Here is a 69,300-nt window from a genome sequence, read left to right as displayed (position 1 = left end):
GACAGTTGTGTCCCTAATGTGGGACAGTTGTGTCCCTAATGTGGGACAGCTGTGTCCCACAGTTATAAAGCCATAAAGCCAATAAAGCCAATTTTCGCTATAAAGCCAAAACAATCTCTGTTACCGTAAATTGTATGTTTATCTCTGTAAAGCTGCTTTGAAACAATCTCCATTGTTAAAAGCGCTATATAAATGAAGATGACTTGACTTGACAGTTGTGTCCCTAATGTGGGACACTGAAATGTCTATGTTGCTATGATAAAAGACCCTTGATTCATGTAGAATAGTAAAATCTTCTTAAGTCAGTAATTCTCTTGGTTATGGATGGATGAAACATGGATAACTGAACATCATCAGACAGATAATACAATATTATAGTTCAGTTTACTTAACAACAAACACAAGCAAAATAACAGCAACAACCACAGCTTGAACTTTAATTCATAAACGTGGTGTTAACTCCAGTTGAAGACGTTTAATCGTAACTGTCTTTTTCTCCAACATGAACTGCCTTAATAAAAACAAACGGAGGTTTACTTTGGACTCCTACAATAGGCTATATGCACGCATAAGTTCCGCATTTGACGCAAGGATGCTCGTCAGTTTCCGGTTGGGGAGATTAAAGCGGAGGAAAACCGAGGAAAACGGGATTATGGCAGAGTCTTCAAAATTTACTGTCCTCCCGTCTTTGAAACGAAACTTTCATACGTTTAGATGTAATTTTATATATAGTTATGTTTATTTAATATAATTTTAAAAAGAAGCATAAACACAACGAGGTGTGTCTGTTTTGTCAGTTTTTGTGACTAACGCTTCTTTAGTATAACCATGGAGTATACAATTCAATATAAATTCTCGGTATTGCATTGGACTCTATGATCGGCGGAAGTTATCGAGCATCCTTGACCTTCACCGGAAATACCGCCGTGCATAGAGCCCATTGTGGAAACAAGCAGTCGTTAAAGGAGTAGTTCACTTTTAAAAAAACTTTTGCTGATAATTTACTCACCCCCATGTCATCCAAGATGTCCATGTCTTTCTTTCTTCAGTCGAAAAGAAATTAAGGTTTTTGATGAAAACATTCCAGGATTTTTCTCCATATAATGCACTTTACTGGCTACCAAACGGTTCAAGGTCCAAAAGACAGTTTCAGTGCAAACTGCAAACTGTTCAAAGGGCTTTAAACGATTCCAGACGATAAATAAAGGGTCTTATCAAGCGAAACGATCGCTCATTTAAAAAAGAAATAACAAAGTTTAAGTTTTATAAGCTCAAATGCCCGCCTTGCTCTGTTCTGTGTAACTCTCCTGTTCGAACTCGTTCGACTCAAAAAAAAGATTCGTTCATTTTGATGAACGAGTTCGAACAGGAGAGTCACACAGAACAGAGCAAGGCGGGCATTTGAGCTTATAAAACTTAAACTTTGTTATTTCTTTTTTAAATGAGCGATCGTTTCGCTTGATAAGACCCTTATTCATCGTCTGGAATCGTTTAAAGCCCTTTGAACCGTTTGCAGTTTGCACTGAAACTGTCTTTTGGACCTTGAACCGTTTGCTGCCCAGTAAAGTGCATTATATGGAGAAAAATCCTGGAATGTTTTCATCAAAAACCTTAATTTCTTTTCGACTGAAGAAAGAAAGACATGGACATCTTGGATGACATGGGGGTGAGTAAATTATCAGCAACATTTTTTTTTTTAAAGTGAACTAATCCTTTAATGTCCTCCATCATCCATTGTTCTCGCACAGCTTTCGTGGCTAAGATGAACACTTACTGGACTGAAGTTACTTACAGTAGTTTACTTGATTATCCATACATTATTATTTTTATTTTATTAAAAAATAATAATTTTAAAATGTGTTTCAAATATGATCATCAGGCTTTTGAGGAAGGTTTATTTCTTCATCTCTCAATCATTGTATTATTGCATTGCATTTTAAAACTACAGAGCTTTGATCATAAAACTAATCATTTAAAAAATTTTTTTTTTTTTTTTTTTTTTTACTAATCATTTTAATATCTTCTTACCTAGACTAGTATTGAGAGATATAGAGTGACAACTGATATTTATATCCGTTGTGTCGTGCCTTCTTCACGATATGCCTTATAGCTTACCTTACTGTTATAAAGATATAATTTATTCACATTACAAACATCAGAACTTCATCTTACTCTCTGGTCATAAATATTAGCATTTGCACCAAATTGCATATTTTGCTCAGTTAGTTCCTCTAAATAAAAAGGTTTTTTTTTCCCCCCTCTTGAACTTCATATTCTCACTATATCATATTAAATGAGCAATGAAAGCCTGAGGTATTAAATATGATACTCAAAAGATACTAAAAAATATTATGTATATATATATGACTATTATTTAAAATGTCAGGCTTTACAGAGTTAAAATGTATAGGGACAAAAATGTTGCAATATATTGCATTGTATCAAGTTTAGTATGGGTTTGTATTTTTGCATAAATGGATGGGATGTGTTTTTATATAAGAAAAAATGCCCCTTGAAATTAGGCAAGTATTGAAAATAAAATGTAGGCCTACATACAATCTCTCACATTCTCAGTTACTATGTAGCTCATAATAAATGACTTTACTTTTGCGCCATTTACACTCTTGTGGAGTTTGAAACACTAAGCAAAGTAAATGTAATAAATTCCATGCATCATCTTCTGATACTAATAAATTGCATTTTAATACACCTCCTGGATGCATTCATTTCTTCATGAAGTGCTTTGAAAACACAAAAGATGTGACCATGCGGATGAAGATTATTGCCCTCTGAAGTCATGCAAATATTTTTGGAGGCAAAAAATATAATTCTTTAAAGGAAAGCAGACATAAAATACCCTTTTACTGATGCTACAAGTTTGCAAAAGCCACCTTAGAAAGCGAGGGACCTTGTTGAGACTCCAGCTGCAAACAAAGTAACTCATGCCATGTAATATGTAGGTTAAGGTTTTTTTTTTTTTTTTTTTTTAGTTAATCATATACAATTATATTTACTTACATTTTGTTGTACCTTTTGTTTCTTCTGTTTATATGCTAATAATAATAATAATTAAAGCTGCATAGCAGCATTTAGCGGGGTTCAAGCAGTTAAGGCCTTTTAAGGCCGTTAAGCACAAAAGCATCAAAAGACATTAAGTTTTATGTAGTAAGCATGATTTACCATGATATACTACATTTCAGTGTGATTTTTCATGATTTACCATGTTCCAGTATGATTTACCATGTTCCAGTATGATTTTCCATAGTTTACCTTGATATACCATGTTCTAGGATGATTTACCATGATATAGCACATTCTAGAATAATTTACCAGGATTCTAGCATGATTTACCTTTTTTACTATGATTTACCATGTTTCTGGCCAATGCTGAAAGCTGATAAAAAGATTAGAAATGTGTAATGCTGCTGCTCCATCTAGTGGACAACAGTGCTATTACAGCCTACTTATACAATATGCCATGTTTTTCATATAATTTAATCTACACACGCTCATTCTGATGTAGATAGAGACATTTGGAACTTCAGGATCCAATGTGACTCAATTGTCACTTCAATAGATGATTTTTGACTAAATGTTTTTGTAAATGTTAAAATAGTGAATTTATAAAGTCTAAATATTAATTATAGTTGAGTAGTGTGACAAAATGACTTTTTTTAAACAGCAGGGGGCAGTAAAATACCACTTATTGGCTTAATAGCCCATTATGTTCATATAATGTTCACCTTTTTAACTGTTATACAGGCATATTTTGTCCAATCTGTCCGAAAATTTTCATGATTATTTAGAGTCATGGCCCACATGTTCAGACTTGTTTTTAATAACATCTGAGCATTCATTGAAGAGATATAGGCTTTCGGGGACGCTCAGTCAAGGCTATACATTGAAGTGACCCTATTATAGCCATCAAAATGCAGAAGTTCAACCTTTTCTGATAATTATTGCTCTAGAGAGTCCAGAGAATTGTACTGCACTAGTTTTGACCGTTATTATATTAAATTTATATGATCTTAGATGGAACAAACCATTTACAGTCAATACTGGCAATTTACCATAGGGAATACATGGTTTTTAAGATTTTTAACAGTTATAGCGCCAGCTATTGTCCGATCTCCATGAAACTTTGCATGCTTGTTAATGATGTTATGCCACATATGCTCACCAATTTTTGTAAAGTTCTGAGTTTTTATTTATGATTTATAGGCTTTTGAGTGTATTTTGCCACGCCCATTTTCTAAATGACCCTGTTATAGTGAACCAAAGGGCAAAGTTCAACTTTTTTTTGATAATTATTAATCTAGAGAGTCCAGAGAATTGTCCTAGACTGGTCTGGTTCCGATCGGGCGAAAAACCTAGGACTAGTTCGCAAAAGTAGGTTTTTAACATTTTCGTGAATATTTAATGAACAATTTGATTGACAGCAATGGTTCTAGAGGCAAAGTTGTTCAACATGAGGAGATCTATCAACTGATATGCATATTTTGGGGATGTGTGCAACACCACGTGATTACAGAGCCGTAGAACTCGTTAGCGCCAACTAGTGGCCGATTTTTTTCAAAACTCTTACAGACCTCTTGGGCCATGAGTCGAACATGCCCATCGAGTTTCGTTCCGATCAGCCTTCGTTAACCTCGTCTCATAGGTGCTCAAACTTCATTGGCCGATGGCGGCCATGTTTTTTGAGATACGCCAATGTCCTCATACACGTACATGGGGCCTTGGTCCAAGACACTGCATACCAAATTTCAAGTCAATCGGACTAACGGTCAGGTGGCCACACCCCCTTTTATGTTTTTTTAATGTTATAGCACCACCTAGTGATAGATCGACGCGTTTTTTTTACTGTGACCCCAGACTGTCCTCATACACATGTGTGTCAAGTTTGGTGAAGATATCTCATTTACTTCTTGAGTTATAGCCATTTTAGTAAAATAGGCTCCTCCCACAACGATCATTTTGCGCCCCCTAGCAACCGGAAATCGAAATGTCAACTTTTTTTTGATAATTATTGATATTCAGACTCCAGAGAACATTTCTGCACTGGTTTGGTTCCGATCGGGCGAAAAACCAGGGACTAGTTCGCAAAAGTCGTTTTTCAACAAAATTCAAAATGGCGGAAAAATTTGCATACCGGAAATGAAATCGGAAATATACATTTTTTTCAGTATCCATTCAGCTTTCCAATGATATAAGACACTTGAGTCTACGACATACGGCCTAGGAGTTATGAGCCATTTCGCGCAATTGATTGTTATAGCGCCACCTATGGGCCAATCGGGCTCATAATTTGATAACCTCTCCTCGATTTTTGTACTACCATCTGACAAAGTTTCAGAGCTCCAGCATTTACGGTTTGGGCTGCACGATGCGTTTTAGGGGAGAATAATAATAAAATAAAGCTGCAAGCAGCATTTTAGCGGTGTTCAAGCAGTTAAGGCCTTTCAGGCCGTTAAGCACAAAAGCATCAAAATACATTAAGTTTTATGTAGCAAGCATGATTTACCATGATATACTACATTTCAGTGTGATTTTTCATGATTTACCATGTTCCAGTATGATTTACCATGAATCTAACATGATTTTTCCATAGTTTACCTTGATATACCATGTTATAGGATGATTTACCATGATATAGCACATTCTAGAATAATTTACCAGGATTCTAACATGATTTACCTTTTTTACTATGATTTACCATGTTTCTGGCGTTATTTACCATGATTTACCACGTTGATAGCAATTATGTGAAGCATAAGAACAATTGAAGTGATAAACGCTGACAAAATAAGAATGTGTTATAATAGTAATTGTTATGTAAGTGATTTTATAGTGTCTATATACAAAAAAAGACTATTAATAAGAAGAGTGGCCAGCAGAGGGCAGTAGAAGACCACTTATTGGCTCACTTTCATTTTCAACTACTTTGTTTCTCCAGTATTCTCCACTGAAGCAAACCATTTTTTTCATGTTAACTCCATAATGCCTGCTTACACACACACACACACACACACACACACACACACACACACACACACACACACACACACACACACACACACATTTTTGGGATATGTTATTGTGAAAATCATATAAAAAAAGATTAAAAATATCTAATGCTGCTGCTTCATCTAGTGGACAACAGTGCTATTACAGCCTACTTATACAATAGGCCATGTTTTCATATAATTTAATCTACACACGCTCATTCTGATGTAGATAGAGACATTTGGAACTTCAGGAGCCAATGTGACTCAATTGTCACTTCAATAGACGATTTTTGACTAAATGTTATTGTAAATGTTAAAATAGTGAATTTATAAAGTCTAAATATTAATTATAGTTGAGTAGTGTGACAAAATGACTTTTTTTAAACAGCAGGGGGCAGTAAAATACCACTTATTGGCTGTTAGCCTTTTTTCAAGCAGTTATAGCTGTTCTTGACCTTTTTTTTAAGAAGCTATGAGCATTTATTGAAAAGATATTGCCTTTCGGTCAAGGTTACATATTGAATTGACCCTATTATAGTCATACAAATGAAGAAGTTATACATTTTTCTATAATTATTGTTCTAGAGAGTACAGAGCAATAGATGAATTTTGACAAAATGTGATTGTAAATTTTAAAATAATGATTTAATAAAGTCTAAATATCAATTATATATAAAAAATATTAGAGAGTAGTATGATGAAATGACAGCAGGGGGCAGTAAAATACCACTTATTGGCTGTTATAGCCATCCAAGCTGTTATAGCTGTTATAGCCATCCGATTTACACTCTATTATAGCCATCCAAATGAAGTAATTATACCTTTTCTGATAATTATTGATCTAGAGAGTCCAGATAATTGTACTGCACTGGTTTTAAACATTAAGATATGAAAATTATACGATCATAGATGGAAAAGACCATTTACAGCCAATACAGGCAATTTACCATAGGAAATACATGGTTTTAAAGCTTTTCAACAGTTATAGCGCCACCTATTGTCCGATCTCCATGAAACTTTGCATGCTTCTTCACCATGGTATGACACATATGCTCATCAATTTTTGTGAAGTTCTGAGTTTTTATTTATGATTTATAGGCTTTTGAGTGTGTTTTGACACACCCCTTTTATAAATGACCCTGTTATAGCGAAGCAAAGGGCAAAGTTCAACTTTTTTTCGATAATTATTGATCTAGAGTGTCCAGAGAATTGTCCTAGACTGGTCTGGTTCCAATCGGGCGAAAAACCAGGGACTAGTTAGCAAAAGTAGGTTTTTAACATATTCGTGAATATTTAATGAACAGTTTGATTGACAGCAATGGTTCTAGAGGCAAAGTTGTTCAACATGAGGAGATCTATCAAATGATATGCATATTGTGGGGATGTGTGCAACACCACGTGATTACAGAGCCGTAAAACTCGTTAGCGCCAACTAGTGGCCGATTTCTTTCAAACTCTTACAGACCTCTTGGGCCATGAGTCGAACATGCCCATAGAGTTTCGTTCCGATTGGCCTCCGTTAACCTCGTCTCACAGGTGCTCAAACTTCATTGGCCGATGGCGGCCATGTTTTTTGAGATACGCCAATATCCTTTTACACATACATGGCACCTTGGACCAAGACACTGCATACCAATTTTCAAGTCAATCGGACAAACGGTCAGGTGGCCACACCCCCTTTTATGTTTTTTTAATGTTATAGCGCCACCTAGTGTTAGATCGACGCGGTTTTTTTACTGTGACCCCAAACTGTCCTCATACACAAGTGTGTCAAGTTTGGTGAAGATATCTCATTTACTTCTTGAGCTATAGACGTTTAAGTAAAATAGGCTCCTCCCACAACGTTCATTTTGCGCCCCCTAGCAACCGGAAATCGAAATTTCAACTTTTTTTTGATAATTATTGATATTCAGACTCCAGAGAACATTTATGCACTGGTTTGGTTCCAATCGGGCGAAAAACCAGGGACTAGTTCGCAAAAGTAGGTTTTGGACAAAACCGGAAATAGCGGAAAAATTTGCATACCGGAAATGAAATCGGATATACGTTTTTTAAGTCAAGAGGCTGCTCCCTCTGGCTATATTTTTCTTATATCCTATTCTGTAAAAAAGGAAGTTATGCAGCCATGTTTGTTTGTAAATCTTGATATTCAATAAAAAAAGAAAAAAAAAAAAAAAAAAAAAAATTTTAAGTCAAGAGTCCAGCTTTCCAATGATATACGACACTTGAGTCTACGACATAGGGTCTAGGAGTTATGATCACTTTCGCGTTTTTGTTGCTATAGCGCCACCTATGGGCCAATCGGGCTCATACTCTCTCAACCTCTCCTCGATTTCTGTGCTACCTTAATCCCAAATATCAAGTCTCTAGCTCTTACGGTTTGGTCTGCACGATGCGTTTTAGGGCGGAATAATAATAATAATAAAAATCAGCACAAATACAATAGGTTTTCAGCACTTCGTGCTTGAACACCTAATAATAATAATAAAAATCCTTACAATTACAATAGGGTTTCAGCACTTCGTGCTTGAACCCCTAATAATAAATGTTGCACATCAGTCTCTTTACGTTATGTAGTCAATGACTTTTATTTTGAAATACATACAGCGCCTTTCCACTTCCGCAAGTACTTTGCAACATCCGCTCTTTCGCTGTTTCCTTACAACGGTTACTACAATGAAATAGCTTTTATCATGAAGAAATCATAAATACCTACTTAAATATCCAAAACAATATGAATTGGTTGCCTTGAAAACGATGATAATGGCGAGGATTGGAGAAATTATTCATCTTAACGTCGGGGGAAAAAGGTTTGTGTATTGAAGCAACTGTATATCCTGCTCGAAACAAGACACATACTTATTAACACACTTAAGAACTGTTAGAAACTTGTAGTCTTCATAACAGCTAGTGTGTGTTGTAGTATTATCCCGCTTACTGTAACAGTAATGAACATCTGCATACCTATAGAAGCAGCAGAAAGGCCTGACCTGTGACCCTGAAACCGCTTTTTCTTTTTCTCATTCTGTCTGGACATAAACGCAGGTTCAGCACCTCCAGACAGACTCTGACATGGGTCCCGGACTCCTTTTTCTCAAGGTTTGTGTGTCAGATCAAGCTAAAACAGATCAAATCATTCCTTCTTCTATGAATACTAATCATGCAAGGGCTTTTATAACGTAATAAGGTTTTAGAATAATAACAACTGACCACACTGATTTATTATCTGTGTCATAGGTCTTATTAGGACAATCAAAAATTGATAATATGACAGCTTTTTTTTCTCAATAGCTGCGTACATAATAACTAAGTATTGTTTTTTTCTGTCTAGTTTATTAAGTGGACGGATATCAACACTTAAAGATGAGACTGGAGCGGTAAGGTTTACTTAATAATAAATGTTGCAGATCAGTCTGTCTTTACAAAGAGTCTACTCTTAGAGCCATTTAAATGTTCACAATGTAAAATTTGTGTTTTCAGATTTTCATAGACAGAGATCCATCTCTGTTTGCGCCCATTCTCAACTTCCTGCGCACTAAAGAGCTTCACCCCCGGTAAAACACACAGTCTGTATTTTTTTATAAATGTGTCAGATAGTCTGTTAACTGCGATATGGATTATTTAACACTGTGAAATGGAGTCTCTTATTATAGAAACTGTTTTTATGGCAGGTCAATAGAAGTTCACTTATTAATGCACGAGGCAGAGTTCTATGGGATCACGCCGCTGGGTAAGATCAGGCTGCGCTGCCATTATTCTCATGGTTTTATCCCACATATATATATGTTTATTAAAGAAATGAAGGTTTAGTGTGTGTTTTCCTCCTCAGTGAGAAAGCTGCAGTTGTGTGATGAGTTGGATCGCTCCTCCTGTGGGAACGTGTTGTTTAATGGATACTTGCCGCCTCCAGGTACAGAAAACACCAACTCTGACAACGTATAACAGGACAGCATCTTTCAGTCATGAAGACGTGTGTGTGTGTGTTCCAGTGTACCCAGTGAAGCGCAGGAACAGGCACAGCGTGGCAGGACCCCAGTTCATGGGTGGCCGTTCGGGGCCCGTGGAAAGAGCCCCTGTGAGGAGGAGTAACACAATGCCACCCAACCTGGGCAACGCTGGCATACTGGGCAAAGCCGTCATTGAGGAGCGGGTGCCAGGTGTTCTATTCTACTTACACTTTCTCCTCTTCTCTGTTCGATTCTGTTCCACATAATGTTATATTCCATTCTGCTGTTCTATTCTGTTCTAATATATTTACTTTTATCTATTCTATTTTCTATTCTACTGATTAACCCTCTGGGGACGGATTGGGCGGTACCGCCCAAAATGCCATACTTTTACAAATGTGTAAATATCTTAAAAACTATTAATGATAGAGAGGTGCGGTCTTTTTTACCGTCTTCCTTAGATTCCGCTGAAAACAGTGATAACTTACCCGGCTTGTAAATATACACACTTCCTTGTTGCGCAATACCACAATGTAAAAGGCCAATGAAATCGTTGTTGTTTGGCAGATTCCGCAAGCAACAACCAATGGAAAAATTGCAGATGGAGAAATATTTTTCTTACCCAATCAGAGGAAGGTTACCATGACGTATCTAGCAAATCAGAGTACTCTGTAGCCTTGCAAGGGGTGGTACTATATAGTTAGGGATATGACGCAAACAGCGTTGAATGGAGAGAAGGAGAGAGAGCGAACGGAGGCTTACGGAGCGGATTATCAGAGAAATATGAGAGAGAGACAGAACAATTATAATATATATATATATATATATACATACAATTATAGCAGTATTTATTGTTTTAGCACTTTTATGATGGCAAGCAGTAAACGATTTACGGTAGAACAAGCTCTGGAACAATTACTGGAGAGTGACGAGGAGAAAGCATTGCTTAGAAAATTCTAAGCATTCCTAAGAAAAACACCTGGGACTATTTGTAAATAAAGTTGCATTTTTCATTGTTCTTTACACATTTTATTTAACAATTACACATGTCTGTCAAGCAAAGGCTTTGACAAATATATTTTTTGTTAAAAAACTGTTCACTATTGTTGTATGATGTGTGATTTTCAGAAATAAATGACAAAAATCGAATTTCCATTTTGGAAATTCTCTAGTTTATTGTACATTTTTCACTCATACGTCCTTTATAAACACATTACATGCATGCTTATGTTAGCTTAGGGTCTTCTGAATCCATGTATACCAAACACATAGTGTTCCATCTCCATTACATATGGTTTATAAGCCCAAATGTAAAAATAGAGAAAACGGACCAAAAAGGGCTTAGTCCCCAGAGGGTTAACTTTGGCCTACTCAGCTCTATTTTGTTATTTCTTTTCCTACTCTGATTTACTCTATTCTGTAGTTTATTCTATTTTATTTTACTTTAAATTCTTTATTTTTTCTAAAAAAAAAAATCTATTTTGCTCGATTCTACTCATTTCTACTCTATCATTCTATTTTACTCTATTACTCAGGTTAACTCTACTCACTTTCATTCTATCCTACTAATTTCTATGCATGGTTTATGCTGTTCTGTTTTATTCTATTTCACTTCGACCTGGCTATTCTTCTTTTAGTCTGTTTTTCAGCTCTTCTACTCTGATTTGCTCTATTCTATTTGATTTTGTTCTTCTCTGATCAGTTTTGTAACATTATACTCAGTTCTTCTCATTTTTACGCTGGTTTAGTTGAATCTACTGGTTTATTCTATTCTGTGCTATTTCATTCTGCTAATTTCTACTCTGATTTGCTTTATTCTATTTTATTCTACTCATTTCTGTTTTACTTGACACATTTCTACTCTTCAGTCCTACATCTCTGGTTTTACTCAGTTCTGCTCTAATCAGTTCTATTCCATTATACTATGGTTTATTTTATTCTGTTTTATTCTACTGGTTGGTTCTATTTTACTTTCCAAATTTCTACTCTGATTTGTTCTATTCTACAGGTAAAACTCGAAAAATTAGAATATCGTGCAAAAGTTCATGTATTTCAGTAATTCAAATTAAAAAGTGAAACTAAAATATTTAGTATATATATGCATGATTATACTTTTCAGAGGGCCGACATTTCTAAAATTGATTTCATGTAATATTCTACTTTTCTGCGATTTTGATTTTGGGGTTTTCATAAGCTGTAAGCCATAATCATCAATATTATAACCTTTGCACGATATTCTAATTTTTCGAGTTTCACCTGTATTTTATTGTATTCAGTTCTGTTTTATTTGACTAATTTCTACTCAGTAAGTCATACTTATCTTCTCAGCTCTGGTTTATTCTATTCTGTGCTATTTCATTCTCCTAATTTCTACTCTGATTGGCTTTATTCTATTTTATTCTACTCATTTCTGTTTTACTTGACACATTTCTACTCTTCAGTCCTACATCTCTGGTTGTACTCAGTTCTGCTCTAATCAGTTCTATTCCATTATACTATGGTTTATTTTATTCTGTTTTATTCTACTGGTTGGTTCTATTTTACTTTCCAAATTTCTACTCTGATTTGTTCTATTCTACAGGTAAAACTCGAAAAATTAGAATATCGTGCAAAAGTTCATGTATTTCAGTAATTCAAATTAAAAAGTGAAACTAAAATATTTAGTATATATATGCATGATTATACTTTTCAGAGGGCCGACATTTCTAAAATTGATTTCATGTAATATTCTAATTTTCTGCGATTTTGAGTTTGGGGTTTTCATAAGCTGTAAGCCATAATCATCAATATTATAACCTTTGCACGATATTCTAATTTTTCGAGTTTCACCTGTATTTTATTGTATTCAGTTCTGTTTTATTTGACTAATTTCTACTCAGTAAGTCATACTTATCTTCTCAGCTCTGGTTTATTCTATTCTGTGCTATTTCATTCTCCTAATTTCTACTCTGATTTGCTTTATTCTATTTTATTCTACTCATTTCTGTTTTACTTGACACATTTCTACTCTTCAGTCCTACATCTCTGGTTGTACTCAGTTCTGCTCTAATCAGTTCTATTCCATTATACTATGGTTTATTTTATTCTGTTTTATTCTACTGGTTGGTTCTATTTTACTTTCCAAATTTCTACTCTGATTTGTTCTATTCTACAGGTGAAACTCGAAAAATTAGAATATCGTGCAAAAGTTCATGTATTTCAGTAATTCAAATTAAAAGGTGAAACTAAAATATTTCTTATATATATCCATGATTATACTTTTCAGAGGGCCGACATTTCTGTATTTAAAATCCTTTTTTTTAAATTGATTTCATATAATATTCTAATTTTCTGAGATTTTGAATTTGAGGGTTTTCATAAGCTGTAAGACATAATCATCAATATTATAACCTTTGCACGATATTTAAATTTTTCGAGTTTCACCTGTATTTTATTGTATTCAGTTCTGTTTTATTTGACTAATTTCTACTCAATTAGTCATACTTATCTTCTCAGCTCTATTTTACTCAAATAATGTTTATCCTACTTTACTCATTTGCACTCTGATTTGTTGCATTCTGTTTTTTTTTTTCAATTCTATGGTTTAATCCATTATATTTGACTCATTTACTGATTTAAGGTGTACATACACCCTTAGTTCATGCCAGTTTAAAATGCTAATTTCTAATCATTTCTCTCCTGGTGTGCTCTGTGTTGTGTAGGTCCGGTCTCTGATCCAGGCATGGTCAGAATCATATGTGGTCATCATAACTGGATTGCTGTGGGCTATGCCCAGTTTGTGGTCTGTTACAGGTAGGGTTTCTATGTGAACGACACGTCACCAATAGAAATGATTTGGATGCACATACGGGCCGCTTTACAACACGCATCACTCATGCTCAGGGTGAAAGAGTCCACTGGATGGCAGCAGGTCTTCACCAGCCCTCGGCTCGACTGGGTGATTGACAGGGTGGCTCTGAATGCCAAGGTCATGGGCGGCTCACTGGGAGACAACGATAAGATGGTTGCGGTGGCATCGGGCACTGAAATCATCCTGTGGGCGATCTGCCCTGATGGCAATGGCAATGAAATTGGTACGGTCTCATTTCATAAAATGCATTTTTTTTGCTAATATTTGGAAAGCTCCTGATCTGTGTGTGTTTGTTCTGATCCACAGGTGTGTTCAGTTTGAATGTGCCGGTCGAGGCTTTGTTCTTCGTGGGAAACCAGCTCATTGCCACCAGTCACACGGGTAAAGTGGGGGTTTGGAACGCCGTCACCAAACACTGGCAGGTACGCCGAGCTCCGGGACGGTTCGGGGTTAATTTGATGTGATTAGACATTTGAAATGAAACACTTACACTGAGGGAAGTGCTCGATTCCTGATGTCTTCACCTCTCTGTGCAGAACCAGGATGTTGTTCCCATCAACAGTTGTGACACAGCCGGATCTTTCCTCATTTTGGGATGTAATAATGGATCTATTTACTATATAGGTAAAGTGACCATCAAACCGGAATAATCTATTGTTTAATGTTTGTCAAGTTTTGATGCATAAAAAAGCGCTAACAGAGTAAAAGACAAATAATACAACAAACTATATAAAACAAAACAATATTAAACAAGACCACACCCTGATTAGCATCTGAGAGGTTCCTGTCCCGCCATTGACAGTGCGTCTATTCACCCAAAACTCTGATGCTTCAAAACAACCATAACGAAATTGTAAAATAAATCCATATGAATTATGACTGTTTAATCCAAGCCTTCATCATCTTTCAGATGTCCAGAAGTTTCCGTTGCGGATGAAGGATAATGATTTGTTGGTGACTGAGCTGTATCGAGATCCCACTGAAGATGCTATCACTGCTCTGAGTGTCTACCTGACGCCCAAAACAAGTAACACACACACACACACACCAGCCTCGGATATGCTCTCACACATCAGCCTCAGATATCCTCACATACACACACACACACACACACACCAGCCTCGGATATGCTCACACACACACACACACACTAGCCTTAGATATGCTCTCACACATCAGCCTCAGATATCCTCACACACACAAGCCTCAGATATCCTCACACACACACACACACACACACACACACACACACACACACACACACACACACACACACACACACACACACACACACACACACACACACACCTGCCTCAGATATTATAAGTGTGTGCTGCAGTTTTGTCGTCTGCCGCTTTAAATGCTCGAGCTCTTTAAAGCAAGATGGATTCTGATTGGCTGTCAATGTTTATGGGGAAAAAATAATTCTGAAAGGGATTGTTTCTCTGTGCCATTATCGTTATAGTTGTGGCGTGGACTCTGCTATTCTGTTAAATTTAGAACGATTCGTAGAACTATCTTTATCATTGTAGTTAAGTGTACTTCAGTGATTTCATTAATATTATATTATCTGCTAGTTTTTAGATTTGAAGCATAAGTGCACATTTAAGCACACTTGTTTTCCTCTGGGCTGTTTCATGTATGTGATGATGATGAATGTTTGCTCAGGTGACAGTGGGAACTGGATCGAGATCGCGTACGGCACCAGTTCAGGCTCAGTGCGTGTCATAGTTCAGCATCCAGAGACGGTGGGATCCGGTCCACAACTCTTCCAGACCTTCTCTGTTCACCGCAGTCCTGTGACCAAGATCATGCTGTCTGAGAAACACCTCATCTCTGGTGAGGAGGCCGTGTCTCGTATGCACTCGAGCTCGTTTATGTGTGACCCTGGTCCACACAACCAGTCACGAGTCGCACGGGTGTATTTGTGGCAATAGCCAACCATTTTGGGTGGTTGCTAGGGTGTTCTGGGTGGTTGTTAGGCAGTTGCTAGGGTGTTTTGGGTGGTTGCTATGGTGTTGCTAGGCGGTTGCTAGGGTATTCTCAGTGGTTGCTATGGTGTTGCTAGGCGGTTACACACTAACTCGCTCACTAACTCACACACACACACACACACACACACATACACACTAACTCGCTCACACACTCACTTACACACTCAGAGTTTATATGAGTTTAGAGTTTATAAGTTTAAATGAAGTGAATTTAGTAATTTGAATTAAACTCTAAACTCATGTCTACAATACATTGTATGGGTCAAAATTATCGATTTTTCTTTTAATGCCAAAAATCATTAGGATATTAAGTAAAGATCATGTTCCATAAAGATATTTTGTAAATTTAAATATTAAAAATATATTTTTGTCAGTGGATGCCGCAAAATCGTGAACATAAATGGACAACTTTAAAGGCAATTTTCTCAATGTTTTTTTTTTATTTTATTGCACCCTCAGATTCCAGATTTCCAAATATTGTCCTATCCTAACAAACCATACATCAATGGAAAGCTTAATTATTCATATTTCAGATGATGTATAAATCTAAATTGTCTATCTAAATAATTGACCCATGAGACTGGTTTTGTGGTCCAGGGTCACATATGCAGAATACAGTGGGGATAAGAAGTGTAAAATAAAGTAATAAGCCACAACATATAAAAATGAATATTTTTATGGAGTAACCGTTTTATATAAATGAATTTAGTAAGTGTAGAACAGCTGAGGGCCGTTGTTAGACGCGGAGCGGAACGACTAAAACCCCCTTAGCTGTTCTACACTCACTGAAAAACACGGCTTCAAGGGGCTTATATAAAACGGTTTCTCCATAAAAATATTAATTTTAATATTTATTTTATTCATACATTAAACACCAGCAACAAAAAATATAACGTTATAACACATTTATTCCTCCGCCAAGCAATGTAGTTCCAGAGAGGTTGCCAAGCAACACAAGCAGCAACAAAGCATCACAAACGACAGTCGCGCAGTAACACTGATGTAATGCGCTCACAGGTGTGTGTGTGTGTGTGTGTAACACTGATGTAATGCGCTCACAGGTGTGTGTGTGTGTGTGTGTAACACTGATGTAATGCGCTCACAGGTGTGTGTGTGTGTGTGTAACACTGATGTAATGCGCTCACAGGTGTGTGTGTGTGTGTGTGTAACACTGATGTAATGCGCTCACAGGTGTGTGTGTGTGTGTGTGTAACACTGATGTAATGCGCTCACAGGTGTGTGTGTGTGTGTGTGTAACTGATGTAATGCGCTCACAGGTGTGTGTGTGTGTGTGTAACACTGATGTAATGCGCTCACAGGTATGTGTGTGTGTGTGTGTGTGTGTGTAACACTGATGTAATGCGCTCACAGGTGTGTGTGTGTGTGTGTAACACTGATGTAATGCGCTCACAGGTGTGTGTGTGTGTGTGTGTAACACTGATGTAATGCGCTCACAGGTGTGTGTGTGTGTGTAACACTGATGTAATGCGCTCACAGGTGTGTGTGTGTGTGTGTGTAACACTGATGTAATGCGCTCACAGGTGTGTGTGTGTGTGTGTGTAACTGATGTAATGCGCTCACAGGTGTGTGTGTGTGTGTGTAACACTGATGTAATGCGCTCACAGGTATGTGTGTGTGTGTGTGTGTGTAACACTGATGTAATGCGCTCACAGGTGTGTGTGTGTGTGTAACACTGATGTAATGCGCTCACAGGTGTGTGTGTGTGTGTGTGTGTAACACTGATGTAATGCGCTCACAGGTGTGTGTGTGTGTGTGTGTAACACTGATGTAATGCGCTCACAGGTGTGTGTGTGTGTGTGTGTGTAACACTGATGTAATGCGCTCACAGGTGTGTGTGTGTGTAACACTGATGTAATGCGCTCACAGGTGTGTGTGTGTGTGTGTGTAACACTGATGTAATGCGCTCACAGGTGTGTGTGTGTGTGTGTGTGTGTGTGTGTATCACTGATGTAATGCGCTCACAGGTGTGTGTGTGTGTGTGTGTAACACTGATGTAATGCGCTCACAGGTGTGTGTGTGTGTGTGTGTGTGTGTGTAACACTGATGTAATGCGTTCACAGGTGTGCGTGTGTGTGTGTAACACTAATGTAATGCGGTCACGTGTGTGTGTGTGTTGAGTAATTTACAATGGCTTTTGAACGCGGCTCAACCATAGACTGTAAAAAAAGATGGACGATGCCCTTTTCGCTCTCTTCCATTGGTCAGAACTGAAGCCGCCAGTGTCCCGATATGGTGCTGACATCTTGTACTTGAGTCTGCGCAGTAAGTTAGCGATCTCGGGACCAGACCCGCGCAGTCGTGAGCAGGAAGTAAAGCCGCGAAATCAAGGCCCCGCCCTCACTCTCGCTGAATCAATCGCAAGCACACGCTCCCGCATTTTTATTTTATAAATTATAGAAGTTTAGATATTAAATTTAAAGCTCCAATCTCCTCAGTCCTTCGAAGATCCCGAAAAAAAGTCTGTTGGTGCTTCAGTGACTACTTTGCTCAGAGAACCTGTCAATCACAGCTGTCAATCATGACGTCACACCACCACCGCATTAAATAACTAACTAAAAACAAACTTATTTTAAAAACAAACACTTGAAATTACATCAGCGTGATAATAACTACAGTAAATTACAGAAACCATATTTGGAAAAACGATATTTGAAGTGTAATTGAATTGTTTAGTTGGTCTCACCGGTTTATGACCTATACTAGGACCGGCCACCGGGGGGGGGCGATCAAGACGCTTGGGCTGCACTTTTCAGGGCTTGTGCGGCACGCTTGGGCTCAACCAATCAGAATCAAGGACCTGAACTATCCGTTTTATAATCGCTAGCAGAGAGAATTGGCACTGTCTGGTTACTTCCGGGTTCTGGACTGGCTGCAGTAACACGTCTCTGTCCATGCGGGGGCGCTCGCGGGCGAGTGCAGAATGAATGGGAGTCTATGGGGTTTCACCCCCAGAAATCCACTTTTCTCAGGATGTAATTTTTTGTCAAGTAATTTGAAAGTTGCATTCAAAAGGGAGGGCTAAGATAATACACTCAGCTGAAAATTGCATTTTTAAGTTCACTTATCTGTTCTAAAAATCCGTTCAAAAATGTGATGACGTCACATAATAGCAGAATGCTAGCGTGTTCCGGCCAACAACGGCCCAACCTGTAAGAAATCAAAAGGACATAAGTACTCGTTCATTCGACTTTTGGCCTATAATTAGGGCTGGGCGCTGACAAACAGGAGAAACACTGCGCGCAACAATACAGTCAGAATCTGAATTGATACTGAATCCATTTAGGCTACCATGGACTTACTGTAACGTAAGCTTAGTAACGTTAATATTAACTGCACCATGAAATGTGGGATATACATATTGAATTGTATAATATTATTAATGTAGACAACGTATTAAATGACTAATGGAATATAATTACAGTATTTAATAATGTATTTAACTGTTAGGCTACTGTTTTTCATACAAATACCATAGAAACCATAGTTACATTTTGCCATGATAGTGAGGTGCTAAGTTATAGGCTGTGCCTGGCTTTATCTGTGGTTATCATGATCTAAATGCATGATACTGGATGACAAATGGTTAATTTTAATAAAACTCAAACAGTCAGAATATTACATTTTACCAAATAAAAATGTGGTCCTTAAAAAAAAAAAAAAAAAAAAAAAACAGATGTTACTGTTTTTTTTAATGAACATAAATTTAACATAGCAGTATTAGCTTGAGTTAGGATGTAGATTTACTGTCAACTCACTGTCAAATATGCATTTCGAGACAAAACATGTCATTTGAATATTGCAGCCTGCACTGCAAACTGTGCTGAAGAAATATTTTTCTATTCAGATATTTATTTTGTTAAAGGAAAAATGACAAATGTTTGAATGTTCTACCTCAGATTTTTAAAACCACAACGTTCTGGTTTATACAACTTTCACTTAGGAGCAAAAATCTGCCTTTAAACTTGAAAGAAATAAAGATTTGACATTTATCGTGATAATTATCGATATCGACTGATATAAAAAAAATTATCGTGATAATTTTTTTTGGCCATATCGCCCAGCCCTACCTATAATCTATATTGAACTTGAGGAATCAACAATAAAATCTATGTTGATTCAACGACAAGCAGGAGAAAGAGACACATTAACCGTTTAACTCCATAGACTCCCATTCATTCTGCACTCGCCCGCGATCACCTCCAGTGGAGCTCTAATGGAACTGCAACCGAGATGATACACAATGGGGCTAATAGGAAGTGCCAAGGCGGGCTCTGTCACTAGTAGAAATATATCTTCCTCCTCCTTGCAGTGTGTGCAGACAACAATCACGTCCGTACCTGGACGGTGACGCGCTTCCGAGGCATGATCTCCACCCAGCCCGGCTCCACTCCTCTCACCTCCTTTAAGATCCTCTCATTGGACGACATCGACGGTCATGGAGGCTGTGCTGCCGGCACCGAAATCGGTAAGAGGGAACGATCATTCTCAAAAATGACCCGCCTCACCCCTTTAGGACCAACAGTGTGGGAAATGTAAGATCTTTCAGTAGAAGTTTCTTATGCTCACCAAGGCTGGATTTATTTGATTATTTTTATAATTTAGAACAACTGTTTTATATTGTGATATATCGTGAACTGTAATTTATTCCTGTGATCAAAGCTGTATTTCCAGCATCATTACTCCAGTCTTCAGTGTCACATGATCCTTCAGAAATCACTCTAATACGATGATTTGCTGCTGAGTTATCAGTTATGATCAGTACTCAATTATTAATAATGTTTCTTATTATAATCAATGGTGCAAATAGTTTTTGCTGCTTAATATTTTTGTGGAAACTGCATTATTTTTGTTTAATATATAATAGAAAGTTGCATGAACGGCATTTATTTAATAACACAAAATAAATCTTTATCTATTTAATGTGTCCCTGCTGAATTAAAGTGTTAATTTCCTATACAGAAACACATTATATCAAACTTTTTAAATTGTACAGTTTATACAAATGAAGCAGCAACTGATTTCAATGATATTCATATTTCTTGAGCTGCAAATCATCATATTAGAGTGATTTCTGAAGGTAATGATGCTGGAAATTCAGCTTTGATTACAGGAATAAATACAATTTTATGATATATTAAAATAAATAATATAAAACAAATTCCCACTATTACTGATTTCTCTATTTTTGATCAAATAAAGGCAGTCTTGGGTGAGCAGAAGACACTTTCAAAGACGTATTATTATTCCAAAATTTTGACCGGTAGTGTATATTTATTTATTGTACTGGTCCATGGGTCAGACGTGTTGCTGCCGCTTGTTTGTGCAGGGCCATACGGGGAGCGTGACGAGCAGCAGGTGTTTATCCAGCGCGTGGTTCCTGACACGGATAAACTCTACGTAAGGCTCTCCTCCAATGGGAAGAGGTCAGTTTAATATAGCCACCATCAAACTGTTGTCTGCATGTTACACAAACTACATTTCCAACTAGGGCTGTCACTTTTGTGGAAAAAATTGCTGTTCGATTTTTGAGACATAATTGTTCATTGAATCGATTGTAAAATCTATTTTCCATGTCTAAAGACGTTTCCATTTTCAACACCAAATACAGGCAAATCCACGGACACCTAACAGGCATTAGGACGAACGTAAAGAGGCGCTTGAGACGCACACAAGTCAGCAATATTCCTGATGATTTATTGGCGTGACGTTTCGTGCACAATGACAAACAGGAGCACAACATTCAGAGATTGAGATTAATATTGGATGATTATAGTATCAAAATGATTAACACGTGCAAGCACACTTATCAATGAACTTGATACATGTTGCAGAAATGTTTTATCCATGCCTTTCAACTTGCGTGTGCAAAATTCAAAATTGAATGAATGTGTAGCAAATAGAGAGATTTTTGTGAATACAAATGTTTTCTTTTGTATTAGTGAATCATAATTTGTGCATGCAACACAGAAGATGTGCATGTGTGGATCAGGTGACGCGCGTGCATTCATTGACGTCTTTGACATCTCATTTGATTCATTTGGATTTTGAGACTTTCTTTTCGCTGTTTTTAAGCATTTCACAACCCACACACAAACAACTACAAATGAATAGGCCTGGTGCTAATTATTAATGTGTGCACAACTACCCATTTATTTGACAAATTCACAAATGTGCGTCGCTACATTTAAACTAATACAATACAACTTGTGTGTGCAAAATCCAGCATTTTGTACAAATAGAGACAAAGTTGTTAATACAAAACCTCAATTTTGTATTAATGTAGGCCAGAATTTGTGCATGCAACAAGTAAGATGTGCATTTGTGGATGAGGTGACACACGTGCATTCATTAGCTATGTTTCCATCCACACGTTTTTATCCGCATTAAGTGATATCGAATGAAAAATGCCTTATGGAAACAGTAAAATTCGATTGAAGTTCATGAAAATCGACTCAAATGAAATACGATCGGTCTCATCGGATTTTATCTTGATGGATATACGGCTTATGCGATAATCGCGGATGGAAACGTTATTATGGTGCGATCCATTTTGCCTAGTAAAACTTTGTTCGCAAATGTTGGCTTGAATGTTGTGCAATTCGGTGAGAAAATGAATGGAAAAACCTTAACATGTCTCAAATCAATTCGATATACCAATTTGATCGCAAAACAGCATGTGACGTCATTACGCACAGGTTTTTATCCGCTTTAAAGCCGTTTGATGGAAACACACTTTCACCAGCTTTATTCGCATGAGGTTTTTTACCGAACTTCAGATAATTCGATTGACAAGTGGATGGAAACATGGCTATTGACTCGTTTCTGAGATTAACACCTTCTGACCCGCCAAATGCGGGTACAAATAAACTTTGGCGGGAAACGCTGTCAAATCACGAGCCAATCTGTGTTTCTATGTTTATTCTCTTTGCTGGGGAAGTTCGTGTAAGCCAAATCTGCGTGGATTTAGCGCAAATACACAACTCGTGAGTCCTCATGACATATTAAATACAGCGTATAGCAGAATCTGCGCATTTCTGGCTTACTTGAACACACACGTCACTACACGACAGATAACGGCACGCTTGTTCACTTGCATTGAAGTAATAGCGAATTTTAAAAAGCATTTGGTTAACAGAAAAGACAGCATCCTACATGTTCTGTGTGCTGTGTTGATCTGTCCACCTAAAACACATTTTTGGTAAAAAAAAACAAAAGGCTTTTAAAATCAATTCCCTATTTTCGTTTTCGAAACTTGTGTTGGTTGGTCCGATCTAATGTGCAATCGATTTTCGAACGTAAAGTGACAGCCCTATTTCCAACAGTAAAGCTTGAAAACATGCGTGGACAACATATTGAGCAACACTTGTGGGAGGTGGTAACAGTGTTGCCAACTGTTTTCAAAGGAAAGTAGCTAAGGCCTTCCCTAAAAGTCGCTAGATGACGTCATACGTCAATTAGCATATTAATGACGTCATCGCGTCGTACTTGCGTTCTGTCAGCCTAGTGCGTTTTCTCTCTAAATTAATGCTCTATTCAATATAATATAGCCGAATGTCAAATAAAGATGTTCTCATTTCCTATTTTTTTGTTGTCAGACAATTGAACGAGTAGCTATAATATAGTGAATGATTACATTTTTTATAGGCCTATGTGGAACATTATCTGAATTGAGAGAGTTAGGGAACCGGATGAACTAAGCTCTGTGATAGTGTTACAAGTAATAAGCACAAGAAAATAAATAAAATTAAAATGGTCAAACTAAATTCTTTAAATATAAAACAAAAGAAAAGCAGATAAGTGATAAGTCCGTGGAAAAACACTGCTCATTCGCGTCTGTCAGCGGCCGTGCGCTCCTCTCAGCCATTCACTGAACAGGGGAGACGCAGCTAGAGAGAGTGACGACAGGGAGAAAGCAAGACCTCGCGCTCGCAGGACAGAACTGGCAACATTCGGAGGTTACTGAGGTTTGCCCAAAAAGTCGCTAAAATTGTCGCTTTTTTGAAAAAATGTCGCTAAACGGGTCTGAAAAGTCGCTAAAAATAGCGACAAAGGCGCTAAGTTGGCAACACTGGGTGGTAAACGTGATCTCTCTTTTGAAGGGTGTGTGAGGTGCGCTCAGTTGACGGGACGTCCATCACGGCGTTTGTGGTTCATGAGTGTGAGGGATCGAGTCGCATCGGCTCCAGGCCGCGCCGGTATCTCTTCAGCGGACACAGCAACGGCAGCATCCAGATGTGGGACCTCACCACGGCAATGGAGATCGCAGGGAAAGTGGACATCAAAGGTGAGCGTGGCAGCATTAGTGAATGTGAAATGCAGTGTGTGTGCTGTGTGATGATGTGTTTGTGGTTTTGTGTGTTCAAGCTCTGGGCGGTCCCACTGAAGAGGAGCTTCTGGAGCTTCTGGATCAGTGTGATCTGGCTCTGACCCGAACACCTGACATGAGTCCTGCGGCCTCTCTCACACACTCCTCTCGCAACTCTATGTGCAGGTACACACACACACACACACACACCTTCCTTTCTTCTGCCTCTGGTCCTATACCCTCAAACAACACACTTACCCGGATTCAGTAAAGCTCTTTTTAAATTTAAAATGCGCAAATGTTTTGTTTTATATATCAGTATTTTACATACTCCAAATGTAATAATAGACTGCAACGTATTTTTTATTTTTTTTCTCTCAACAATGCAATTTTGATTCGTTGCGAGCGACATATTTATTTAGATGTGACTTTTTGCTGGAATATAGGGTATATTATAAATCTGTGGGTCTTAAAAAGTCTTAATTTGTCCTTACACAAATTAAGGCCTTAAAAATGTCTTAAATAAGAGCAGAATGTCTTAAATTCATAAAGTCATGGCATTAAATGTTGCATACATTGCAAAAAAAAAAAAAGATCTTCCTCAGTATTTTTGTCCTGGTTTCCAATACAACTTTAAATCAAGATACTTTTTTAGATTTTTCTAGAAATAGATTTACTTGAGATGCGAATGTAAAATGTCTTGTCTTGTAGAATTGAACAAGAACAAATATCTGTCAGTGAGTTATAAAAAAAAGTCCCTTTGAATATTAAGAATTTTTCTGAGCAGAAATTTGTTCTTGTTTTAATCATAAACGTGCTTCATTTTGATCAATTTAGCAGAAAACAAGACTTCAAATTTTAAGCCATTTTGTACCTCCAGTAAATGTATATTGATTTAAGAATTGCACTGGTAAACATACTTTAGGTGTGGAAAATATTTTCAGAGAATATTCAGAGTAAAAGTGATTTCCATATTCTATTGGTTTACTTCTTTGTAAAATGAGTGAACAGTATATGTGTATATCTGTTGGAAGTTGTGTTTTCAAACTCTGAAGTGTTGCTACTACAGCTCAATGTGTTTCTCAGACAGAGAACATGTTGATGTAATTGAGTTGCCTTCAATTATTCCTTACATTTTCTTTACTTGGTCTTAAAAAGTCTTAAATGTACCTTCATAAAACCTGCGGAAATCCTGTGAATGTAATTTCTGCAATAACCAGACGGACTAGATAAACAGTCCCGCCACTAAAATGTCAGTTTAAACAATTTTATTTTACACACAGTGAAGTTCTAGTCAAGTCATCCTCATTTATATAGCGCTTTTAACAATGTAGATTGTTTCAAAGCAGCTTTACAGAGATAAACTTAATATAATTTAAGGTAACACAGATTGTTTTGGCTTTATAGCGGTTCTTGAATAATGTTATTTCCAGCTAAAGTTAGTTTTGATTGATTCGCTTCCGTCGAAATGATCATTTGTTATTAAATTAGGGGCCGCTAAGACGACACCGTTCTCTCTCGGGATAAACAAAGACACTAACGCTAGCGTAGATGCCATTCTTCTTATGATGTAACGAGTACATCAGGATTTAAGGGAAGTGTTCCCAGTTCCGGCTGACCTAATCTATGCAGCCTAACATTGAGTTATAAAAGTCGATAATGTATTATGTGTATGCTAGGTCAAAGAGATGTGTTTTTAGTAGTGTTGTCAAACGATGAAAATATTTAATCGCGATTAATCGCATTAATGTCATAGTTAACTCGCGATTAATCGCATTAATGTCATAGTTAACTCGTGATTAATCGCATTAATGTCATAGTTAACTCGCGATTAATCGCATTAATGTCATAGTTAACTCGCGATTAATCGCATTAATGTCATAGTTAACTCGCGATTAATCGCATTAATGTCATAGTTAACTCGTGATTAATCGCATTAATGTCATAGTTAACTCGCGATTAATCGCATTAATGTCATAGTTAACTCGCGATTAATCGCATTAATGTCATAGTTAACTCGCGATTAATCGCATTAATGTCATAGTTAACTCGTGATTAATCGCGTTAATGTCATAGTTAACTCGCGATTAATCGCATTAATGTCATAGTTAACTCGTGATTAATCGCATTAATGTCATAGTTAACTCGCGATTAATCGCATTAATGTCATAGTTAACTCGTGATTAATCGCATTAATGTCATAGTTAACTCGCGATTAATCGCATTAATGTCATAGTTAACTCGCGATTAATCGCATTAATGTCATAGTTAACTCGTGATTAATCGCATTAATGTCATAGTTAACTCGTGATTAATCGCACATTTTTATCTATTCTAAATGTCTCTTGATTTCTTTTTGTCCCATTATTTTTTCTCATTTTAATGCTGTTATCAACATGGAAAAGTTGATCGGCTTGCTTTGTGCAAATGTTTTTTATTGAAAACAACATTGACATATACTGTGTTCAATTTCACACTAACATTCTCACTTGGAGCAAATGATCTCTCACACAATGTAGCACTGTCCATCAATAAAAGGGTGAAAGAAATACTGACGAGGTCCTGATATTGACGAAGGGGCGGAGAATTCGCATCAGCTGTGTGTGTGTGTGTGCTTGGCCATCATCAAGTGGTGTTTCAGACTGGACGTGCTGCGATCGCGATGATGATAGCTCAGTTCACAACGACAAAACACACAGATCACTTTGGTCTCGTCAATGGAACCATTTGGCAACTTTTTAAAAGTGAACTTTCCATTCAGAATCTTATTGGCATCCATTTCGGCGTCTCGCGCTCATCACCCACTCAAAACGTAACGTTAACCAACTATTTGGCCGTCTCGCAAGCCCAAACAAGTGTGTGCGGCGTCGTGCCTGTTGTTTTGTTTCCGGTCTAGCTAGATCCGCTAGCGCTTTGGTCGACGAAGCAACAAAACGTCCTCGCGCGGCGCAAGCCATTGAAATGAATGGGTTTCATCGCGCAAGCCGCGTCATGTTGCAAAAGCATGTGAAAAAAACTACAAAGTTTGCTCGGCCAAAAAGGCCGTTAATCGCGCGATAAAAAAATTGACGCCGTTAAAATGGGTTTGCGTTAACGCCGTTAATAACGCGTTTAACTGACAGCCCTAGTGTTTAGTCTAGCTTTGAACTGACAGTGTGTCTGCTTCCCGGACAATGGTAGGAAGACTGTTCCAAGGTTTTGGTATTGAACTTGTATTCGTGTGTTTCCCCACAGTCTCCAGTCTCAGTTAAGTGAAAGCACTCGAGCTGGCGGTGGTTTCCGGGCCCCGATTCCTCTTTCTGGGAGTCTTCCTCGTCAGGTCCCTCTGGTTCCCTTCAGTAAAGCCCGCGAGCTGCCGGCCCACCTCGGCCTCAGCCAGTCCTCTCTGGCCAGCAGCGCCAGCAACAGCCCTCATCCGGGCCGGGACCGGGACGGCCTCGGCGCCATCCGGAGAGGCAGCTTCGTGGAGCGCTGTCAGGAACGAGCCAAGTGCTCGGAGGTGGGCGGCCTGGACCCGGGGAGGCGGAGCTTAGCGGTGTGTAGCGAGCTCGAGGCTCGACTTGGACTCAGAATGCCATCATCGTTCTCAGCCCTGCCAGCGCCATGTTTATCAACACCACCATCATCAATGACATCAGCATCAGCACCATCCATGAGAAGACCAGCTCCTGCGGCACCAAACGCTACTCCTTCACCCCTCAGTCCAGTCAGATCGCAAACGCCCACGTCTCCCAGACGACCTCTGACCTCTCCGACCAGCGAGAGCCCGTCCAATGAGAACGCACCTGGGCCGGAAAGCCCCGCCTCTCCTCCTTCCACCAGCCCTAAACCTCATATGAATGAAACCAGCTTCTGAGAGGGAATTCAGCACGAAATGTATCATATTTTACAAAATGTCAGTATCACAGGGTGCCTTATAATATTTTGAATGTGGAGTTATGAGATTGTGTATCGCATGTAAATATTCACATTCCACAACTTTTTATTTTAAGCACAAAAAAATATGGAAGTGATTTACACTTACTCCTGACACTTTTTGGTCATGTTAATGTGAAGGTAGGATTGTTTAATCATGTTGTACAAAAATGGACTAGCTTTTAAGCGGAGTTTTTTTCTTGCGCGATTATATACTTCCCAAGCGTAATATGCGAAGACAACTGAAAACCACTGAAATGTAGGAACACTGTGGCTCTGGAGCTCTCAAAACATTGGCCCGCTTCTTTGAGCATCAGCAACACTGGCTCAACCAATCGAGTGAGTTTGGGGCGGGGCTGTGTGTTTAGCCAACCAATGGCAGATTAGGGGTGTGTCTATTCAGCCTCTGAGTTATTGATTACTTTTAGCTTCTTAAGGCTTTGTTGTTTAGTACGTCATGCTGGTTAGTTGAGCACTGGTTAATATTACTGCATGAGGTTTCAGAATGCAAATATGTGTGAACATTGTTCAGATTAACAGGGTTATGCAATTGCGCTCGACTGCTAATTTTGTTTTTAATAGTCAATGCTAATACTGATATCTATAGAGCAGGGTGGGCATATATATATATATATATATATATATATATAATGGTAGCAAATGAGATGTACAAAACATAGATGAATTTAAATGAATACTTATTTTATATAATACTTACTCAAAATTCACTTAAAGTAGGCTATCTGTAAACAAAAAAGTCCAACTGGTCAAATTTGGAACAGACACAATATTGTCTAATGATGATAATTATAAAATATCACACAATTTGTTCATGTCTGGAATAAGCAGTTCTTCTTCTAAAAAAAATAAAATTATATATACATATTTATTTGAATATGTAAAAACAATGGTATCATTTTCCAATACGGTTTCATTTGTTAACTAACGAACGAAAAATGAGCTAAACATCTGTACAGTATATTTATAAATCTTTGTTGATAGTTCATAAAAATACAGCTGATCATGTTAGTTCACAGTGCATTGACTAATGTTAACAAATACAACTTTTGATTTTAATAATGTATTAGTAAATGTTGAAATTAACATTCATTTATATTTATAAATGCTGTAGAAGTATTGTTCATTCTTAATTAATTTTAACTAAAGTAGTGAACAAATGAAACCATATTATAAAGTGTAACCAAAAGAAAATGCATTTGTTAATAACTAACAAAACCATTTGTAAGCCAGTGTAGACGTTCAATGCAATTTCCACCAATCCAACACAGACTCCAGTTGATCTGGCAGTGTGTGTTACACCTGAGAGAGTGTGTTCTGGGTGAATGTGAACATAGTAAACACAGTGTTACTATAGTAAACTCATCAATTACTCCTTAAAGTCGGCTTGAATTTGGTTGTGGCCGAATATAAACCCCAAACATGAAGAAAGCTGCAGTTCTGAATGTTCAGTGTTCATATTATCAGATTTTTTTTGTTGTTAAAAACCTCATAGTATTTTACCCAATTTATGGTAACGCTTGAAAATGTGGGATCTATACCAGATATAACCCTGTTATAGTTGTCATCCCTAAATGTAAACTGAGTGGTGAAGATTGTAATGACACTCGGACGCTGTGAATTCAACGAATCTTGTTGTGTTGAACATGAACCATTTGATAAGTTATTACTTTTTTTTTACTGTATTCCTCCTAGAACACTGAATAAAACTCTTTTTAAGTTATTGGATGCATTCAGTTATCAATATCAGGAAAAAAGCACTCTTGAAAATTCCCAAAAAATAATTTATTTTCATATAAATAACAGCAGATGTTACTTGTAATAAATTAGACAATATAAATAGAAAGACTCCATAGCTTGACAATGTACTGCAGACTATATTTGTGTTACATTGAGTTTATGATGATGATCGCTGGAACTGTTTTGCAGGAATATAGCGTCTTCGATATTAACCAAATTCCCAAGTCTAGACTGAAAAAAAACTACAGAATTATATAAAAAAAAGAAAATTATTGATATATCGTAAAAAGCTATGCAATAATTGCGTCATCTAAATCGCCAACACCTTATAAAACAATAATCTCCATGAATTTCATATCAAATAAATAGTAAAAGATTGTGCTTCAGCAAGACCAAGAGAGATATTAACCTCTCGTCTTCAAGTGCAGTTTAGCTGCCAAACTCCGAAGAGCTGCTTTTGTGTGTTAAACGTGACCTCTGACCCCTGTGTGACCCAGACCCTTATCAGGGGCGCCGCTAATGGGGAGGGGGGAGTTAGGATTATTCTAAGGGCCCACGCACTTTTAGGCCCCCAGAGATCGACATTAGCCGCGTTTCTACCGAAATTACCCGGAACAATTTGTCTCAGGAACTTTTTTTTACCCCAGACCTGTTGCCGTGAAGTACCGTGAAGATTAGGCCATTCGTTTGGTGACGTGACTTAACAGTTCCCGCTGGATTTCATCCTCTTAATTTAAGTTTAATAAAGCCTGAACCTCGTCGTCGGTCCATAGGTCGTATTTTTTAAACTCCATTGTTGATTCGAATAGAGAGCCTAAAGGTGATGATACACAGGGCAACATTTTGAGCAATGTTGCTGGGCAATGTTGCCGTCAACGGGCAACCAGATGAGACACAGGGCCCACGACCGATCTAAATTATCCAGATAGAAATGTATTGCCCATTTTCAATGGGAAAGTGCCCAAGCAACAATCGCTCGGCAAGATTGCCCAGCAACATTGCTCAAAAAGTTGCCCCGTGTATCATCACCTTAAGTCCCTCCCCTTCCGGTCGACCACCATGGGACCTTATTTCGGAAAAATATTGCATGGTAGTCAATGGCGAGAGACAACAAATATTTTAATCTCATTTGAATTGTGCCCTGAATTACACATATGATGTTTGTCAATTTAAAAGATGCATTTTAAAGTCAAGAAAGTCGCAGTTTGATGTAAAACTGTTGAGGTATAAGACTGTGAAAATACGTAATTACAAAGACTACAAACCCCAAAGGCGCACATTTTCTCTCAATGAATGAAGCTAACTTTACTGAAGATTTACTGAGACTGTTTGACCGTTATAATCGTAACGTTACGCCGTCATGCCTGAGTGTTTTGTACCAGACTGAACACACACGAGCAACGGATCTCGCTCGTTGTTTCGCTTCCCGGGAGATGTAGTTCATTGAGCGATTTCCACATAAAACTAAATGTTACTCTTCTGTTTTATGACAAACTGCGACTTTCTTGACTTTCATAATTAGCTTTTAAATTGACAAACATCATGTGTGTAATTCAGGGCACAGTTCAGACGGAATAAAAAGATAAGTTGTCTCTCGCTATTGACTAGCATACATATTTTTTCCGAAATAAGGTCCCGCCATGAGCCGGAAGCGGAGGGGAGGCAAACAACTGTTATTGCACGCACCGCGACAGATGGTGGTTGAAATAAAAATGCTGCGTGGAGTCAACCAATCAAAATGCGGCATTAACTCGACCGACCAATCAGCATGTTCAGCGCCCAAGTCCCACCCCTGAAAGTTCTTATTTTTAAATGTAATATTACTCTATCGGCGCGACGGCGCCCCTGGCTCAGTCCACAGTGTGCGAGTCGAGTCTAGATGTTGGCGTCCAGCATCTCCAGGAAGAGTTTGTGCATGGGCACGCGTCCCTGCGCGTGTATCCGGCTGAAGGAGCGCGCGGCCCGGTGTGCCGTCTGTCGGAGCAGCGGCAGCGTCATCAGGAGTCTCCCGGCCCGGTGCGGCTCTGCCGGTCTCTGCGCGCTCTCGTACTCCTGGAGCGCCTCGTGGAGCCCGTCCTGGAAGCACTGCACTGCGTCTGCGCACTCCACGTTCTCTGCGTCTGGAAGACAACCATCGGCAAGGTCATTTACCACATCCGATTGAGTGTTAAACACTCTGTTGTGTTTGCTCAAAACTGCGCCGACTCCCATTGTTGATGCTTAATGGACTAGACTAGAGCACATCTATTTGGTCACGCTCTTCAGATCTTTCTGTGTCGAGAGCAAAAACAATAGTTTTCCCCAGTGACATCTATTTGGAAAATCGTCAGCAAGGTCATATACGACATCCGATTGAGTGTTAAAGTCGAGTCACATTTATTTATATAGCGCTTTTTACAATACAGATTGTTTTAAAGCAGCTTTACAGAGATAACAGGAAAATAATGCAACAAAGTTTGTTTCTAGAAGAAAAAAGTGTCACAGTCCAGCTTAAGTAATGCTGCGTTCCAGGCAGGTTTTTGAGCACGTAAATCACGACTTCAAATCACGACTTTGTAGCATTCCAGGCCAGTCACGCCAAACTACCTGAGCGCAATATACATACTTATTGTTTCAGACACATAACATTGTAATACATAATCGTGTGTGTATATACATACTTATTGTTTCAGACACATAACATTGTAATACATAATCTTGTGTGTATTATTATCATTATTATTATATTATTAATTTGACTGCAACGTTATATTGTCCTAAAGTGTATTCTCACTGTGTACCGCCTGCAGAAACACTGCATCCATAGGGGCTGCCATTGTTGTTTTGTATGGTTTTGCGGGCTATGTGACGTCAGAACTCGTAACTGGGAGTACATCGATCTAGTACGAGTTCACGGGTGGGAAGTCACGGGTTTGACTGCCGTTCCAGTGCACTTTCACGGGTATAAGGTTGGAAAAACACGGGTTACAGGTTGCCTGGAACGCGGCATTAGTTCACTGATTTTGTTGTAAAAAAGTTATTAATTTAGTTCATATATATATATATATATATAGCCACTCTGGAGAAATGATGTCATTGTCCAGCTCAGTTCAGTTCTCTAATATAATGGTGTTAATGCAGGCAGATCAATAATATTGTTGAATATTAAAATAAATGTCCCCAACTAAGCAAGCTAAAGGCAACAGTGGCAAGGAACCAAAACTCAATCAGTGACAGAATGGAGAAAAACGAACGGCTCCTCTGGCCAACGAACGAACAGAGTATGATTATGATTATGATTCAGGCAGAATTACAGGTCAGAAGTCAGATTGGATCTGAACATTCAGAATATTTTCCAGTTCCATCTGGTTGAAGGTCGGAGTATGGAGACGAGTTTGTTGAGGATCAGTGCCGATGACTGACACACTGTTGTGTTTGCTTAAAACTCCAGCGACTCCTATTGTTGATGCTTAATGGACTAGAGCACATCTATTTGGTCACGCTCTTCAGATCTTTCTGTGTCGAGAGCAAAAACAATAGTTTTCCCAGTGTTGTCTGACTCGAATCTGCCCTGTGGTCAGATGCAAGCTGGGAGACACGGCTAATGGTTTATTGATCTGTGCTCTGGACTGCTAGATCCCTATTGATTGTTTTTGAGTCTGAGACTGAAAATGGGAACTAAAATGAAGTAGAATGAATTGCTATCATGCAAACCAGATATAGAGAGTTTAGGAAATCCCTGGACGCCTCTTAAGCAGCATCAATACAACCATAAACGCATATAAACCACTCAATTCATTAAAACATAACTTCAAATACAGTCAAACTTCTGACATGCTGAATTTATATAATCATATACCTTATAAACGTATAACCTTTCGATCTAAAGACGTTGCTTCAGTGCTTGAAATGGTTTTGTAAAATAATGTTATATTATAACGATTCTCTGAATATATATATATATATATATATATATATATATATATATGTTTCGTATAACTATTATAATATGTTTAATAATATAAATATGATAGTATAGTATTTTTTCTGTAATTTTAAATATAACATAAAATATAACATTTTTAGTCATCTATAATTAGATAATTAGCTTTGTATAATAATATACAATTATAATAATGCATTTCTATAACGATTCTCTGAATATATATATATATATATGTTTCGTATAACTATTATAATATGTATAATAATATAAATATAATAGTATAATATTTTTTCTGTAATTTTAAATAGAACATAAAATATAAAAATTTTAGTCATCTATAATTAGATAATAAGCTTTGTATAATAATATACAATTATAATAATGCATATTAATATATATATATAGGTTTCTATTATATATATATATATATTGAATTTTGATAACATTTTAATATATATATATATATATATAGGTTTCTATTATATATATATATATTGAATTTTGATAACATTTTAATATATATATATATATGTTTCGTATAACTATTATAATATGTATAATGTAAATATAATAGTATAATATTTTTTCTGTAATTTTAAATATAACAAAATATAAAATTTTTAGTCATCTATAATTAGATAATTAGCTTTGTATAATAATATACAATTATAATAATGCATTTCTATAATGATTCTCTGAATATATATATATATATATATATATGTTTCGTATAACTATTATAATATGTATAATAATATAAATATAATAGTATAATATTTTTTCTGTAATTTTAAATATAACATAAAATATAAAAATTTTAGTCATCTATAATTAGATAATTAGCTTTGTATAATAATATACAATTATAATAATGCATATTAATATATATATATAGGTTTCTATTATATATATATATATATTGAATTTTGATAACATTTTAATATATATATATATATATAGGTTTCTATTATATATATATATTGAATTTTGATAACATTTTAATATATATATATATATATGTTTCGTATAACTATTATAATATGTATAATAATGTAAATATAATAGTATAATATTTTTTCTGTAATTTTAAATATAACATAAAATATAACAGTTTTAGTCATTATCTATAATTGGATAATTAGCTTTGTATAATAATATACAATTATAATAATGCATTTCTATTAATATATATATAGGTTTCTATTATATATATATATATATATGATATATATATTGAATTTTGATAACATTTTAATATATATATATATATAATGTATATAAAAAATATTTTTAGCCTTTACATTGGAGGATCTGTTGAAGTGTAGAGTTATTGGTCAAGTATACCTGAGTTGGCCAGAGCCATGGCTTTGAGCGTGAGCATCTCCTCCTGGCTCAGGCTCATCTGCTGGTATCTGACGGCCAGGTGTCGGAGAGCCGTGTAGAGGTCCGGCAGTCCCACGGCTCGGCTCTGGCTCTCGCTCAGGCGCAGGTTCTCCGCAAACTGAAGCTCGTCGGCCGAGGCCTGAGATCTCCACACCACGTTCAGGACCAGCGTCTCCATCCAGCCGCTCTGGAGCAAAGCCATCTGATCCACCAGAGACAGGCCAGAGAATCCTGAAGCAGAGAGATGTGTTTAAAGGTATAAATCAGGACTGTCAAAGACAATTCAAGCACCACTTTCTTGGTTTTGAAGGACTACAATCAGAGATCTCACTTGTTAAATAATACCTTTGTTATCTTTCAAATTCAAAAAAAAAGGTAAATGGATCAATAAAAATAAACTGATAAACAAAATGGAAAGTGCAGCAGATGAAAAAAGACTATGACAAAGATATCGCTTTCTTATTCAAACTGATTTTTTTTTCCTCGTGAATATATGATCGACCTGAAGAAAGCTGTATCATATGCTTGGATATTTAGATCACGCTCATAGCCATGCGAAATGGCTCTATCTATATCAGACGGGCTGCGGCGTTCATTTTGATTTTCATTTTATCAATAAAATTAAAAGCAAATTTCACTTATATTTTCTTTTTTAATAATTCAAGCACTTTTAAAGTACCTTTTAATAAATATGAATGTTTTCAAGGGTTTTCCAGGACTTAAATTTCAAAAAGCCAAATTCAAGCACTTTAAAGGGGTGGTATAATGTCCTTTTCAGAAGATGTAAAATAAATCTCTGATGTCCCCAGAGTGTGTGTGTGAGGCTTAAGCTCAAAACACCCCACACATATTTTTATATAGCATGTTAAAGTTGTCACTTTTTGAGGGTTAGCAAAAACACAACGTTTTGTGTCTGGCCCTTTAAATGCAAATGAGCTGCTGCTCCCGACACAGTGGGCAGAGCTTCAAGAGCTTGCGTGTGTTAGTAGCTGCGATTACCTCACGCAGACATACGCTAAAATGTCAGAAACTGTTCTCTTTCAAACATTCGCTCGGTATCTCACTATGGGAACGCCTCTGAGCGTGACAGATCTGGAAGTACCAATCACACCACGTCTGTCAGTTGACAGACCAATCACCACAGTGATGCGGGAGTCCCACCTCCCTCATATAACCCACTGCCAGTGGTCCCTACTTCATTCTTCGATCTCTTCCCCGTGAAGATCAAAATTGGAAGCTTTCCTTCAGTTGGACCTGTCTTCAAAATAGTTGTTTAACTGTTCTAAGACGAGCCGTCGAGGTACGTCACCGAACGCAGCTATTTTTTGTTAGCAGGTCTTTTACCACTGTAACGGTGATTTTTTTATTTGATTCTGGTATACCACGAGAATTAACGTGTTACGGCGAATTCTCTTGGATATTCCTTTCTTCTGAGTTACACGTTGTGGTGAGCTTGGATACGGTTATTATTATTATGGCAACTGCAAGTTCTGCAAGCGGCGGTCCGAAAGCAGAAACTTCACGTCCGTGTGCGTGCGGTTCGATGATTTCAGGCAAGGATCTTCATCCTTTGTGCATCGCATGCCTGGGGGTTAGACACGCTCAGGCAGCCCTCGCTAACCCCGAGGGCTGTCCTCACTGTTCTCTCTTCCCGTCGAGGGTGCTAGAGAGAAGAGTGCGAGTCGCGGCCACTAACAAGGGAGATCCCTGCTTTTCTCCGCCGCCCGCGGAGGAGGCTAAAAAGCCCCCTGCGTCATGCAGCTGGGGCGAATTTATGGACGAGGTCTCCCCCCAACTACCTCCCCTTTTTGGATCCTTTACGGATGTAAGAGAGGAGGACGATGAGGACGACGAGGCCATCGATCATCTGTTGGAGGACGATGGTGAGGAGGATGACGACGATGCGATCCTCCTGCCGAATCCCTCCCGGCCAGGCAGCGCGTTAAGCGAAGGTTCACCCTCCCCGGCTCAGGGGGAGCTCGACCTACTGGTAATGTGCCGGAGGGCGGCGGCGAAACTCTCCATAGACTGGCCGTCGCAGCAGACGGGCCAGGGGACGGAGAGAGATCTCTATGACGGCAAGAGACTGCCGGCACGTGCCCTACCAGCTAAACAGCTCATTCCAGCGGTCCCCGCGTGCGTTTCAGAAATGAAACGTTTCTGGGATAAGCCCTGTTCACACAGGGTTCCTGTAAAGGGATTTTCTAGGCTGGATGTGGATAAAATGGAGGAGTTAGGGATGTCAAATTCCCCTCCTGTCGAGCTGTCAGTGGCACATCATCTCCACCCTAACCGCAGGGCAGCCTTTTCCTCGGCTTCAGCTTCACTGCCAGGACGCACTGAGCGTCTAACAGCCTCAGTGTTTCAGAAGATTTATCGCTCTTCTGCACTGGCAGTGAGGGCTCTTAATGCCACCTCTCTCCTCACTGCTTATCAAGCAGAGCTTATGGAAGAGATGGGGAGGCAAATGGATGCTGGGACACCAAACCCAGCCCTCTGGGAGGAGATTTGCGTTATTGCAGATCTGAACCTGAGAACTTCCAGAGGTGCGGTCCAGAGCTGTGGCCGCAGCATGGGCCTAGCAGTGGTCGGCGAGCGAGCTCTCTGGCTGGGGCTGTCAGGGCTGTCAGACAGAGAGAAGGCTGACTTCTTGGATGCTCCGGTTGAGCCCAAAGCTCTTTTCGGGGCATCGGTCACTGCTATGCGACAAAGGTGTGATCAAAAGAAACAAGAGGGTGAGGCTTTCCAAACCTGCCTCCCTCGCAGATCCACCGTTAAGGTTTCTCAACCACCACGATCCAGGTTTGATGCCCCCCAGCAGAGAGGTCGGTCAGACTTCAGAGGCCCTAGACCTTCTCAGCCTCACCAGACTGAGCCACAGTCTAAGTCAGCTCAGCCGAGGGGAAAACCTTCCTTTGCAGCGGCTGCAGCCAGACACCGACCAGCAAACCCTCAGGGAGGGAAGAAACGGCGAGCAACCTAATATTATATCAGGTTCAAAAAGAAGGGATGAGCAACAGCACTCACGGAGTATCTGTTGTTATCCTCCCTCAAAGAGAGCGGTCATTTTCTCCCCCTCCCGCCAAGAGAAGGCGTCGGACACGGGAATTGTTCAAAGAAAAAAGTTACCCTATGACCGGTTCAGTTGTGAAGTTTGCACAAGTTCTCCCAGTGCCTCACAGAAAAGCACCAGTTCCCCCAGTGCCTCACAGAAAAGTTTCCCTCCCTCCACCCACGGGGTTAAAACAGAGGGCAGAGGGCTGTTTTCTGAAAGATATGTGTGCTGTGAAAATAATAAACACGTTCCCTGTGCATCCAGGCAGTGGGCCGAGGGCACAGCAATGTTTGAAAATAAAAACACACACAAAAAAATAATAATTCCAAATCAGAGCTGCAGTCCCCAGCTCCACTGCTAGATGGCGCCGCTGCGTCACTAGTGGACGAGAGCTGCTGCGGCCCGCTCTCTGCACACGCAGAGAGCTGGCGCGCATGCGCAGTACACCCCTGGGTTTTATCCACAATAAGCCGGGGTTATCGTCTGCAATTTGCTGTAAAACCTCCACTTTTCAACAGTGTGTTACTGTCAACAGCAGAAGGGGAGTCAGCTCAGATTATGGAGGAAGAAATAACCTCTTTATTGAACAAAAGAGCTATTCGAGTTGTGCCGCCGGAGAACAGCCATCTAGGTTTTTACTCCCGGTACTTTGTCATTCCCAAGAGAGGGGGGGGGGTCTCCGTCCTATTCTGTATTTACGGAACCTCAACAAACACCTCAGAAAATACAGGTTCAAAATGTTGTCCTTAAAAACGTTATCTCAAATTATTCGTCCCAAGGACTGGCTTACGTCAGTCGATCTGAAACATGCATATTTTCACATAAGCATCTACCCGGCGCACAGAAAATTCCTCAGATTTGCCTATCGAGACACAGCCTACGAGTTTTTGACAGTCCCGTTCGGTTTGTTTCTGGCTCCCAGAGTTTTCAGCAAATGTGTGGAAGCAGCGCTCACACCGCTGAGAATAATGGGTCTAAGAGTGTCAACATATTTGGACGATCTGCTGCTGTGCATGCCGTCATGGCAACAGGCAGAGAGAGAGACACAAATGCTTGTGTCTCATTTGGAGAGCTTAGGTTTCAAGATAAACGAAACAAAAAGCTGCTTGGTGCCTACACAAGAGATAATTTACCTGGGTCTCAGACTGAACTCGGACCTTTATCAAGCTTTTCTGTCCGAAGAGCGCATCAGGTCAATTCGCGGCTGTCTATCCCTTTTTCAGAAAGGAAACAGAGTTCCATTCAGACTCTGTTTACGTCTTCTAGGGCTGATGGCCTCGACAGTTTCTGTCATTCCACTGGGACTGTTGCGAATGAGGGAGTTTCAGAACTGGAAGGCGGCGCAGGGTTTGTGTCCAAAACGCCATCTCAACCGCAAGGTGATAGTGACGTCACGCTGCATGCGCGCTCTCCGTCAGTGGAGAGATCGCTCATTTCTCGAGTCAGGGACTCCGCTGGGAGCAGTTTCTCTGAGAAAGGCGGTTACAACGGATGCGTCGCTCACAGGTTGGGGTGCAGTGTGCGAGGGCAGGATAGCGAAGGGGAAATGGCCCATCTCGCTACAAAACGCACACATAAACTTCCTGGAACTGTTAACAGTTTTTCTGGCACTGAAACATTTTGTGCGGTTCTTAAGGAACCACCACATTTTGATCAGGTCAGACAACACAACGGCGGTGGCATACATAAATCGCCAGGGAGGCACACGTTCCCATCTGCTTCACAGTCTGGCACAGAAAATTATCGTGTGGAGCGTGAAGCATTTTCATTCACTACGGGCAACCCATGTCCCGGGAATAATGAATGTGGGGGCGGATCTCCTGTCCAGAGGAAATCCTCTGTATGGAGAATGGACTCTCCACCCTCAGGTAGTGAGCCAGTTGTGGGAGAGGTTCGGCCAGGCTGCCGTAGATCTCTTCGCCTCGCACGAAAACACTCAATGTCCTCTATTCTTCTCTCTGGCGAGAGACGGTGCGCCTATGGGTGTGGATGCTCTAGCGCACCCGTGGCCAAACGCACTTCTGTACGCGCTTCCGCCACTAAGTCTGATATTTCCAACTTTAAGAAGGGTAAGAGAGTACGGTCACTCAGTCATAATGATTGCCCCGAACTGGCCGAGAAGTTGTGGTTGACGGAGATAATTCAACTCCTTTGCGACCAGCCTTGGCCTCTCCCGTTGCGCAGGGACCTTCTCTCACAAGCGCGCGGGGAGATCTTTCACCCAGCCCCAGACAAAGTGGCTCTTTGGGCCTGGCCCGTGAGAGGTTAAACTTGAGAGTGACGGGTTTGCCTCCGGGTGTGATTGAAACAATTCAGAATGCACGAGCGGCTTCAACGCGCTCTGCATATGATCGGAAATGGACTGTGTTTGAACGATGGTGCGCACAAAAACACATTGTTCCTTTTCTCTGTTCTGTGGCGGATGTGTTATGTTTTCTGCAGGAACTTTTGGATAAGGGCAGAGCCTTTTCAACTGTTAAGGTTTATCTTGCCGCAATTTCTGCGTGTCATGTGGGGGTTGACAGAAACACTATAGGTCAACACCCGCTTGTATGCAGGTTTATGAGAGGTGCGCGACGTTTGAACAGGGTTTCAAAGCCATTGATTCCGCCGTGGGATCTGTCTGTGGTCCTTAACGCACTATCTCAGCCCCCTTTTGAGCCAATAGAGAGTGTTGAATTAAAGCTCCTTTCACTAAAGGCTGCTTTATTATTGGCTCTTTCGACCGCAAAGCGGGTTAGTGAACTTCACGCGCTATCGGTTCATAACTCTTGTATGCAGTTCGCTATGGATTACTCGAGAGTAACTCAAAACGAATCCAGCGTTTGTGCCTAAAGTTAGCGAGTCAGCTCTCGCCTGTAAACAGGTGGATTTACTGGCTTTCCATCCGCAGCCTTTTTCCTCGTCAGAGGATGCGCGGCTTCATTGCTTGTGCCCTGTCCGTGCGTTGCGTCATTATGTGGACAGAACGAAAGCACTAAGGAAGAGTAATCAGTTGTTTGTTTCATGGGCTGATTCTCATAAAGGGAAACCTATTTCGCGTCAGCGCCTGTCCCACTGGGTAGTGGAAGCTATTATATTATGTTATAATGGCATGGGTCTCTGTCCTCCGGAAGGGCTGAAGGCTCATTCTACCAGAGGTTTGGCTACCTCATGGGCACTGTTTAAGGGCGTTTCAGTTCAGGACATATGTGCAGCAGCAAGCTGGGCTTCGCCTCACACTTTTGTCCGATTTTATAGAATGGATGTCACTGAGCCATCACTGGCTCATTCCGTCTTAAGTGTGTAAAAACAAAACAAAAAAAAAACACACACACACACACACTCATTATGGAGTGTTATGTCGCATACATCACTGAGTTGGTTGACATGCCTGCTTCAGGGAAGCATATCTGCAATACGGGAGTTGTCTATATCCCATAGTGAGATACCGAGCGAATGTTTGAAAGAGAACTTTAGGTTACTTACGTAACCCCGGTTCTCTGATAACATGAGTGAGGTATCTCACCACACGTCCCTCCTTGCAGTGCACGGAGAAGAGATATGCAGAGAATGAAGTAGGGACCACTGGCAGTGGGTTATATGAGGGAGGTGGGACTCCCGCATCACTGTCGTGATTGGTCTGTTAACTGACAGACGTGGTGTGATTGGTACTTCCAGATCTGTCACGCTCAGAGGCGTTCCCATAGTGAGATACCTCACTCATGTTATCAGAGAACCGGGGTTACGTAAGTAACCTAAAGTTCTGCCTTTTATGTTTAAACCGGAGTCAGACAAAGATGGAGAGACTAAGAAGAAGTGACAACACGTAGAATGCAACAGGACGTCTCTGAATGGTTAGTTGATGAATTTATGTTGATGATGTGAAGTTAACTATCTTCAATTAGCATATTCTGTCATGATAATCTATAAATCGCTCGTATAGGAACTGTTGTGAGATGCACACAGAGTGACTTTCTATTGCATGTGAAAAGACGGATGCGACAGTTTGATCTGACTCACAAATGAGCTCGACTACAACAACTCTTCCTCTTCTCAACATGGACTCCGTGTTCCCGGGGGCGGGGTTTATGCTAATTTTAGGGTTGGTGATGTCACTAACCCGGAGGAATGTCGTGTAGTTCTACCAACCGTTTGTTGTAGTCCTTTTCTTTAAAAGCAAATATCTTCCTTTGCTTTGAACTTTGAGCGTTGTAACTTTGCAGATGTTTTTTATGCTCAAACAGCAACATCACACACTAACTAAAGTTAGAAAAGTGAAATCATAATCAACCACCCCTTTAAGAAACCTTGTACGAACCCTGATATATTGAGCACAGAAACATCTAAATGTGTACCTGGGATGTGTTTAGCCCAGCCAATCATAACCAGGAGCTCCCTGTTTAGAAGGTCACATAAGGTCATCAGTGTTTTAAGGTCACTGTCAGGGGTCGCGGGGTCAGGAGTGGCTCGCAGAGGAGCCGGTTCACACACCAGCAGCTGAGAGATCACTTTGTTTCCTGGAAAGGAAAAGATGATGCTTTATTGATGAAGTTAAACCCTTAATCAGGTTAAATCCTCAACCACACATAATCCAATGACGACACTGTCTCTAATACTCAGAGTTATGCTCAGTCCCTCGCTGTGTGTGTTCATATTAAAGATGTACAAGTGGTTAGCAAAGGCTATTGTAATGAATGTTGGTCCGTGTGTGTGTGTGGTGAGACTCACTGATTGGTTTGCTTGGATGTGTGTAAGGTGTTTTGGTGAAGAGAGAGAGTGCCGAGTCGGCTCTGCGCTTGTACTTCTGCCGGCCTCCTCTGACGCGGTCCATGCGCACACCTGGACAGGTACGGGGAAATCAACTCCTTATTTCAAGCTAGTTTCTTCTTGTTTACTATTCTTGTCAAGACACCTTTACTAAAACATAAAAAGACATGCACTGTGTCCAAACATACTGTATGTTTCCATCAGAAGTTGAAAATTTAACTTGTGCGCAAAAAATTGGAATATTGCATAACACATTTGTGAATAAAGCAGCGTTTCAATCTCATGTTCAAGAGAAAAAAATATCTGGAATAAAAATTAAAGTTGCTGCAATCGGGGAAGAAACTGCATGATATCGCGATAAAGCTGTCATGATGTCTAGCGTTCGGATGCTGGTGTTCGGGAACGCGTTCAAATCATTCTGATCACAGACTAAGGCTGTGTCCGAAATCTCCCACTACTCACTATATAGTGAGCTCGCCATTTTGTAGTGCTGTCCGAATGTATAGTGATGATTATTATACCCTATATAGTCCACTCAATGTATCCCAGAATGCATTTTGAAAAGTAGTGTACAACCGATGGTCACTAACCCAAGCCCTACATACCATCATGCATTGCGCTGATCGTAAAAGACCTATCAGCATCATCTTCATCTTTAACTTACAATTTGACGACGTCTCGCTAGCGTAGCAAGAACAGCACGTCGTTTTCTGTGTCTAGAAATCCTGTCTAAAAGCTGTTTTATTAAGAGTTTTATGAGCAAGATATTTGATAACGTAGATCTGTTTTTTTCCCTAATGTCGACAGGCAAGAGAAAACGGTGTGGCGCGAAAATGAAAATATATGAAATATGTGTATTAATTTTATTTATGTTTATAAGTTATAATCATGTGTGGAGTAACGCATTATAACAGAAATGGCCAGAAATGACTTTTAATTTTACAACTTTGGAGAAATAAGCTCAATAAAATGTAATGCATTTATATATAAAAAAATCTATTTAGCCCAGAGCTGGCTCGGCACCAGCTGACAGATGACGGCGCGTTTAAATAGTGCGACAGTAATGACGTAATCAACGGCGCCGAGAGACGCGAGTAGTGTCCGATTGTATGGCAAGCCGTTTTAACTTTTATTCATTTCCAGGATATGAATACTTGATATCAACAATTCAATTTTCACTAGTTAAAATTATAATTATTGATATCAGGAATAATATTTCTACTAGTAACAATGGCAATTTTTGATATCAGGAATTACATTTTCACTAGTAACAATGCTAATTCTTGATATCAACATTTACATTTTCACTAGTTAAAATGATAATTCTTGATATCAACAATTGAATTGCAACTAGTAAAAACTATCATTCTTGATATCTGTAATTGTATTTTCACTAGTGAAATGTCACCATAGGCTGCCATTAAAAATCAATTCTTGATATCAAGAATTTATTTCTTACTAGTTGAAATTCCAATTTCACATATCAGAAATACAATTCTTACTAGTAAAAACCTTTATTTTTGATATCAAGAATTAAATTGTCACTAGTTGAAATGTCTATTCTTGATATCAACAATTGAATTGCTACTAGTGACAATGTTAATTTCTGATATCATGAATGTGATTGTTACTAGTAAGAAAGCCATTTTAGATATCTGAAATAATATTGATATCAGAAATACATTTTCAGATATCAAAAATGAATTTTTTTACTAGTAGCAATTCAGTTGTTGATATCAAGAATAGACATTTAGACTAGTGATAATTTAATTATTGATATCAGGAATTTGCATTTTTACTAGTAACAATGTAATTATTGATATCAAAAATGATATTTCTACTAGTAAGAAATCAATTCTTGATATCAACAATTGATTTTGAATGGCAGTCTATGGTGACATTTCACTAGTGAAAATACAATTGTTGATATCAAGAATTACTTTTTTGATATCAATAATTCAATTGTTGATATCAAAAATGTAATTGTTGATATCAAAAAATGTAATTGTTGATATCAACAATTCATATCCTGGAAATGAATAAAAGTTAAAACGGCTTGCCATACCCGAAAGTGGTGTTTCTATTATGCTGGTGAGCTCACTATATAGTGCTCTACTCCCTACCCCCTACACAGGGGTTAGGGAGTAGTGGTTTGAGTGGAGATTTCGGACACAGCCTTTGACTCCGGAGTTTCAAAACCAACATTTGAGATGCTGCGATGCCATTGGTCCGCTGGTTCATCCAGTTATCCAATCACAGCCTCCGCTGAGGCAACGTCACAAGAGTTTTTGTTGCGCATCGAGGGATTTATTCAGTAAATGTGTTTACGTGCCTCAATTGAGCGCACGTGTTTTTTATGCGCATTTTCAGAATTTATGCATCCAGAGTTTATTTATAAAAGCGAATATAAATAGGTGGATGGAAACATACAAATCTGGGAGTGAAAATCTAATTTAAATCTGGGGGGAAAAAAATTGTATATGCAAAACAAAGAAACCTTATTACATAAAATGAAGAATATGTTTTTAAGATTGTGTTCAATTTCAATATAAGCAGTAACACTTTATTTATTAACAACTGCATTAGTTAACATGAAATAACAATGCAAATAAGCATTTATTAATCTTAGTTAACTTCAACATTTATGTATTAATCAAATCCAAAGTTGCATCTGTTAATTTTATTTAATGGACCTGAGCTAATATGAACAAACAATCAACAGCTGTATTTAATTTACCAACGTGAATATTTAATAAATACAGTAACAAATGGAGGCTTAATGTAAAGCACATGTACGATAGATTGTTAAAGATACTAATATCTTTAGAAATATTGCATAACAAAATGAGCTTTTCCGCTAGTGTAGAATACAGTTTATGGGCACAGGTTATTTGTACCCATGCAAAAGCAAACATCTAAAGATAAAATAGAAGTCATAGCATTGCTGAAATGTAAAAGTGTGACGTTAGAGAGGAACTGACCCTCTCTCATCATGCCGGCACGCAGGCACTTCTGGAAACGACAGGCTTGGCAAGACTTCCTCCGTCTCTTGGTGATCTCGCAGTCATTCACCACAGGACAACTGTACTCGATGTTCCCTGAAACACCAACAGACCAAACTCAATTTACATCCTGCGTAGTGCTTTACTTCTGCGACGGTTTAATTCAGAACCAATGAAAACCGGCAGGGGAGATTCCAGCTCGTGTCAAAGCACAATGCCAACAATTCTCTCAAGTATTTAGTTATTTCATTTAATTTCTTAGTACTTTTTAAATGTCACACCATGGGACACATTTACAGTACTGTTGAGTGAAAACGTGAACAAACATATGTGAAGTCACTGACAAAATTAGTGTTTTCATACTCCATAAATCAGGGCTCCAGACTAACTTTTCCACTGGTTGCACTGGTGCTACCAACTTTCTCAGTTGGTCGCACCAGCATATGATTTGGTCACACCTTTTTTTTTTTTTTTTTGCTACATGCCATGGGATTAATCAATGCATGCTGATGAATAGTGGTTTTAATGGACCAAGGCTAGCAAAGGCTTTCTGGGTTGCAGCAGAAATACCTGTAATATATTAATTCTCATTGCCAAATTTCAGGATTTTCATGGATTTTGGACAGTAATTTTAATCTGTAATTTTAAGCATTTTACATTTGAATTATATACAATCTATCTATTTACATTTGAATCATATTCTATCTATCTATCTGTCTATTATCATCTTTCTATCTTTTAAAAATCATTAAACATTCAAATGTATGCATTACATTTTAAAAGATTAGAGTATTATAATAAACTGATACAGATTTTTCGTTATCAAAGTTTATAGTTGTAACAAAAAGCAGAAATCTCACACTCCTTACCTTCTGCATTTTATAATAATTTCCTTTTCCTCTGTCGAGCGATCATGAGAGTAATCGCTCGACAGAGGAAAATATAACCGCTGAAAAGACGTAGGAGGAAGGTGTTTCGTGAGACCATTTTTATCATTTTTATATGCCTTAATTCGTGAATTCGTAATTGGCGCGTTTCACCATCAGTGTGCAATGCGCGTGACGTCTACGTTCGTCAATAAATAAACTGCACGTGTCTTGCGGAAGAACATTGAGGACGGAACTACTTCTCTCCGTTAATGTCTATGGCGAGTCACGCAGGCACTGGGCTACTCCGCAGCCGAGACGACCCCGGGATAAAATAGTCCGAATATAAACACTTATTATAGGCGTACCGTAGTGATTCAGAATAAGTCAAAAACACGGTTTGGAAAATGGATTCATGATGTAGCCTACTCGTTTATTTTGAACATAAGTTACGGACTGCAGCATCTGATACAACGGCGATCTGTTGCTCAAGCGTCCACTCGCACAAATGCGACCACATAACATTTTAACTCGCACATTCTCAAAAAATGGTCGCATATGCGACCAATTTGGTCGCAGTCTGGAACCCTGCCATAAATATATGTATTTTTTCTTAAAAAGTTGTTTTCCAAAAAAAGTGGCCATTTGTCAACTTATGCTCTGAATACTTCTACAAATCTACGTCTCCTCAGGACACGTCGTTAGTGGATTATTAATAAAAAGCAGAAAGTTATATGCACAACTCTGAGAGCTGCACTGAGTGAGATACTATTTATATATTTGTGTAATCAAACATGAAGTCCATTTGTTCCACGCTTCACAAGCTGAGCTTTCACACAGAAATCCATAGGAGTCCAGACAGAGTTCAAATATTGATTTGCACTGCCTCATAATTTAATAATCATAGCAAGAAGTAGAAAGTTTGTGTTTTCCCAGAGGCTAGTGTATCGACGACTGTTCGACACCCATTAATGGCCGGAGAAGCAAATCCTGCATTTTTTCCCCCATTTCCACAGTTAAGTATGATCAATAGATGTGTGTAAAACACTGACAAGACTCTGTGTGAGCAGAGCATCCATTATGTGATTGAACACTTTATCAATATATTGATATGTTAACACACACACACATACACACACTGCTTACACTTGTACTCTGTCTGCTCAAGGCCAAAGCCAATATCATCCATCTGTCAGAAACATAATTATATATATATAGCGGTCAAAAGTTTGAAAACATTAGTATTTTTAATGTTTTTGAAAGAAGTCTCTTATGCTCATCAAGCCTGCATTTATTTGATCAAAAATACACAAAAAACAGTAATATTATTTTAAAATTTATAAAATGATCACAATTTAAAATATTGGTTTTCTAACTTTAAAATATAATTTATTTCTGTGATCAAATCTGAATTTTCAGCATCATTACTCCAGTCTTCAGTGTCACACGATCCTTCAGAAATCACTCTAATATGATGAATTATTATCAATGTTGGAAACAGCTGATTAATATTATTAACCTGCGATACTTTTACGATTCTTTGATGAATAAAAAGTTAAAAAGAACAGCATTTATTTCAAATATAAATCTTTTGTAACAATATACACTAACATTCAAAAGTTTGGGATTAGTCATTTTTTTCCTTTCTTTTTTGAGATAAATTAATACTTTTATTCAGCAAGGATGTGTTAAATTGATTAAAAGTGATAGTAAAGATTTATATTGTTAGACAACATATCACAGCCGGATTATATTTCATACATATATTTTCAAAATGCGCCAACAATTCTAATTTTAGATAATATATTATACCCTTGCCGCTATTCTATTTATAAAAAATAATTTTCTAACATTAAAGTTTTTTTTTTAAATATTCTATAAAACATATATAAAATAATTATTAATCATTGGCAACAGTTCTATCTTTACATTACCTCATCAAATACCTTTACTTCGTATTATTTGGTTACACTTTATTTTAAGGTGTCCATGTTAGTGTAATTATGCATTTAAGTACTGAGTAATAATAATCAGCTACATGTATATAGAGTTAGAGTTAGGATTAGGGTTATGTTTTGCGTGTAAGTATGCATGAATTATAGTTATTACTGCAGTAACGTGTAATAAGTACACTGTAAAATAAAGTAAAATAACCAAAACCATGTCACATGTATTGAGCTCGGCTTCTGAGGTGCTTTGATTAAAACAGCACACTGAGTCTTCACACACAAATCAATGTCAGACAGATAGTTAGCTCGTGTAATATTGATCATTGCATGCATTCATTAACAGCATAAGCCCCTCTCTCACACACTCCAACACTCATTTTCATTATTAAGTTACTAATTAACATTATGCATTCTCATATAAGTTCATACTGACTTTTATTGTTTTGTGAATATAGTCAAATGTTTTACAGTGTCATTGTTACATATGTTACATGTAGGCTAGTTATAAATTATGCATAACTTATATGCAACTAACCCTGAACCAAACCCTAAGCCTAATCCTCATAACCCTATAGTAAGTACATGTAGTTAATTATTAGTACTTAATGTATAATTACAGTGTACACTTTATTTTGAGGTGTCATTGTTGCAATGTAATTATATATTTAAGTACTGAGTAATATTAATTAACTACATGTATTTAGTATAGGGTTAGGGTTTGGTTGAGGGTTAGTTGCATGTAATTATGCATAATTTACTGTATGGTAAGTATGTAACAAGGACACTGTAAAATAAAGTGTAACCACTTTTGTTGTTTTTTTAGGTGCAGTGCTTACCTTGAATGGTTCTTTTGAAGAAGGCCTTGCACGCCTCGCAGGACGCCACGCCGTAGTGGTAGCCGGACGCGAAGTCTCCGCACACCAGACACAGGCGCTTGGGCCCGGGGTTCAGCGAGGGGATGAAGTCGCTGAGGAGAGACTCTGTGTGTCCCGCCGGGTGGAAGAGCGCCGGGGCGCTGGTGCTGGAGATGGAGCTGGAGCTCACCGGCGAGTCCGGGGTCAGAGACGGGTTTCGGGAGAACACGCTGTAGCCGCTGCTGTCCGACGCGCTCCCGGGGCTGAACGGGGTCGCGCTGCTGTCCAGCCCGAACGACGGGCTCAGCGGGTCGGCTTTGAGCGCCGCGTCGGTCGGGGACGGCGGGTCATCAGAGGTGGACGGATCCAAAAGGCTGATGAGGATTTAAACGGTTAGTTTGTCACTACATTTATACTGAACTAAGAGGTATAACATATTGGTAACACTTTATGTCCTTGTTACACGTTACATACTGTATTAATAACGGTTACACTTTATTTGGTAACGCTTGCTTTTACAGTCCTGTTACCATACTATGTACTTATTATAGTAATTATAACTAGGTACTAACCCTGAACCTACCCCTAACCCATGTACTTACCTTATATTAGCCAGTACTTTCTAGGTAAGTACACTATAAGTACACGTAAGTACTGTACTGTAAAATGAAGCGTTACCCTTTATTTTAAGGTGTAATTATATATTTAAGTACTGAGTAATATTAAGCAACTACATGTACTTACTATAGGGTTAGGGTTTGGTTGAGGGTTAGTTGCATGTAATTATGCATAATTTACTGTTATTGCTACGGTAAGTACATGTAACATATGTAACAAGGACACTGTAAAATAAAGTGTTACCGTAATAACTATAAATTATGCATAATTACATGCAACTAACCATAACCCTATAGTGAATACGCTGACTTTATTAATAATACTCAGTACTCAAATGTGTAATTACAGTGTAACAAGGACACAGATACACTTTATTTTAAGGTGCTCAAGTTACAGTGTGATTATAGATTTAAGGACTGAATATTAATAATTAACTACATATACTCACTCACTATAGAGTTAGGATTAGGGTTTGCTTTATAGTTAATTGTATGTAATTATGCATCCTTTGTAGTTATTACTACAGTAACTACATGTAATATGTGTTACAAGGACACTGTGAAATAGTGTTGCTAAAAAATGTGTAACCAAAATATTTTGATTATTATGACATACTTTAAAAATGAATGTTGAGCCACTCATATATATATATATATATATGAGTGGCACAACATTCATTTTTAAAGTATGTCATAATCTAAATATTTTGGTTACACATTTTTATGTCTATATATATATATATATATATATATATATATATATATATGTATATATAGCAAAACTAAATTATGCCAAAACATGCATAAAGGATACATAAATTCTAGTCAAAATCATTAGAAATGAATTATTGCACAGCTAACGAATATTATCATGCCAGTATACAGTGAAGATACATTTCACAGGAAAGAATTGTCATAAGCATTGCATAGTGATTGTATGATACCTAATGACAAATGAAGCTTTATTTACATATGTGTAATGACATGTAATGTTCAAACCACAAACATCTCAGCCCATTAAAACAGTCACCTGACGCTTAATTACTGGCATTTTACAGAAGAGTTGCAAAAGTGGTTTCACTTTTTAAAACTCTATTACGATGAAAATTATGAAAAGAAAAACTCAAATTATGCTGAATTTATGGTAAGCTTTATTACTGTGAAGTTTACTGCACGTAAACAAAGATACTAATGAAACATGTTCTACAGTGTCGCATTCCAGTTTGGGACAATGATGGTCCTACACTTACTTGTGCTGGTTCAGGAACTGGAAGTTCTCGCTCAGGCAAAAGTCCTTCAGGTCCATCACTACTTTCCCCAGGGATTGTGCGTTTGAAGCGTCGGTGAGCGAGAGATCTGAACGGGACGAGACTGAGAGAGAGACTGAAGAGGACCTCAGGGGGAGCAGGTTTATTTAAGTGATGCTCGGGCTGGGAGGAGTCAAGCTGTCTAATCCAGATGCATGTGATTAAAACCCTATTGATGGATTCTCATAACTGACAGGTCAAATCCTCGAAAACGACAAGCAGGCCAACTGCAAACCACTCGATCAAGGCCAGGCGTTCTGCAAAACAACACATTCACAGGATGCCTTCTAACGGAGAGTTATTTAGATACAATCATGAAAGCAGTGATTGCTCATTTTCATCATTTTTAGGCTACTGAAGTTTTCAGATACTCAGTGTTGTGTGTAAATACATATAAAGACATTCCTTCTCTGCAGTTGACTGCAAACACCAACAAACCACTCCCGCAACATCAAGTCTGCTTCATTTCCCTGTTTCCACTGTTGACCCTCAAAACAGCCGCTAATTTGAGCTCTCTGACTGGAATTACTGGATCTCTGAGGGGTTTCGTCCAATCACACGCCACTCCGGTCACTGATTGAATTCAGTCAAGTTAAAGAGGGAATATCTCAGCTGCTACAATAAAACTTTAAGTTGAATTATTGGTAACAATACATTTTTCAGTTACACGTGTAGTTACTGTAGTAATAAATATAAATTATGCGTAATTACATGCAACTAACCCTAAACTAAACCCGGTAACACTTTATTTTACAGTGGCATTGTTACACGTTACATACTGTAGTAATAACTATAAATTATGCATACATGTAACTAATCCAAACTCTGACTCTGTAAGTACATGCAGTTAATTATTATAACTTAAATGCATAATTACACTTTAACACGGACACCTTCAAATAAAGTATAACCAAAATATTTGACATGGTAAAGAGTGTTTTGAGGAAGAGAACTGGTTTGCGCTTTACAATTAACATTAGATAATGCATTAGCTCACATGGACTTACAATATGCAATGAATATTTTTATAGTATTTATTCATCTTTTTTTATATTTGTTAATAAAAATACAGTTTGCTCATGTTAGTTCACGGTGCATCAGTGGCGGTTCTAGCCCATTTCAACTGGGGGGGCCAAGCTGGGGCCAGTTGTACTGTTAGAGGGGCCAGTTACATTTAGACCTTATTGTTGTCATATCATTTTCTGCACTGCTGCAGGCATTAACAGGCAAAATACCGTAATCATTCAACAATGTATTTGCATTTCCATTATATTTTTACATTTGCATTACATATTCCGTATTAGTCACAGTAACTGTAATAGACATGATGTCCTTCTTTCTCTTCATTTTGAGAACTATAGAGCAAAAGCAATGGGGACCAAGAAGCTTATTAATTCATTTACTGAAAATAACTGACTTGATATGTCTAACCGTTTACAGGGTTCCTGCACACTTTTTAAAGTCAAATGTAAGGCTTTTTAAGACCTAAAGAAATCAAAATTAATACCGTACATTAGGGGTGTGCAATATTGACAAAAATATATTTCAATATTTTCAACATTTTGTTAATAATTAGATAATATTTTACTGATTGTGTTTTTGTGCTGGTGCCATGGCTGGTTTAGGTCTGTTGTTGACAGCTGACTCACGAAGATATTAATATTTTTCATATTCTATGCAGTGGTCAGTTCACAGCAGTGACAGAAATACATTTTTTTAATTAAGGGGCAATATTTGCCACCTTAAATTGATTTCCAGGGGCATTTTCACCTATATATGGACATTTTTTCTAAACTTATTTAGAGTTATGCATCACCTTTTATGTCAAATACTAACATTCAAATTATACAGTAATTATACTTATTTATACAATAATACTTAATTATGCAATAATTATACAGTACCACTGTTACCAGTCAAATTAATTAATTCAATCAAAATCCATCTTTGCAGTGCAGAGGTGACACAGAAGTGGCATTAATATATATTTACACTCCATTTACAATTGCATAAATAAAGCTATGAGATTTTTTTTAAATCAATATTTAAATATGAAATTATTTCTAATTTTAACGTTTTAATTAAAGGATACTTTAAATATGAAACTAAAACCGCCAGTAGGCGGCGGCAAGTCCCTGTAAGAGGGATTCATTCATTCAAACGATTTGTTCAAACAGCTGATTCATTCGGGAAAGAACAAGTGATTCGTTCAAAACGCGGATTTCAGTCAATAAATCATCGCTGTGTTGCATTGAGACTCTGCTACGGTTTCATTATGAAATTCTAGTCGGCGAAATAAAGGGAAAACAAACAATATTGACAATATTGTGTCTGAAAAGTAACTCCCAATGTTAACTTATTGTTAATTTAACTGTTGTATAACATAAATATTACAGTTGCAATTGTGCACGGGAAAACGGCACTCTTGCTGATGTGATATTCTAATATAAGAACATAATATGATATAAATATAAGACAAAAACTAATTTGGGGACATAGCCTATATGACCTGCACACAGCAGTGAAAGGACGATAGACAAATGCTATGTCAGCTCACAGTGCCTCGTAGGCTACATAGTTAAAACAATGATTACAATATCAATACACATCGCACACCCCATACGCACATAAAGAATGAACTTACAACTGAACTGACATTTACCAGCTTTCTCCTTCTCTCCTCTCTCGCGTGCAGGAGACAGGCGTTATTCTGCCGCGATTCCCGCGAATGTGATGCGAATTGTCACGTGAAAATGCAAATCCACAAAGATAGAAAAATAAAAAATAATACGCATACAACGATAGCAAAAAACAGTTTTGTAAAAATTATTTCAAACTCCACATTTAGGGGGGCCACAAGGGGGGCCAAGCTTTTTGTCACAGGGGCACGGGCCCCCCTGGCCCCCCCTCTAGAACCGCCACTGCGGTGCATTAACTAATGTTCAGGGTTATTATCGTTAACTAAATATATTAAAAACATTTCTAAAGCTGAAGTAAAATAAAATATAAATATCAGTTGAAAAACTTAGAAAAGCACTGAAATTATTAACCGAAAAAAAAAAAAACTAAAACTACCTAAAATGGAAATTAAAATAATTTAAAGCTAAACAGCAATATTAAATAATAATAATAATAATAATAAAAGAATAATAAAATGCACATAAAGTAATGTCTAAAAATTTACGTGAAAACTAAAAATATAAAAATAAAAGCTATTTCAAAATATGAATAAAACTAAAATAACACTGCTAGTGTTGTTTTAATATTAAAATATTCAAATGAACATTAGTAGGCCTACTGTAGAAGTATTGTGCATTATTAGTGACTAATTTTAACAAATGAAATCTTATTGTAAAGTGTTGCCAGATAATGGCTGATCTGGTGCATTCTGGTCAGAGTCGATCAATCTATCAGTGTTAAATCCACACGACCGCACGTTACTCTGATATTTCTCCAGATATGTGTGTGTGTGTGTGTGTGTGTGTGTGTGTGTGTGTGTGTGTGCAGCTGTGGGATGTTCAGTCAGTAGGTCAAGATTTGTGGCGATTACTGATGCTGTAAAAGTGCTGAGCTTCAGTGTTCAGCTGCACACACACACACACACACACACACACACACACACACACACACACACACACACACACACACACTACACACACACTGCACAGTGAGCGACTGTTATTACTGTCTGTCTCTGTGATGCAATAGACTCGCGTCTGAGGAACATTATCACTCCATTATTAGAGATCCTATATTCAAATGAAATTATCAGCACAGTTTCAGTGACAAGTTGAAATATTGAACTTCACACGTTTGTGTACAAGCTGACGATCGTGCAGTCACATGATCAATGCCACCAATTTGATTAGTGACCTAGAATCGGAAATGTTTGTCATTCATTGTAATCGTCACAGAAAAAAAGATGCATAATCTTTCTTTGTTTTAAATGTATTAATTTAAAATTCAACAAATCAAAATCATAAACACAAGGATTCATTGGAAAAAATAAACTCAATAAAAATCTCTCTCTCTCTCTCTCTCTCTCTCTCTCTCTCTCTCTCTCTCTCTCTCTCTCTCTCTCTCTCTCTCTCTCTCTCTCTCAATGTGTTAAAAACATGATAAAAACCTGTTAGCAACTTGCTAATTCTTCCTAGCATTTTGTAAAAACATGCTAGAAATGTGCTAACAACAATTTGTGCTACCAATGTGTAACATGCTAATTCATGTTAGCAATATAACATGCTATGATAATGCTATCAAAATGCTAAAACGTGTTTGAAATGTGCTAGCAACATGCTATTATAAGGCTAGCAATATGTTAAAACATGCTAGCAAAATGTAAAATAATGTTAACAATGTGTTAAAACATGTAGAAAATGCTAAAACATTCTATAAACATGCTAGCAATGAAATAAAAAAAAAATGCTATACAAGTTAAAATATGCTATAGGCCTACAACAACATATTAACATTAATACAATGACCACTGTCCCGGACAACAATGTATAACTGACCACTCATCTGGGAAACCTGATTTATAATTTTTATAGTAACGAAAACTAAAACTTTCATCAAAATAAAATATAAAAAACTTTGGTAACACTATTTCACAGTGTCATTTTAACATTTTACATATTAAATAAATTAAGCATAATTACACGCAACTAACCCTAAATCATACCTTAACCATAACTCAATGTACAATTATTATATTAATTATTATATTATTATTAATAATTATGTAGTTAATTATTATTACTCAGTACTTAAATGTATATACAACATGGACACCTTAAAATAAAGTGTAACCTAAACTTTTTATGTATGTAATAGTTGCCAAGGAAACATTTCTCATTTTAATTTAGTTTAACTTTATGTACTAAAATTGAACTAAAATTAATAAAAACTACATAGCCATATTAAAATATAATTTAAAATAATTTAAAAATTTGCAATTATCTTGAAAATATTAATATAAACTATAACAGTATATGCATAGCTCTTATTTTATTTTTCTGCAGTCAATATTTCCCTTCCATGTATATTATTTATTATTATTTAAATATTTATTATTATTATTTATTAAGTAGCATGAAATGGGATAATATACAGTCAGATGGTCATTATCCCAGAATAAACACGACCTGAACAGCTGCACATTATGCATTATTACAGCATTTGTATATGTCCTCTCCACAACATAGGACCATTTTGCATAACTCATATCTGTTTGCTGAGGAGGATTAGAGCTCTTCCTAGAAATATTCAGCTGTGAGATGCAGTGAGATGATGACCCTGTTTCACAGTGTTACAGAACACTGACCCATTTCTGACCCAGTGCAAGCCTGGTGTCCATCTCAGGTGAGAGGATTAGCGTCTAGGCCGGCGAGTGACACCTGTCCCGTTCCCCACAGGCCTTAATCCAGGGAAAGCCTCCTCAGCAACTATTGGAGGAGACCATTCGCTTGGGCAAACATCTAGTGCGAGTGTTCACACACACACACACACACACACACACACGCCATGATCGCTTTCCATGGCACATCAAGCACATGTACGAGATCAATGACGCGACGCTTCTGTCTCCAAACATCTATAGTGCGAGTGTTTTCACACACACACACACACACACACACGCGCGCGCGCGCCATGATCGCTTTCCATGGCACATCATGTACGAGATCAATGACGCGGCGCTTCTGTCTCCACAGTTGATGAAGCGTGCAGTGTGTGTGAGATCAGGCTGTGCCAGTGTGTTGTTCTTCTCCTGCAGTGTCATGTTGAGAGGCTGGCTAATCTGACTAAACCATAATTTACACACACACACACACACACACACACTCAAACAAGAGCCGCACGCGCGTACTGAAACTCACCTCGGGTCAATAAACACAGAAACCGACCAGAAATGGCAGAACCCGGAAATCAAAACAAGAAATTATGATAATGTGATATATTTATGATAAAAATATGATATAATATAGCCTATATTACATACAACGTTCAAAAGTTGCTAACTTTTTTGAAGGAAATCTTTCTGCTCAAGGCTGTACTTAATTTGATTTTAAAAAAAAATCCACACGTGCCGACACTATACTGTCTGGGTTATATTGTGTAATATTATTACAATAACATTTTTTAACATGCTTATTCATGCTATCAATGTGCTAAACATGTTAAAACATGCTAATAATATGTTAGCAATGTAAAAAGGCTATATATATATGCTGCGTTATGAAATCGAATACTTCCCTACTATATAGTAGCCTATGCGAAAAACTGTATACCAACAGAGTAGCCTATGTTCGAATACATCTGTAAAGTCCCCGGATGATCGACTACTTCCAGTGGCATAGGATCATTCTAGCAAGGTGCTAAATATGCTAAAAACATGTTAGGATCATGCTAGCAAAATGTAAAATAATGTGAACGTGTTAAAATTAACAACATGCTAAAAACATTTTAGAAACATGCTCGCAAAATCATAAATAAAAAAAAGAGCTGAAACATGCTAGGCTAAGATGTGCTGACAACATGCTAACCAGACAGTCGGCCCAGATCCGGCCCACATCTGGTAGATTTGGATCATGATCTACTGTGTTGGTGTCTGGGTAGGAAGCTTATACAACTTTCAAACTTTCAGACCAGCCTTTTGGCAACCCAACATAAGAGTTTGTCCCAACAAACTTTCTAGTTTTAAAATTGAATCCAGTGATCAAAATTTCCAGCATCATTACTCCAGTCTTCAGTGTCACACGAGCCTTCAGAAATCACTCTAATATGATGAGTTGATGCTCAAGAAACATATCTGATTAAGCTTTAGTTTAGAAGTTAATTTTATTTAGTTTATTACTTTTTATTACTTTTTTAAATTGTGCCTATATAGTTTTTTTTCCTGCTTCATAATTTTGTTGAAAAATATAGAAAAAGTGATATTATTTACATTGAAGTACTGTTCCATCATGGTAGTGTTTTTTAATGGTAATGGTATTTTCATGGTGGCATGATTTAAAAATAAATAAATATATATATACATACATAGATAGAATATATATATATATATACACACTGAACAAAATGATGAACGCAACACTTTTGTTTTTGCCCCCATTTTTCATGAGCTGAACTCAAAAGATCTAAGACTTTTTCTATGTACACAAAAGGCCTAAATTTTCTCAAATATTGTTCACAAATCTGCCTAAATCTGTGTTAGTGAGCACTTCTCCTTTGCCGAGATAATCCATCCACCTCACAGGTGTACCATATAGTTTATTAGTTTTTATTACTTTTTAAATTTCTGTGCTGCTTCATAATTTTGTTGAAAAATATAGAAAAGGTGATATTATTTACATTGAAGTACTGTTCCATCATGGTAGTGTTTTTTAATGGTAATGGTATTTTCATGGTGGCATGATTTAAAAATAAATAAATAAATATATACACATACATAGATATTTTTTTTTTTTTTTCAGTTTTCAGGAAACACAGGACGAGATGTAATACATCCTTTAAGTGCAAGCGCGTACCAGGAGAGTGTACTTGACCTTGGCAATGTAGTTGTCTTAGTGGAGTTTTCCGGTGGGTATCCTCCCTTGATGGGTGATCCGAGGGACACATCATCAGTAGTACACCTCAACCTTCATTGGATGTTTCGGCCATTATAACTAGACATCCTTGGCTGAGGAAGGCCCTACGGGGGTGATCAAGTCCCCGCAGTGTATCCCCCAATCACCTAATCAAGCTGGAGCCCAGCAAGAGTCTTGTCTCTTTATCCACAGCCACTGGCTGCTTCTCTCAGCTGCCTCAGACATTGCTTTGATGGCCTGGCGCAGACTCTGGCCTCTGATTCCCAGGTCTCCAAGCAGTCTGGTGGTAGACACTGCCACGAACCCCCTGCACCCCACCTCCACTGGACGGACTTCAGTTTTCCATCCGCGATCTTGTGCTTCAGCAGCTAACTCAGCATAGCGTAGTTGTTTTCGCTCATATGCCTCATCCACTGAGTCCTCCCAGGGTACAGTGAGTTCAATGATGAAGACCTTCTTCAGAGAGAGGGACCAGAGAACTATATCAGGCCTGAGTGTGGTGATTGCAATCTCTGGAGGAAAAACGAGCCGCTGACCAACATCCACTAGAATCTTCCAGTCACAGGCCCCTCGAAGCTGACCATGCTCCAGAGAAGTGGGCCTGCAACTGGCTACCTTTGCCCCCATGCGGACAAAGTTGATATGCAGTGGATTGGGTGCTGATGGTGGTAGGGAGTTGGAAGCAGTCCGTTTGTTCTCCAGGGTGGCTGCGAGGATCTTAAGGACTTGGTTATGACGCCACGTATAACGTCCCTGGGTGAGGCTGACTCTACACCCGGTCAGTATGTGCTTGAGAGAACCTGGTCTGGAGCAGAGGGCACATCCTGGATCTTCACCCAACCACTGATGGAGATTGCTAGGTGTTGGAAGAACATCATATGTAGCCCTGATGATGAAGCTGATTCGCTTCGCTTCCATGCTCCACAACTCCTTCCAGCTGATCCTCCTCCTCTCCACACTCTCCCAACGTGTCCATTGTCCCTGTTTACCAAGGGAAACTGCCTTGGTCCACCTTGCTGCTTCTTCCTGCCGATGTATTTCCTCCACCACCAATTTCCTCCGTTCTGGTGCCGTGGCTGTACTCCAGGCTGGTAGCCTAGTTGTTAGCCCAAGGCCTCCTCTTCCCTGCTGGACATGCCCCACAATGTCCGCAAGTCTCAGAGCGGTTGCTGCATCCTCCACCGCACTGGCTGGACTCCATTTTCGGCCTGCCACCAAGGTTGGTGCGTTGTTACTCACCATTGCATCACGAGATTCATTCAGTGTCATCTGGAGTCTTACTTTAGCACACTTGAATTCCTCTGTGAGACTGGTGAGGGGCAGTTTGAGGGCGCAATCTCCGTAGAGGCCTATGGTGGTAAGGCATCGAGGCACTCCAAGCCATTTCTTGATGTAGCCTGTGATTCCTCTTTCCAACTTCTCCACCGTTGAGATTGGGACCTCAAAAATGGTAAGGGGCCACAGCACTCGGGGAAGAAGGCCAAACTGTAAACACCAGGCCTTCAATCTTCCAGGGAGCTGAGTGTTGTTAATAGCCTGGAGTCCACTTTTGATTTCTTTCCGCAGCTGCTGTACCTGATCTTTATCCTTTAGGCTGGCATCATACCATCTTCCAAGGCTCTTAACAGGCTGGTCAGATACTGTTGGGATGGGCTCCTCTCCAATGAAGAATCTGCAGTCAGAGAGCACCCCCTTGACAATGGAGATGCTGCGTGACTTTGATGGCTTTATCTTCATGCGAGCCCAGCTGATGTTCTCTTCCAGTTTTCCGAGCAGCTTCCTGGTACATGGAGCAGTGGTGGTCAGAGTAGTGATGTCATCCATAAAAGCTCTGAGGGGAGGAAGGCGAGTGCCCAAGTCAAGCCGCTGCCCACCCACTACCCATTTTGACGCCCGGATGATGACCTCCATTGCCATTGTAAAGGCCAGGGGTGAGATGGTGCATCCCGCCATGATGCCAACCTCCAAGGATTGCCAAGACGTAGTAAAATCAGCAGTGGTAAAACAGAACTGCAGGTCTTGGAAGTAGGATTTAACCAAGGTGGTAATAGTGTCCGGAATGTGAAAGAAGGTGAAGGCGGCCCACAGGAGTTCATGGGGCACTGACCCAAAGGCATTAGCAAGGTCCAAAAAGACAACATGGAGGTCCTTTTTCCTTGCCTTTGCGGTCTGGATCTGGTGCCAGATCATGCTAGAGTGTTCCAAGCATCCAGAAAAGCCTGAGATTCCTGCTTTCTGTATTGATGTATCAATGTACTTATTTCTTTGAAGGTATTCGGACATCCTTTTAGCAATGACGCTGAAGAAGATTTTACCCTCTACATTTAGTAAGGATATTGGCCGAAATTGGCTGATGTTCTCCGCCTTCTTCTCCTTTGGGATCAGGACCCCTCCTGCCCTACGCCACACTTTGGGCACCATCTTCCTCTGCCACACTGTTCTCATGAGCTTCCAAAGAAACCTCAGGACTTGCGGCGCGTTCTTGTATACTTTGTATGGGACTCCATTAGGACCTGGTGCTGATGCCGCCCTTGCCCGTTGTACTGTCTTTTCCACTTCTCTCCAGGTTGGAGGACCAGTCTCCATCTGGTGTTCTGGAGAGTTGATTGGTGGGATGTCTGGTGGAATGGTCATCCGTTCATGTCGTTTTGGATCAGAGTGTGTCGCTTTTAGGTGATCTTCTAGGTCTTTCCTTGCTGCCTTCAGAGATCCACTTTTCTCTCTAATGAAAAGGCTTTTTAGAAACTTGAAGGGGTCTTTGTAGAACTGTGTTCTAGATCTTTCTTTTTTCCTTCTGCGTTTCCGTAGGTTTTCTGCTCTGCGGAGGGATGCCAATCGGTTTTTGATGTCAGCTTGAAGCACCTCAATGCCTTCCTTTTCCCCCTCCAAGGCTTTCTTCCACTGCTTCCGAAGTTGCCTCCTCTGTTGGATGAGGCGCTTGATCTCTTGTTGCCTCCTGGAGGTTGTCGCAGTTGGAGACTTTTTCTGGCCTTTCCCTTCTTGTATACCAAAGCGTTCTGCTCCATACTGGTGGATGATGTCCCCCATACTCTCCAACTTCTTTTCCGCAGTGCCTTTAAGTTGCTCTAAGGTCAGGGACAAATCGCTGTTGATTGCTTCCCACTGTTTCTTGTCGGCAGCAGCTGGCCATTTCACTCGTGGTCTGTGCCCGACCAACCTCCTCTCGATCGCGGGTCTGGAAAGTTGGGTGGGATTCTGTGATGTAGCCATCTCTGTGCTTGAGGGTACTTCCTTGATGACAGTGGTGCTGATACACTGCAAGCTGTGGTTTAGGTCCGGTTGCTGTGCTTCATTCGACTGACTTGACTCCTTCAGCAGAAGGTAGTCAATGCGAGGCCCCTGTCTCTGGTTTCCCAAACACTTTCTCTTCCCCTGATGAATCCTCAACCCATGGTATGACGTTACTTTCCTCCATCCGCAGGCACATATCTGAAGTGTGCGGTGCCCTGCTGCAGATGTAGATACGACAATTCCTGTGGTGCTCTCCTGGTCTGCGCTTTTTCCATTCGTAGTCGATTCCGGTCCAGGGTCTGTTACCATAGTGTCAGCCGATGAGTCTTCTTGCGCCCTCGCTCTCGCAGACTCTGAGGGTATTTTCTTCTGTTGTGTTTTCGTAGCCATAGCGGGTGTTTCCATATGCTACAAAAGCTATGGAAACTACAGCCATGGGTAGCTAGCCCATGACCGTCCCATTGGGGTCTGTTCCCTCCTGCCAGCTGTCTCTCCATGCCGTCACAAGGACTTTCCCCTGTCGTCAGCTGATCTTTCTCAGCAGTCACTGGACTTGTCCAGATATTCAGTTTTCAGGAAACACAGGACGAGATGTAATACATCCTTTAAGTGCAAGCGCGTACCAGGAGAGTGTACTTGACCTTGGCAATGTAGTTGTCTTAGTGGAGTTTTCCGGTGGGTATCCTCCCTTGATGGGTGATCCGAGGGACACATCATCAGTAGTACACCTCAACCTTCATTGGATGTTTCGGCCATTATAACTAGACATCCTTGGCTGAGGAAGGCCCTACGGGGGTGATCAAGTCCCCGCAGTGTATCCCCCAATCACCTAATCAAGCTGGAGCCCAGCAAGAGTCTTGTCTCTTTATCCACAGCCACTGGCTGCTTCTCTCAGCTGCCTCAGACATTGCTTTGATGGCCTGGCGCAGACTCTGGCCTCTGATTCCCAGGTCTCCAAGCAGTCTGGTGGTAGACACTGCCACGAACCCCCTGCACCCCACCTCCACTGGACGGACTTCAGTTTTCCATCCGCGATCTTGTGCTTCAGCAGCTAACTCAGCATAGCGTAGTTGTTTTCGCTCATATGCCTCATCCACTGAGTCCTCCCAGGGTACAGTGAGTTCAATGATGAAGACCTTCTTCAGAGAGAGGGACCAGAGAACTATATCAGGCCTGAGTGTGGTGATTGCAATCTCTGGAGGAAAAACGAGCCGCTGACCAACATCCACTAGAATCTTCCAGTCACAGGCCCCTCGAAGCTGACCATGCTCCAGAGAAGTGGGCCTGCAACTGGCTACCTTTGCCCCCATGCGGACAAAGTTGATATGCAGTGGATTGGGTGCTGATGGTGGTAGGGAGTTGGAAGCAGTCCGTTTGTTCTCCAGGGTGGCTGCGAGGATCTTAAGGACTTGGTTATGACGCCACGTATAACGTCCCTGGGTGAGGCTGACTCTACACCCGGTCAGTATGTGCTTGAGAGAACCTGGTCTGGAGCAGAGGGCACATCCTGGATCTTCACCCAACCACTGATGGAGATTGCTAGGTGTTGGAAGAACATCATATGTAGCCCTGATGATGAAGCTGATTCGCTTCGCTTCCATGCTCCACAACTCCTTCCAGCTGATCCTCCTCCTCTCCACACTCTCCCAACGTGTCCATTGTCCCTGTTTACCAAGGGAAACTGCCTTGGTCCACCTTGCTGCTTCTTCCTGCCGATGTATTTCCTCCACCACCAATTTCCTCCGTTCTGGTGCCGTGGCTGTACTCCAGGCTGGTAGCCTAGTTGTTAGCCCAAGGCCTCCTCTTCCCTGCTGGACATGCCCCACAATGTCCGCAAGTCTCAGAGCGGTTGCTGCATCCTCCACCGCACTGGCTGGACTCCATTTTCGGCCTGCCACCAAGGTTGGTGCGTTGTTACTCACCATTGCATCACGAGATTCATTCAGTGTCATCTGGAGTCTTACTTTAGCACACTTGAATTCCTCTGTGAGACTGGTGAGGGGCAGTTTGAGGGCGCAATCTCCGTAGAGGCCTATGGTGGTAAGGCATCGAGGCACTCCAAGCCATTTCTTGATGTAGCCTGTGATTCCTCTTTCCAACTTCTCCACCGTTGAGATTGGGACCTCAAAAATGGTAAGGGGCCACAGCACTCGGGGAAGAAGGCCAAACTGTAAACACCAGGCCTTCAATCTTCCAGGGAGCTGAGTGTTGTTAATAGCCTGGAGTCCACTTTTGATTTCTTTCCGCAGCTGCTGTACCTGATCTTTATCCTTTAGGCTGGCATCATACCATCTTCCAAGGCTCTTAACAGGCTGGTCAGATACTGTTGGGATGGGCTCCTCTCCAATGAAGAATCTGCAGTCAGAGAGCACCCCCTTGACAATGGAGATGCTGCGTGACTTTGATGGCTTTATCTTCATGCGAGCCCAGCTGATGTTCTCTTCCAGTTTTCCGAGCAGCTTCCTGGTACATGGAGCAGTGGTGGTCAGAGTAGTGATGTCATCCATAAAAGCTCTGAGGGGAGGAAGGCGAGTGCCCAAGTCAAGCCGCTGCCCACCCACTACCCATTTTGACGCCCGGATGATGACCTCCATTGCCATTGTAAAGGCCAGGGGTGAGATGGTGCATCCCGCCATGATGCCAACCTCCAAGGATTGCCAAGACGTAGTAAAATCAGCAGTGGTAAAACAGAACTGCAGGTCTTGGAAGTAGGATTTAACCAAGGTGGTAATAGTGTCCGGAATGTGAAAGAAGGTGAAGGCGGCCCACAGGAGTTCATGGGGCACTGACCCAAAGGCATTAGCAAGGTCCAAAAAGACAACATGGAGGTCCTTTTTCCTTGCCTTTGCGGTCTGGATCTGGTGCCAGATCATGCTAGAGTGTTCCAAGCATCCAGAAAAGCCTGAGATTCCTGCTTTCTGTATTGATGTATCAATGTACTTATTTCTTTGAAGGTATTCGGACATCCTTTTAGCAATGACGCTGAAGAAGATTTTACCCTCTACATTTAGTAAGGATATTGGCCGAAATTGGCTGATGTTCTCCGCCTTCTTCTCCTTTGGGATCAGGACCCCTCCTGCCCTACGCCACACTTTGGGCACCATCTTCCTCTGCCACACTGTTCTCATGAGCTTCCAAAGAAACCTCAGGACTTGCGGCGCGTTCTTGTATACTTTGTATGGGACTCCATTAGGACCTGGTGCTGATGCCGCCCTTGCCCGTTGTACTGTCTTTTCCACTTCTCTCCAGGTTGGAGGACCAGTCTCCATCTGGTGTTCTGGAGAGTTGATTGGTGGGATGTCTGGTGGAATGGTCATCCGTTCATGTCGTTTTGGATCAGAGTGTGTCGCTTTTAGGTGATCTTCTAGGTCTTTCCTTGCTGCCTTCAGAGATCCACTTTTCTCTCTAATGAAAAGGCTTTTTAGAAACTTGAAGGGGTCTTTGTAGAACTGTGTTCTAGATCTTTCTTTTTTCCTTCTGCGTTTCCGTAGGTTTTCTGCTCTGCGGAGGGATGCCAATCGGTTTTTGATGTCAGCTTGAAGCACCTCAATGCCTTCCTTTTCCCCCTCCAAGGCTTTCTTCCACTGCTTCCGAAGTTGCCTCCTCTGTTGGATGAGGCGCTTGATCTCTTGTTGCCTCCTGGAGGTTGTCGCAGTTGGAGACTTTTTCTGGCCTTTCCCTTCTTGTATACCAAAGCGTTCTGCTCCATACTGGTGGATGATGTCCCCCATACTCTCCAACTTCTTTTCCGCAGTGCCTTTAAGTTGCTCTAAGGTCAGGGACAAATCGCTGTTGATTGCTTCCCACTGTTTCTTGTCGGCAGCAGCTGGCCATTTCACTCGTGGTCTGTGCCCGACCAACCTCCTCTCGATCGCGGGTCTGGAAAGTTGGGTGGGATTCTGTGATGTAGCCATCTCTGTGCTTGAGGGTACTTCCTTGATGACAGTGGTGCTGATACACTGCAAGCTGTGGTTTAGGTCCGGTTGCTGTGCTTCATTCGACTGACTTGACTCCTTCAGCAGAAGGTAGTCAATGCGAGGCCCCTGTCTCTGGTTTCCCAAACACTTTCTCTTCCCCTGATGAATCCTCAACCCATGGTATGACGTTACTTTCCTCCATCCGCAGGCACATATCTGAAGTGTGCGGTGCCCTGCTGCAGATGTAGATACGACAATTCCTGTGGTGCTCTCCTGGTCTGCGCTTTTTCCATTCGTAGTCGATTCCGGTCCAGGGTCTGTTACCATAGTGTCAGCCGATGAGTCTTCTTGCGCCCTCGCTCTCGCAGACTCTGAGGGTATTTTCTTCTGTTGTGTTTTCGTAGCCATAGCGGGTGTTTCCATATGCTACAAAAGCTATGGAAACTACAGCCATGGGTAGCTAGCCCATGACCGTCCCATTGGGGTCTGTTCCCTCCTGCCAGCTGTCTCTCCATGCCGTCACAAGGACTTTCCCCTGTCGTCAGCTGATCTTTCTCAGCAGTCACTGGACTTGTCCAGATATTCAGTTTTCAGGAAACACAGGACGAGATGTAATACATCCTTTAAGTGCAAGCGCGTACCAGGAGAGTGTACTTGACCTTGGCAATGTAGTTGTCTTAGTGGAGTTTTCCGGTGGGTATCCTCCCTTGATGGGTGATCCGAGGGACACATCATCAGTAGTACACCTCAACCTTCATTGGATGTTTCGGCCATTATAACTAGACATCCTTGGCTGAGGAAGGCCCTACGGGGGTGATCAAGTCCCCGCAGTGTATCCCCCAATCACCTAATCAAGCTGGAGCCCAGCAAGAGTCTTGTCTCTTTATCCACAGCCACTGGCTGCTTCTCTCAGCTGCCTCAGACATTGCTTTGATGGCCTGGCGCAGACTCTGGCCTCTGATTCCCAGGTCTCCAAGCAGTCTGGTGGTAGACACTGCCACGAACCCCCTGCACCCCACCTCCACTGGACGGACTTCAGTTTTCCATCCGCGATCTTGTGCTTCAGCAGCTAACTCAGCATAGCGTAGTTGTTTTCGCTCATATGCCTCATCCACTGAGTCCTCCCAGGGTACAGTGAGTTCAATGATGAAGACCTCGAGTAGAATATATACATATCTATATATATATATATATATACATATATATATATATATATATATGTTTTATTTTTATTATTACTTATGACCCAGACATTTCTTTGTGAGATTCATCCACACACACACACACACACACACACACATATATATATATATATATATATATATATATATATATATATATGTTTTATTTTATTATTACTTATGACCCAGACATTTCTTTGTGAGATTCATCCACACACACACACACACACACACATATACACATATATATATATATATATATATATATATATATATATATATATATGTTTTATTTTATTATTACTTATGACCCAGACATTTCTTTGTGAGATTCATCCACACACCAGCACAACCGCAGTGGTAAATGTTCTCCCGTTTCAGATTTATCCATCACTGTAACCACAGCTTGTAAATCGATGATTGTGTCACTCTTGGTGACGTAAGTGGAAACTTAACTGAATCCAAGAACTTTGACCTACAATTACACCGTAAACATTCGGCAGCCAATTCAGATTTGGCATCTCTGTGTTTGTGTGTGTGTGTGTGTGTGTGAGTGATTTGCACTCATGCCAGTCCAGTTCAGGCTGTGTTTAAAGTGAACACAGTCGAGGACTATCAACAAAGGAGGATCAGAGGAAGTTTACGGGGAAAACTGAAATCCTCCACTACATTGTTGGCTGTAACTTGAGCCACTGTGAAGTGAAAGCTGATATTCCGCTGGTCAGTGCAATCCACCGAAGTACATTAGGAGCGAAGTGAACCCTTTTAATCGGCTTGGGTGTGTGATGTGGGCGGATTGGCCTATAAAAGGTATTATGAGCTGGATTCATATAAACACTAGGCATATTAGGACCACACAGAGATAAGCTGGTTACTCAAACAAAGCTTGTGAAGCAGAGAGAAACTGCCTGAGAAATTAACAACAATGGGATTTTAATTATGTCAGACATATTTAGGGTTCAATCTTGGACGAGGAAAACTGATCTAGCAAGGCCATATAATGTCAAAATCTGTACAAAATGTTTTCATGCTTAAATGTTGATTATTTTCCTCATATTCTCCATTGTTGCGGCTCCTCTCTTCCCAGCCTGTCAGTAACGCTCTGTTTAGTTCCTGTCTCTATGAAGCCCCTCCTTCTCAAATGCACACTGTGCTCTGATGGGCCGGCTGGAGCAGTGTGTTGTGATTGGTCGAGCGCTTCGAGTGTGTTTGGGAAATGTCCCATAACCACCAGTTTAACACACTACTAACTAACTCAACCAGGCCCCGCCCCTTTATTCTGCGTATGAATTATTAAAATGAGGAATATTGTAATGTTTGTTCCCGGAAGAAACTCAAGATACAATGGAGGCGTTTCAGGAGTTCAGAAACACTGACACTCCCGCTGGAGGGACTATATGTGCTCAAACAGCAACATTACACATTAAAGGAAGATGAACATGGAAAAAAATCATAATAGATCCTCTTTAAAATCAAATGAAGAACAAGCCTGATTGGTTTTCAGGAAGCTTAGCAACAAAGAAACACTTAAAAAAAGGAATGTGTGCAAATATATTTTCAAACAGCTTCATCAGAGAAGATATCAAAAACGTACACATAAAAATATGTAACAAACATCTGAGATGTGTTAAAACTGTACAATAGCAGTTGTGTAAAACCCCACAGGACTGCATTTCCCCCACAGATACAGTGCATTGTGTTACATGACGGACAGAAGAAAACAAACGGCAGAAAAGGAGATTTTACAGTATCAAATAGTAACATGGTGAGATTCTCTGACAGTTATATGACAAAAAAATAATTCATGTAAATATATTCATATATAGTATACATGGAGTCGCCTTCATTGATATGGATGTATA

General features: G+C 39.4%; 3 protein-coding genes and 2 long non-coding RNA genes across 6 annotated transcripts in view; 2 read left to right on the top strand and 3 right to left on the bottom strand.

The window, feature by feature from the left end:
• Positions 1-8,625: 8,625 nt before the first annotated feature.
• On the top strand, positions 8,626-28,044 carry shkbp1 (SH3KBP1 binding protein 1). Its single transcript, XM_056234236.1, has 18 exons — positions 8,626-8,815; positions 9,051-9,104; positions 9,337-9,382; positions 9,486-9,559; positions 9,677-9,735; positions 9,835-9,915; positions 9,995-10,162; positions 13,654-13,744; positions 13,835-14,025; positions 14,109-14,224; positions 14,339-14,426; positions 14,713-14,829; positions 15,471-15,641; positions 20,127-20,282; positions 21,144-21,240; positions 23,917-24,101; positions 24,182-24,308; positions 27,357-28,044. The coding sequence occupies exons 1-18, from the start codon at positions 8,763-8,765 to the stop codon at positions 27,976-27,978; spliced, it is 2,496 nt and encodes an 831-aa protein (XP_056090211.1). The 5' UTR covers positions 8,626-8,762; the 3' UTR covers positions 27,979-28,044.
• On the bottom strand, positions 18,785-20,035 carry LOC130070013 (uncharacterized). The gene is made up of 2 exons (XR_008803825.1): positions 19,885-20,035; positions 18,785-19,012 (listed from the first exon to the last, which is right to left on the bottom strand). It is a non-coding gene; the product is annotated as an uncharacterized LOC130070013 (long non-coding RNA).
• Positions 28,045-29,293: 1,249 nt separating the features above from the next.
• LOC130070019 (uncharacterized) lies at positions 29,294-29,778 on the top strand. The gene is made up of 2 exons (XR_008803829.1): positions 29,294-29,367; positions 29,402-29,778. It is a non-coding gene; the product is annotated as an uncharacterized LOC130070019 (long non-coding RNA).
• A 1,857-nt stretch (positions 29,779-31,635) lies between these two features.
• Positions 31,636-51,520, bottom strand: esrrd (estrogen-related receptor delta). Its single transcript, XM_056234252.1, has 7 exons — positions 51,446-51,520; positions 49,561-49,952; positions 45,889-46,005; positions 42,869-42,979; positions 42,496-42,657; positions 35,065-35,334; positions 31,636-31,915 (listed from the first exon to the last, which is right to left on the bottom strand). Exons 1-7 carry the CDS (start codon positions 51,499-51,501, stop codon positions 31,671-31,673), a joined length of 1,353 nt encoding a protein of 450 aa, XP_056090227.1. The 5' UTR covers positions 51,502-51,520; the 3' UTR covers positions 31,636-31,670.
• Positions 51,521-68,975: 17,455 nt separating this feature from the next.
• Positions 68,976-69,300, bottom strand: part of LOC130069997 (latent-transforming growth factor beta-binding protein 4) — a 125,978-nt gene continuing 125,653 nt past the window's right edge. For both annotated transcript variants that reach the window (XM_056234234.1, XM_056234235.1), the window contains one exon: positions 68,976-69,300. This exon is cut by the window's right edge and continues 431 nt beyond it. The gene's annotated coding sequence lies outside the window, so the exon portion shown is untranslated.

Source organism: Rhinichthys klamathensis, unplaced genomic scaffold, assembly GCF_029890125.1.
Source record: "Rhinichthys klamathensis goyatoka isolate OS25496 unplaced genomic scaffold, OSU_Roscu_1.1 h1tg000391l_1, whole genome shotgun sequence".
NCBI lineage: Eukaryota > Metazoa > Chordata > Actinopteri > Cypriniformes > Leuciscidae > Rhinichthys > Rhinichthys klamathensis.
Note: the sequence above shows the minus strand (reverse complement) of the source record. Positions and strands in the feature narration are given on the sequence as shown.

What these genes read in the sequence shown, in the direction of transcription:
- shkbp1 (XM_056234236.1), top strand. Translation starts at nt 8,763, where the DNA reads ATGATAATGGCGAGGATTGGAGAAATTATTCATCTTAACGTCGGGGGA. An exon ending in CAGTTTGTGGTCTGTTACAG is followed by an intron (nt 13,745 to 13,834) that starts GTAGGGTTTCTA and finishes ACTCATGCTCAG; the next exon opens with GGTGAAAGAGTCCACTGGAT. An exon ending in TGGATCTATTTACTATATAG is followed by an intron (nt 14,427 to 14,712) that starts GTAAAGTGACCA and finishes ATCATCTTTCAG; the next exon opens with ATGTCCAGAAGTTTCCGTTG.
- esrrd (XM_056234252.1), bottom strand. Translation starts at nt 51,501, where the DNA reads ATGGACCTGAAGGACTTTTGCCTGAGCGAGAACTTCCAGTTCCTGAAC. An exon ending in TGCCGGCATGATGAGAGAGG is followed by an intron (nt 42,980 to 45,888) that starts GTCAGTTCCTCT and finishes GTACCTGTCCAG; the next exon opens with GTGTGCGCATGGACCGCGTC. An exon ending in CATGGCTCTGGCCAACTCAG is followed by an intron (nt 31,916 to 35,064) that starts GTATACTTGACC and finishes GTTGTCTTCCAG; the next exon opens with ACGCAGAGAACGTGGAGTGC.